The sequence below is a fragment of the Lycium barbarum genome, chromosome 10 (assembly GCF_019175385.1).
Source record: "Lycium barbarum isolate Lr01 chromosome 10, ASM1917538v2, whole genome shotgun sequence".
Lineage (NCBI taxonomy): Eukaryota > Viridiplantae > Streptophyta > Magnoliopsida > Solanales > Solanaceae > Lycium > Lycium barbarum.
This window is the reverse complement of record NC_083346.1, coordinates 114,488,877-114,560,965: the sequence shown is the minus strand read 5'-3', so window position 1 is coordinate 114,560,965 and position 72,089 is coordinate 114,488,877. Positions and strand designations below refer to the sequence as shown.

The 72,089-nt window shown below is 32.7% G+C and overlaps 5 protein-coding genes across 8 annotated transcripts; all 5 read left to right on the top strand.

The window, feature by feature from the left end:
- The first annotated feature begins 5,918 nt into the window (after positions 1–5,918).
- On the top strand, positions 5,919–9,788 carry LOC132615195 (receptor-like cytoplasmic kinase 176). Its single transcript, XM_060329761.1, has 6 exons — positions 5,919–6,197; positions 7,437–7,738; positions 8,107–8,242; positions 8,509–8,651; positions 8,743–8,866; positions 9,047–9,788. The coding sequence occupies exons 1-6, from the start codon at positions 6,146–6,148 to the stop codon at positions 9,451–9,453; spliced, it is 1,164 nt and encodes a 387-aa protein (XP_060185744.1). The 5' UTR covers positions 5,919–6,145; the 3' UTR covers positions 9,454–9,788.
- Positions 9,789–17,090: 7,302 nt separating this feature from the next.
- Positions 17,091–25,746, top strand: LOC132615088 (uncharacterized). 3 transcript variants are annotated; one of them, XM_060329643.1, is made up of 5 exons: positions 17,091–17,219; positions 17,740–17,877; positions 23,888–24,075; positions 25,192–25,393; positions 25,491–25,746. In XM_060329643.1, the coding sequence occupies exons 1-4, from the start codon at positions 17,173–17,175 to the stop codon at positions 25,386–25,388; spliced, it is 570 nt and encodes a 189-aa protein (XP_060185626.1). In that variant the 5' UTR covers positions 17,091–17,172; the 3' UTR covers positions 25,389–25,393; positions 25,491–25,746. The 3 variants fall into 3 exon arrangements, with proteins under 3 accessions (XP_060185626.1, XP_060185625.1, XP_060185624.1); XM_060329642.1 differs by having other exon boundaries at positions 25,471–25,746; XM_060329641.1 differs by having other exon boundaries at positions 25,192–25,746.
- Positions 25,747–30,945: 5,199 nt separating this feature from the next.
- On the top strand, positions 30,946–32,345 carry LOC132613346 (uncharacterized). The gene is made up of 4 exons (XM_060327363.1): positions 30,946–31,055; positions 31,195–31,382; positions 31,429–31,463; positions 31,943–32,345. Exons 1-4 carry the CDS (start codon positions 30,946–30,948, stop codon positions 32,120–32,122), a joined length of 513 nt encoding a protein of 170 aa, XP_060183346.1. The 3' UTR covers positions 32,123–32,345.
- Positions 32,346–34,406: 2,061 nt separating this feature from the next.
- On the top strand, positions 34,407–38,067 carry LOC132615105 (16 kDa phloem protein 1). 2 transcript variants are annotated; one of them, XM_060329658.1, is made up of 5 exons: positions 34,407–34,720; positions 35,786–35,854; positions 36,513–36,654; positions 36,900–37,035; positions 37,857–38,067. In XM_060329658.1, the coding sequence occupies exons 1-5, from the start codon at positions 34,648–34,650 to the stop codon at positions 37,917–37,919; spliced, it is 483 nt and encodes a 160-aa protein (XP_060185641.1). In that variant the 5' UTR covers positions 34,407–34,647; the 3' UTR covers positions 37,920–38,067. The 2 variants fall into 2 exon arrangements, with proteins under 2 accessions (XP_060185641.1, XP_060185642.1); XM_060329659.1 differs by having other exon boundaries at positions 34,409–34,720; positions 36,516–36,654.
- A 15,946-nt stretch (positions 38,068–54,013) lies between these two features.
- Positions 54,014–59,970, top strand: LOC132613955 (telomere repeat-binding protein 4-like). Its single transcript, XM_060328279.1, has 10 exons — positions 54,014–54,197; positions 55,998–56,146; positions 56,261–57,005; positions 57,114–57,308; positions 57,391–57,441; positions 57,529–57,608; positions 58,089–58,330; positions 58,480–58,803; positions 58,982–59,045; positions 59,470–59,970. Exons 2-10 carry the CDS (start codon positions 56,066–56,068, stop codon positions 59,656–59,658), a joined length of 1,971 nt encoding a protein of 656 aa, XP_060184262.1. The 5' UTR covers positions 54,014–54,197; positions 55,998–56,065; the 3' UTR covers positions 59,659–59,970.
- Positions 59,971–72,089: the final 12,119 nt, after the last annotated feature.

The following is a 72,089-nucleotide window of genomic DNA, read 5'->3' as shown; positions in this document are numbered from 1 at the left end:
TCCTTATTTATTTGCTTAGTTATACATGTAACCATACTTGCTCTTAGATTCACGGCGCTAATTAAAAATGCCAAAAAAGGGAGTAAAAAATTTGCGTTTCTACGTGGATGATACATATGTCATTATCAACTTGCGAATGTGTGTATGATCATATTTCCTTAAAAAATCATTATGTAAGGGTGCGTTTGGTATGAAGGAAAAAAATACTCTTTGTAAAATATTTTTTATTTTTGATTGATTAAGACTTTTGAAAGATGTGTTTTTAAGAAAACACATTCCTTAAAAATGACGAAGTTATGGGAGAACAAATTATCTTCTTCCATCCTATTCTCGCTCAACCCCAGAACCACGCCCACCCCCACCACATCACCATCATACTTCGTGCCCCTCTCATAATATTTTAACAGATTACTTGCGAATGTGTGTATGATCATATTTCCTTAAAAAATCATTATGTAAGGTGCTTTTGGTACGAAGGAAATACTCTTTGTAAAATATTTTTTATTTTTGATTGATTGAGACTTTTGAAAGGTGTTTTTCTAAAAAAACACATTCCTTAAAAATGATGAAGATAACTTCCTAGTAAAGTAGGGAGAACAAATTATTTTCTTCCATCCTATTCTCGCTCAACCCCACCACCCCCACCCCCACCACATCACCATCGTACTTCGTGCCCCACTCTCATAATATTTTAACAGATTATGTACAAATATTTTTGAAAATATTATCTGCTTACTAACTAAACAATAAAAAATAAATAAGAAAATTTCTTATTTTTTCAGAAAATATTTTTCATTGTACCAAACACACTTAAGTATTTATTTTAGTACATTACCCTTTATTACCTATATTTTAGAGATCTAATTAATAAGATTGAAACTGATTACTTAATGAAAAATAAAATTATAAAATGTAATTAATTTTCTTGATTTGTTGAAATGCATGAGGAATTTGTTTTTATTAGTATACTTGAAAATAAAAGAATGAGGTGGTTGGGTTGTTGGAAAGGCCAAAGGGTGCTGAGAATAAATTTTAACTTATATTATTTAAGAGGAAAGATATCATTTAATCCCTGAACTTGACATGAAAATTCACTTTAGCAGCTAAATTTAAGTTGTATTTATATACCTTCCTTAACAACTTTCATTTCAATTATTTTCCACCTTAAAAAGATAATACCACTCTCATAATGTGAGGTGTATTACACTCGTGCCACTTCATTGCCACATCAATGCCACATCATTACCACATCGTTGTCATGTCAAAATTACCAACACTTCATTTTTTTATTTTTTTTTAATTATTTTTTCTCTTTCTCTTTCTCTTTCTTCTTCTTCTTCTTCTTCTTCTTCTTCTTCTTCTCCCTTTTCTCTTTCTTCTTCTTTCTCCTCATCCTCACTCTACTTTTAGCAACCACTACGCCGCTGCTACCGCCACAACCGCCACCGCCGCAAAAAAATCATTATTATTATCAGTTCAAATTGGATGAACTGTCCTTCAAAAAAAAAAATCATCACCTTCATCTTTAATCCACACCCACCACCACCACCATCATCTCCCCACCAAATTTCATCCAATTCCTTCTCAAATTAGTTCCACTTATACTCAAATTCATCCAAATTGATTGTTTTGGTTGTTATTGTTGGCCATTATTAGTTTGGACGAACTGCCCTTAAAAGAAAAAAAAAGTCACCACCACCATCTTTAACCCACACCCACAACCACCACCATCATCTCCCCCAACAAATTCCATCCAACTCCTTCTCAAATTAGTCCCATTTACACTTAAATTCATCCAAATTGGTTGTTTTGGTTGTTATTGTTGGCCATTATTAGTATTATTATTAGCAAACTCATTTCTTCCATGACCATTATTCCATAACTTTATTTTTGAAAGAAAATCAAAATCAAAATCAAGAAACCAAAAAATGGTGAAAATGAAAAGAAAAGAATGATGAGAATACAAACAGAAAGAAAGATTTGTGAAGAAGAAGAAGGAGGAAGATGGTGGGGGCGGGGCTGCGGGGTGAAGAAGAAGAAGGTGGTGAGGGCGAGGCTGTGGGGTGAAGAAGAAGAAGGTGGGGGCGGGGTTGTGGCGTGTGGGGGGAGGGGGGTTGTGAAAAATATGGTGGGTGGGGCTGTAGAGTGGGAAGAAGATGGTGGGTGGGGCTGTGGAGTGAGAGGGGGATTGTGAAGAAGATGGTTTTTTATTTTTATTTTATTTTTAATTGTAATAATTTTTATCTTATTTTTTAATTTATAATATATATATATATATATATATATATATATAATATGAGCGGGTCCACTTTTTTTGCCACATTAGCATTTGGGGTTGTATTTAATTAAGATGAAAGTTGTTAAGGAGGGATATATAAATACAACTTAAATTTAATTATTGAAGTGAATTTTCGTGCCAAGTTCAGAGGTTAGATGATGACTTTTCTCATTATTTAACGTCATTTATTACGACGCCCTTATGTCAAGTCTTAAGTATGTTAAAAAAATATGCGGTGTCTGCTCCTCCTTTCTTTATGAACAGGCAACACACAACCCCAACCACCACATGTAAACATGGAGTGAAATACTATAATTAATGGTGCTACCTTTCTTGCAACCAATTGACTTTAAGCAGCTTACACACATCCTGCATAATTTTTTACATAAATGTAATATCTAATTCTCCCTCCATTTCAATTTATATAAATCTATTTGACTGGGCACGACAGTTAAGAAAAGAGTAGACTTTTAAAATTTGTGGTTCACAATAAGTTTTGAAAATTTGTGTGGCTGTAAATCATTCATAAAGTGAATTTATTTCCAAATTAGGAAAGAGGTCATTCATTTTGGCACGGACTAAAAAAGAAATAAGTTCAAACAAATTAAAACAAAGGGAGTATGATATAGCTAAATAATTCAGCTCCCATTGCATTTAATTCAGAGTTTTGAATTTGAGCTCTGAAAATAAAGAACGTCTCAGTAAATACTCTCTCTGTTCCAAAAAGATTATCCTCCTTTCTTTTTTAGTATGTCCCAAAAAGATTGTCCCCTTTTTATATTTAGAAACAATTTAACTTTATGGATAATTTACAGCCACACAAATATTTAAAACTTTTTTTGAATTACACATTTCAAAAATATCTCTTTATTTTTAAAATTTTATATCGAGTCAAAAAAAGATAATTTTTTTAAGTCGGAGTAACATGTTATCTCTTGTAAAGTTTATCGAGCACAACACTGATTATCAACCAGTAAATTTTAGATGCCAAACTTCCGTATTGATGTGAGTTATTAGAGAAGATCAGGATGTCATTTCGATAGTACTCCACTTTTATTCATTGAGACAAAATCCTTTTATCATTACCATTAAATCACTAAAACCGACTTTTCATTCTTACTCGACAAGTGTTTTCTTGAAGTCAAACTCCCTTCTGCCTTTACACTCGAGGTCTAATCTTTGTCCGACCCAAAAAACTCTTCTCAAGACGAAAAACCAATTGATAATAACACTTTTCTCTTTGTAAGTTTATCCACCGCAACAATGATTATTAGCGAGTGAAGTTTAGTCTTTGAATGCCTAAATGAGCAAAAAATAATAATTAAACCTTAGTTACGAATTTAAGTGAGTCGATTAATATGAACTCACAGAAATAGATTATCCTGTTTAAATTCATCTCAAACTAATATTATACTTAAAAAGAATGAAAAATGCTTAATCGAATGAAATTATGGAGCCGTTTGTCCACATTTATTTTTCATTTTTTCAATTTTAAAAATACTATTTATTTATAAATTGATTGATTTTTTTGAATGTTTCGTTACTATATACTGTTTTTTTGTTATTTGCTTAGCGTATTGTTTCTTCTCCTTTTTTGACTTTATTTTTGCTTTATCTTGAGACGATGGTCTATCAAAAACAATTTCTCTACCTCCTAAAAGTAGTGGTAAGGTATGCGTATACTTTATCCTCCTCAAACCCCAATTATGGAATTATAGTGAGTATATTGTTGTTGTTGATGATGATTTTTTGAATTTCTAAGTCCTTAAGTTTGGAAAATTAATTTTAACTGATTTTCAAGTGAAACTCCTTCCACTCATAAACTTTTTTTTTTTTTCCAAACTAAATGTATATACTCTTTCTAACTTAACTTCAGATGCTAAGTCAAACAAGAGGAGAAAAAAAAAAAAAAACTTCAGATGCTATTTTCGACCCAACTTTTACGCCTCAAATGGCCACGTATAAACATTTCTAGAAACTGTTTTTATCATCAGATTAATTTGAAAGTTGTTGATGTTGATCCAAAGGAGGAAATTGGGTGCAGTAAATGCACACGTTTGTCTTCTTCTGCAAGTTGGCCACAGCCAACCAGCAGCCAAAAAATAAAGAAGGCTCCACGCTGAAAAAGATAGGCTTTAGCATCTAAACCTCTAGATAAAAAGCTAAGCTGGTCCCCACACCCCATTAACAATTTAATTAATTGTGACGCATTTTTTTTTTAATTTGTTAGAAAGAATGTTACATTTTTATAATTGAAAAAAAATCAACTTAACATCAAAATCTTACACAAAATATTTGAGATTTATTTTAGATCATAATTTTAAAAAGTATTTTTTTCTTAAATTTTATACCAAGTCAAGTAGTATAAGCATAAATTGGGACGGAGGAAATATTACATTACCTTTTCTCTCTTTTCTTGTATGTATTTACGAGAGAAAATAGCAAAAATGGTCCTTCATAATTAGAAATAATTTTAAAATAGTCTTTGAATATATTTTTGAGTAGTTTTGAGCTTTTAAGTTTTTCAAAAATAGGCATTTTAGCATAAATTAAATATTTAATAAACATAAACCGTGAAAAAATGAAATTGGTGTGAACTCATATTTAGAGATGCAATTTTTGCTATTTATTCTATTTATAGAGTTTGGTGTAGTTTTTTGAGGTGTAGTGTTATTACCTTTGTCTATTTTAGATGTCTGGTGTAAATGTTATTATGAGATTTTTGATACTTGACATAAATTTCTTGTTGCTTGTAGTTATTCCCTGTGCTCCAATTTATGTGACACTTTTGCTTTTCGAGATTCGAACTATGTGAACTTTGATCATATTTTAAAATATTTTTTGTTATCATAGTGACTTGAGAAGAATTGCAATTTGTAGTACTTTACCTATAGATTTTGAATACGTGAACTTTATTTTTTAAAATATTGAGTTGATCTAATCCAATTTAGTTTTGAAAATTACTTAATTTGACTCTCGATAACAAAAATTATCATATAAATTGAGATAAATAGAGTAAATCTTGTTTTTTCTTACAACAACAACAATATCCAGTATAATCCCACAAAGTGCGGTTTGGGGAGAATAGAGTGTACGCAAACTTCACTTTGGCAGGTAAAGAAACTATTTCTGGTAGACTCTCGACACAAGGACAATGAATTCAAAGCTGGTAGAGTTCGGTAAATATAGATCCAAAACTGATCAACAATATACTTAGGGGTCGTTTGGTTTAAGGTATAAGTTGGGTTATGCCAGCACTAATTTTTATACCATGTTTGGTATAAGGTATAAATTTATACCTTATACCAAACATGGTATAAAAATTAGTGCTGACATAACCCAACTTATACCTTCTTAACTCACTTATACTGGGATTATTTTATACCATCTTTTAGATGGTATAAAATAATCCCAATAGACGGGATAAATTAGTCCCGGAATTATAATCCCGGGACTAATGAGTCCTTAAACCAAACGACCCCTTAAGGCACTATAGTTTTACATATCTCAAACTATAAGGGACAATATTTGTTATGAAAAAACAATTTTCAAGGAAAAAAAAAAAATTGACTCAGACAAGAAGAAAGGTCAAAGTACCCTTTTGTAGGTTTTGGCCTTTGCAAGTGTAGAAAGAGAATCTCGTGAAACCCACCCAACAAAGTACACCAATATTTTTTCAACACATATAAACTACATTTCTTTTTGTTCACACTTAGCTCTATTTTAGCTTTCTTAAAGTTTCCCTTTTGAGTTTATATATGTAAACTCAACAATCAAATCAATTGCTGTTCATTTATTTTGTTGAGTCACCCTTTTAGTTTCTTTCCAAGAGGAAAAAAGATTGAAGCTTTTGTGTTCTCTAATTTAATGGGTTCTTGTATCAGTGTTAGAATTAAAGCTGAGAGTCCTCTTCATGCAGGTAAATTAATTTTTCCTTTTCTGGTAAATTAATGTTTGTCAATCAAGTTATTTTTATAAGCTAAGACATGCTAGCAGACTTAATGAAACTAGAAAAGGTACAATTTTGTGTGTGTACTACTATTTATGGAATATTATGGGTTCTCTTTTAAAGTTATCTAGCTGTAAATCAACTTGGATATTCTTTCCTTTTAGATTAAAAGGTAATCATGGTCTCTAGTTTTTATAGGATCAATTGGAAGAAATTTGTGTAAAGCTTATTGTAACATTTTCTTGTTTTATCCAGTTCTTCTGTTCTATCCAGTACATTTAATTAGCTGAAATATGTTCACAAAGTCAATGAAACTGAAAAAGGTAGATTTTTTGTCTGTACTATTAATGGAAAATTTTATGGTTTCTGTTTTAAAGTTATCTAGCTATAAATCAACTTGGATTTCTTTCCATTTTTCTGATTAAAAAGAAAAACATTGTCTCTATTTTTTATAGGATCAATTTGAAGAAATTAGTGTAAAATTTACTGGATTTTGTTGATCTTTATGGAGGCAATTTTAATGTACTAAAAAAATATTTCTCCAAATTGTAATGAGAATACTAAAACAATTATCATAACAAGTTTTTTCTATTAGCTGAGATTTGTTAGCTGACATAATGAAGCTAAAAAGGTAGGTTTTCTGTGTGTACTATTTATGGAAAATTTTGGGTTCTGTTTTAAAGTTATCTAGCTATAATTCAACTTGGATTTTCTTTCCATTTTTTGATTAAAAAGAAAAAAAGAAACCATGGTCTCTAGTTTTTATAGGATCAATTTGAAGAAATTAGTATAAAATTTATGGGAACTATTTTGGGTTATATCTGGATTTTGCTGATCTGTACGGAGGTAATTTTTATGTACTAAAAAATATTTCTCCAAATTGTTATGAGAATAGTAAAACAATTTTCTTAGGCTGCTATCATAATTCAATGTTTTGGAAACTATACTTATGTGTGTTCGGCAAAATTCAGTAGCTTTGGCCTATTTGTGTTAAAAATCTACTTAATTTGTAAAAATAATTTATCCTCCAGTAAGCTGCCTTTTCTACAATCCAGAACCGATAAACTTAAAATTGTAGGTCTGCCTCTATGTTCAAGACCCTGAACCTCAGTGCAAAGAAAGTTGAAAATGATGGAGAACTTCTAAGTTTTATTTAATTTCATTAATGCCGTGATATTATTGGAGGTAAGTAACCATTTGTTTCCACAGGAGCAAATGACGGAACAGAGTTGAGTAGTAGGCGGCTTTCGTATTCATCAGCTCCGTTAACTCCTCGAAGTCAGAGTGAAATCCTGGAATCGTCGAATCTGAAAAGCTTTAGTTTCAATGAACTCCGAGTAGCCACGAGGAACTTCCGACCTGATAGTGTGTTGGGAGAAGGCGGGTTTGGTTGCGTTTTTAAGGGTTGGATAGACGAGCATACGTTTAAAGCTGCAAGGCCAGGAACTGGATTGGTCATAGCTGTAAAGAGATTGAACCAAGAGGGATTTCAAGGTCACAAAGAATGGCTGGTATATAAACTCTTCCCTTTAAAGATTTGAGATAATTACAGTCCAATGCCTTTCGATGATCTAATTTGCAAAATAGCTGGAAAATGGATAAGTTATGTATATTTATGCATACAATCAGTGTATTCATACTCAATATACATAATCAGTATATACAGTTTGTATATTTTGCCTAGCGCCTGTAATTAATTTAGGCCGACGGGCGAAAATGAAGCAAGCCCTTAAGATTTTCAATGATCATTGTATGAAAGACATGTCGGAATTGTTGAAGATAGATCATTTAGCCGTAATGTGATTAGCAGATCATGTTTCCTGTAATTCTTGATCTTGATTAGTTGATTAATTGTTTTCTCGGTCAACTTCAACTACAGGCGGAAATCACTTACTTGGGTCAGCTATCTCATCCTAATCTCGTGAAGTTGATCGGATATTGCTTAGAAGATGAACACAGGCTTCTGGTGTATGAGTTCATGGCTAGAGGAAGTTTGGAAAATCATTTATTCAGAAGTGAGTACAGCTTGCCTAAAACCATAATTCCGTATTTATGTGGATTCACGGGAACCCAATAGATTTCTTCTACACCTTATATATGTATTAAGAAATTTACTAAATATCTATAATTTTTACTGTGGGCTCGGTTATTATTGTATACAAACTTGAAATTGTTATAGGAATCCATAAACTTCAAATCTTGAATCTGCATATGATTTGAGGATCCAATATCTCATTCATATAATGTCATGACTTAACCTTTGGTACAACATCTTGAACAGGGAGTACTTATTTCCAGCCGCTATCATGGAATCTCCGAATGAAGGTTGCTCTTGAGGCAGCCAAGGGACTGGCTTATCTCCACAGCCCGGAAGCTAAAGTTATATATCGGGATTTCAAGTCATCTAACATTTTGCTTGATGCTGTAAGTAAAACAACTATGAAATTTAGTCTGCTAGAAGTTTAATAATGTTTATTTTATCGTCTTACGATCTGTCCATGCCATGAATTGGCAGAATTACAATGCAAAGCTTTCTGATTTTGGATTGGCAAAGGATGGGCCAATAGACGGTCAAAGCCATGTATCTACTAGAGTAATGGGTACCTATGGTTATGCTGCTCCTGAATATATGGCCACAGGTAATACATCCTCTCGTTAATTTAGCTTATTACTATTAATATTCTCCCCAGCTTGTTACTATTAATTTAGGTTATCTAACTCATTAGCCTTTTCCCGTGCAATGTTGTGGTTTAGAAGTGGTCTGTTCCTGTGACAGTAAAAAATTTCTTCATTTTCTGATTGTCATCTCACCTGTGTAGGCCATCTAACTGCCCGAAGTGACATATACAGTTTTGGGGTTGTTCTTCTAGAAATGCTGACAGGCCGTCGAGTGGTGGACAAAAACCGTCCGCATGGGGAACATAATCTAATTGAATGGGCTAAGCCTTTCCTGGCTAGTAAACGAAAAGTCCTCCGTGTTATGGATCATCGTATAGAAGGTCAGTACCCAGTGGAAGGAGCACTGAAAGCAGCACTTCTTGCAGTCAAATGCCTGGCATTAGAACCCAAATTCAGGCCCAAAATACCCGAAGTCGTAAAGGCATTGGAGCAACTTCAGAACTTAAACGAATCAGGAAGTCTCAAACGCGAAACGACGCAAAGGAAGCATCCTCGAAGAAAAACTTCTTCTCCGAGGCCAACTGCTTCTCCCCAGCTTGTTACTTGAATCGAGAAATGAACGACAACAGCTTTAACCAATATACTACCTGAAATGAGAGAAAATGACGAGACATCTTGCTAGGTAGACTGAATCTCGGTAACTACGAAATATGTTGTAAATTTGTACCAATCATCTTAGCAGTCTACAGTTCTTATTTTGATCTAGCTAGAAATTTACCATTGATGTTGTCTTCATACATCTATGCTAAATAGCCTTTTGTTGTATATAGCCTTTTGAGCTTTTGAGAGCCAAAGAAGTGAAAAAAGGGACTTTTAACATATTTGTACTACTTTTTTTGAGAATTTTATACATGCCTGAGATAGAATTTAAATGGAGAAACATGATTATGTTCACGTCATGTAAATAGGATATTTCTCTCTATATTCTGGCCCTCGTTTTGCAGGATCAAAACCAATGAAATGAAGAAGGTTAAAAGCTTTTTCGCGTCCGGTGTTTACGTCAAACACATAAGTGGTCATGTTTGATTGATAAATTGAGGTGAAAGTGTACATTGTAAACCATAGTTTAGTGATAAAATGTATGTGAAGAAGCATGTTACACATTCAGCAATTAGCGGAAACACCGGATGTATGTAAGTTCTCAATAAGTTCCTCCATAAGCTATCAGCTATGGATGGCCATGGTTTTAGAGTGGTTTCGTCTACTACAAACTTACTCCATCCAGTATTTACACTAACCCAATGAATACAAGATATGTGTGTCAATATACATTCTTATCACTAAAATCATAATTTATTAATACACATTCTTATCTTAATTTATGACTTAACAATGATAAATTAGCAAGTTTTTATGATTGTGCACACTTTTGAGGGAAAATCCTAGGATCTTACTGGTAAGAGAATTTGAATATTGTTAAGCTAAATACACTGAATATGCCAACATTTGGTAATATCACATTACTAAAACTTTCCTTTGGAATATTAGCAGAATATGTCTGTTACATTAGTTGTCATAATTTTGTTTGGCAGCATCTTTTCATGCTACGAGTTTACCAAGTTTTAGAATCCAAAACCGTCCAGTATAGTTCAATATATTTCAACAACTGACCTATATAATATACAAGTCAAACAAATATTTTAAGTCAATGTGTAATCATATTGTATCACATACAAATGGTGATAAGAATCCAAGTATTAAGAAGAGACCTATGCAAAAACCAAATGCAAGATAACGTGGATCCTGTCCATTTTAAGCCGTTTTTATTTTCCTTTGGAGAACAAAGTTTTAACAATGTACGTGGAAGGCGCAGGTCATCGATTCTAACCTTACATCACTATGTTAGAAGAGTGGGTTTGGTGTCAACCACCCACTCTTCTAATATAATTAATTAAAATAGGGTCTATTGAAGAATTAAGAGATAATTGTTTTAAAAAAAAGTTAAGTGGGGTCCACGTGAATAAGTAGGAGATAATTGCAAAAAAAAAAAGGACATTTAAATAATGATAATAAATTCAGAAAATGGTAAGGGTACGCTTAGAGAAAATTTAAAGAAGAGAAATTCAGGAAAAAAGAAATAACAATTTAAATTGAATACAAAACCGCTAAAGAAGTCATAAAACCAAAAGATTTAAAACTTATACCTCTGGGTAAGGATAAAAATGCACTAATTTTAGACACATACGTCTTGCACAAATAATGAGGAATAACATCAAGAAGATGAAATAAAATGATGAAGTTGGTCTATACTTAAAAATTTAAAACTACAACAGATGCTAACACATGAAAGCGTTTTGCAGTGTTGTTGAGTAAAAAGAGATGATGACATGAAACTCGATAGGAGAAGGTGTATTTCAAATCTTTCAATTGGAGAACCAACTAGGAAAGTCATATATGGGAGAAACGGACTAAGTAAAATAATTTATTAATATTTTTAATTAATTGAATTATAATACTTTCTATAATAAAAATTCCATAATTATATTACTAAAAGGTACTCTCTCTGTCCTAATTTATGTAATATACTTTGACTAGGCACAAAGCTTAAAAAAGAAAGGAAAGATCTTTAAAACTTGTGGTATAAAATAAGTCATAGATATTTATGTGGATTTAAATCATTTCATTAAAGGTAAAAAGAAAAGTTTCAAGTTATATGATTTCTAAACATAAAAATATATATCATTCTTTTTTAGATAGACTAAAAAAATTATGATACTATTTTTTGTGTGACCCGTGCTAGCACGGGCTTTCATCGTCTAGTTATAGATAAATATTTCTGGAGTTGGCTCCACTCCCGTCAAGATCCCTCCGTACTACCCCTTACAGCCTTGACATGTGTTCTCCTAATGATCCAATAGATCAGATTTATTCAATTAATTAAAAGTAAAGGTGGTAACCGGTTTGGCCTTACCGGTTTTAACCGGTAACCGGACCGGTTAAATCAGAAACGGAACCGGTAGAACCGGTTAACCGGTTCCGGTTAACCGTTTAATGGTTTACCGGTCCGGTTTCAATATTTTGGAAACCGAAACCGGTTAAATCGGTAAAATCGGAACCGGACCGGTTAAACCGGTAAAAAATTAAAAAAAAAAAAAAAAACTAAAGTATATAAGTAAGTATATATAGTATATAGTACATATATATAAGTATATATAGTATATATAGTATATATATTAAGTTATACACATATATAAGTATATATAGTATATAAGTATATATAGTATATAAATATATATAGTATATATATTAAGTATATATAGTATATAGTACATATATATAAGTATATATAGTATATATAGTATATATATATAAGTATATAGAGTATATAGTACATATATATAGTATATATATTAAGTTATACATATATTTAGTATATATATTAAGTTATACATATATATAGTATATATAATAAGTTATACATATATATATAAGTATATATAGTATATAGTACATATATATAAGTATGCATAGTATATATATTAAGTTATACATATATATAAGTATATAGAGTATATAGTACATATATATAAGTATATATATTAAGTTATACATATATTTAGTATATATATATATTAAGTTATACATATATATAAATATATGTAAGTTATACATATATATGTATACGAAAAGCACTATTCTGTATTACTGACTTGCTGTTAGGCTGTTAGTCAGTAAATATTTAAACTTTAATTATAAAGTTGTATAACATATGAAAATATAGCTACAATATACAAATAAATACTATAATATATATATATATATAATACAAAAAACAAAAACAAAAAAAGATTTTAACCACTCCAAACCGGACCGGTTTCGGTTTGAGGTTTAAAACCGGTAAACCGAAACCGGTTAAACCGGAACCGGCCGGTTCCTTAACCGGTTCCGGTTCCAACCGGTTGCCACCTTTAATTAAAAGAATTTAATCATGATAAACAACTCTCTCTCTCTCTCTCCTCACGTGGCTGCTCTAAAAGATTTCTTCTCTCTCAAATCTTACAGAAAACATAAACAAATTCGAATTTTGTTAGTTCAATTTTATAGCACCCGTAGCTTGTTTCTTGTGATGATTCAAATTTTCAATTTTTGCTTTCATATTTTTTCTCTCAGAAATTTTGTTTTACATTTCCTATGTGGGTTATTTGTTTCAAAGAAATTCTTTCTCCATTTCATCTTCTTGTTTAAGAGTTCAAGATCTGTAAATTAAAACATTTTCCTTTCAGGTTTAATGCAATCAAGGAGATGAAAGGTGTTTTGCCGTGAAGAAAAAGAAAAAACAGCAGTTAATAATTTAAAGAAATTGATGACTATATGGAAGACAAAGTTGAAGGAGAAGATTTTATTTACTGCTGATAAAGATTTGAAGTTGGGGGATGATGATTTTTCTTTAAAGATTTAGGATAAAAAGAAGGAATTAATCTTACAACAGGAGGAAAGAGAGAGTTGTTTATCATGCTTAAATTCTTTTGATTAATTGAATAAATCTAATTCATTAGGAGGACACATGACAAGATTGTAAGGGAATACTTGAGGAAATGGAGGGATACACTTATTATTCACCAAATTTTGAACTGTGCGTCACTATTCTCAGAAAGCTCAAGTTAAATATATATAAGTAGGAGTGTCAATAGTACGATTTGGGCGGTTATTTTATAAAATCTATATCATATTAATTTTTCGGTTATTTTGTTTTGTATAACCAAAATTGGACTTTTCAAAAACGTCCCATCATTTCGGTTTTTCTTCAGTATCGGTACGGTTCAGTTAATTTTTTGGTATTTTATAAAAAAACGTCATATAGAATTCACAAGTAGAAGTTGTACACGATACCATGCATACTTGTATAAGACTTTAGCAAGAACTCTCTAGACATTTTATTGTTTAAAAGGTAAAGAATTAAGAAAATATGAATCACGACAAGAATAGAGATCCATCCCACTATTTTATAATAGTGTACAATAATATTAAATAAAGACAAAAAATTTAGATCACACAAATGGGAATTAATCAATCAAGATGAGACACAAGAACTGAGTCTAATAAGATTCGGTATTCAATAAAAGAATTTAAATCATAAGAGAGGAAAAATATCTAATACCTTGTAGCTTGCTACTAAAGATTGGAATATCTTATAATTAGTTACTACTTGAGGTGCATGCTAGAACTAATTAGTTTAAATAGGGGTAACATAACAGGTTTCGTAGTTTGATTAGAGTTAATTACTTGTTGCCGACTTGTAATCATTTTCATCATCCAAGGCACAAGGTGAAATATTTAATGGTTTATTAATTTTAAACTTAATATATAAAATATATATTACACATATAAATGTATTCGGTACGGTTCGATATTTTTTCGGTTTACTTTTATAAAATAAAAGATCTACCCAATTTTTCGGTACGGTTATAAATTTATATAAAAATCATCGGTTTTATTAAAAACCTCTAATAAACGGTTCAGTACTGTTCGGTTAGATCGATTAAGTCGGTTTTTACAAAATCATTAACCCCCTTAATATAAATACAATAATTTTCCCTGTGGTGTCGAACAACACCAAATCTTAGAAATAAAGTCTATTGTCCATTTTACTGCTATGTTTCTTGGAAAGTAGTTATTGTCGTGGAATTGTAAATCCACAAATGAAACTTCAGGACATTCAAATTTCACAAATTAAACTCTATCAGATGAAACTCCATCTCATATGTGAAATTGAAAACTCCGTAACCATGATTATTTTGAATAATAGAGGCAAAGATAGTTGGATTATTAATATCTACTGTTGACCATATTTTCTACTTTTTGAGCTTATTTTATATAATATATTAGTTGTTTCTTTGTATGTACTTTCAAATTTTTTCACCAAACTTAATAAAAACTAAATTGTCAATAATAACAGTTATTTTCCGTCCTTATAAGTGGTAACAAACTTTAATACTGGTTTATATTATACAAAATCATTTATATTTTGCTTTTTTGTTTTTAGATAATTACACTCAATATCAATTGGGGTACCAATGCTACCAAATTTAGCCCATATTTGAGTTTCTTGCCCACAGTAGCCCATCTTCAGTTTAAACAAAAATTACTTGTCAAAAAATGACCCAGCCTTCTCTCTCTTCTCCCCTCTCTCTACCTCCGATGCTGCCACCCACCACTGCACATCGCCGTCGGCGCCGGCACCGAAGAAGTCCTTCTCTCTTGCTCTCTCTCCTCCCCAAACCCTAGATCTAGCACACGGCGGTGGCTACTACACATCGCAGCCGCCGCCATGGAAATCCTTCTCTCTCGCTCTCTCTCCTCCCCAAAACCTTAGATCTAGTTCGCGGCGGTGGTCAAAAATGCCGACGAAACCCTAGATCTAGTTCGCCTCTCTCTCCCTCGCCTTCTACTGCTACCGAAACCCTAGATCTATTCCGCCGACGTTGTGTTTGTCGAGGTTGTTTGGCTGGAGATGGAGGAGCGGCAGCGGCGTTGTGGTTGTTGTATATGGATGTATAATATTGTATATGGGCGTACAATATTGTATATGGGCGTATAATATTGTATAATATTATGGGTGTATAATATTGTATAATATTGTGTAGGATTGTATATGGGTGTATATAGATATATGTTATAATATTGTATATGGGTGTATATGGATATATGTTATAGTATTATATATGGGTGTATATGGATATATGTTATAGAGCCCGTTTGGATTGGCTTATAAGTTGCCTATAAGCTGTTATCAGCTTTTTTGAGTGTTTGACTGGCCAGCTTAAAGCCGTTTTGTGCTTAAAATAAGCCCAAAAAATTAATTGGGCCAGTTTGGCTTAGCTCATCTAAAGCAACTTATAAGCTGAAAACAGCTTATAAGCTGCTTTTTTTAAGCCCATCCAAACAGGCTCATAATATTGTATATGGGTGTATATACGTGTATATGTATATAGGTGTGGGTTAAAGCTTTGCAATGTGAGTTTTGGGCTATTTTTCTGCAATGTAAGTGAGCAAATTGTATATTTATGAAATTTTCCCTTTTTTTTTTGTTTAAGAAAATAGTACTGGAAAATAAATATTACTTCTCTGTTTGACTTGGCACACCCTTAAATAATAATTAATAAATTAATAATTTTACTATGTCATTCTTTGAATAATAAATTTAATATTTTGGGAAATGCATTCGAAAATGATTATAGTTAATCATAAGAGTAAATTAGGAACTAAGGGGTCGTTTGGTTGGAAATAAGTTATCCCACGTTAACTTATCCCGTGATTAGTTATTTTATCCTCCTACAAGGATAAAATAACACTACAATCCTGGGATAACTAATCTGGGATTTATATCGCGATTGGCCCAATCAAACGTGAGATAAACTGATCTCAAATATAATCCCTGGATTATTTATCCTTATCCGTCATACCCAACGAGTCCTAAGTGATACATTCTGTTTGGTTTTTTCAAACTGAACAAGTAAAAGTCAACATCTATTTTTAAGGGAGTACTTTGACATAATTCTTATAGAATTGATTAAGGTTCTGTTCATTGTTTATAAGTAATACTCCCCTGACTCAATTTGTTTGAAGGTTGACCAGTTTGGGAAGTCAAACAGTTCTTTCTTTGAGTACATTTTTCTCCTACTCTTTCCATATATTGTGAATTACTAATTATGAAGACTTATTATAGTACTTTTTATGTAATTTTCAAATATGTAAATTTTATTAGAAAATACTAGAAGCTACGTTTAAAGCTTTTTGACTCCCAAACTATTCAATCTTCAAGCAAATTGGGATGGAGGAAGTCGCATATTCGGCTAAGCTTCTAAAATTAGGTTATTTTGAAAAACATTTTTCTCAAAAGTGCTTTTTTAAAAAGCATTTTTCGCAAAAAATAGTTAGTGTTTGGCCAATTATTTAAAAAAAACACTTTTAAGCAGCAGTTAGTGTTTGATATCAAGCTTCAAAAAAGTGTTTTAAGTATATTTTTCTCAAAAGTGCTTTTGGATAAAAACTATTTTTTTTTAGCTTTTGAAAAACTGTTCCTGCTACTCCCCAAAAACATTTATTTTCTCCCAGAACGTTAGTCAAAACCTCTTTTTTTTTTTTTTTTTTTTTTAAATAATCATTTATTGAAGGGGAAAAAAAAACACATTTAGAAAAAGAAAAAAAAAACCTTGGTCAAATAGGCAATTAGGGATATAAGTGTAAAATCACAAGCATACGACGTCGTTTAACTTTGGGGTTTAAGAGAGGTTTTTTTGAAGCCTAAGAAACTCACAAAAGCAAAATGTTGGGTCGAAGATTTATCTCTTTCTTGCGTCGCAATCCATCAACGTAAGATTATTTTCTTCTTTTAATACCATTTTCGCAATCATAGTATGCTAATTATTGTAAATGAATATAACAAGGTATTAGGAATATGGGAGAAAAACTGGAGTTGGGGTTAATATGCTGTCCCAAATGTGTCACCTTTCGGATTTCGAGATCTAAACAAGTCTTTCTTTGACTGTAATTTTTTCGTATATATTTTGCATTGTGCTTATAAGTTGTTTTCAGCTTATAGGCATAAGCCCATCCAACAGGCACTTAATAAAGAGAAATGGGTGTAGAGGATTTATATATCTATCGCAGCTAATTTGGAGTTGAGGTGCTAGTTGATTGTAGAAGCGGATCCAGGATTTGAACTTTATGAGTTCGGGATTGGGTTTGAAATTTAATATTTGTACATAGTTACTAATAGATTTCTTAACAATATATACAAGAGTCTAAACCAAAGCTACTATGTTTGGTTGAATCTATAGCTTATGTTGTGCATCTGCACCTTGTTGATTGATTGATTGACATGGTGTTGTAGTTCGGAAAAAGTGGTGGCGGAGGAAGGGAAGGCAAAGACATGGGGACGAAGAATAGTGTCGGGGACCTTAGTTTGCTTAACAGGAGGCGTTGCTCTAAGTGCTCTTGATGATCTCTCCATATATCATAGCTGTAGCAGGTTTGCTTTTTTGCTTCTTCTTATCCGTTAGATTTTGATTATATGGGAGGAATACCTTTCTCTGTGTCTGTTATAGGAAAGCTCCTGATTTTATCCTTCAGATTAGTAGTGTTAATTTTAAATGGCCGGGTTTGGTCGAATTTGTGCGGGTTGAAGGTAGGGTTAAAAAAACGGGTTGGTTTGTAACCCGCCCATATTAATATGGGCAAAAAACGGGTTGGACAAAACATGGGTGGGGTAAAAATAGGTCCTGACCCATTTTTATCTCCTAAAGCCGAAAACTTGCTGAATATTTACTTTAATTGTAGAAGGGTAGAGGGACGACCCATTATCCACCGAGTTTCAACTCGCTCAAATCCGACCCAACCTGCTCATTTTCCACCACTAATCTGGAGAACGCCAGATGAATATTTGAACTTGTTTTAGATGTTGGGGTTCTTATTTTCTTTGTTGTTTATGAGACTTTTGTAGTATGATTATGTGCTTCGAGGCTTGTCAGGTTGGGTTTTATTTTCTCAGGTATGTTTTATCTGCTCGGACACTGCTCCTATTGACAAGACAGTTGTAAAATTATAATTTTTAAGAGAACTTAGGAATTCCCTAGAAGTGTTAACAAAGGAAGAGTTCTGATATTAAGGATTGCTTTGACCCTGTGCTTATATTCAGAATAGATCTTGCCCCAAGGATTTAGTTTAAATAGCAAAGGCTGTACATAGCGAGATGAGTGGTAGGCGCACGTCGGCACTTTGAATCCCACCCTGTGAACCAACTTAGGTATTTAACTGTAGAAGGCTAGAGGGACGACCCATATCCACCGAGTGTCAAAGCTGAAAAGAGGGAAATTAAAGGTTATTGTTCTGAAATGAAAAAAAATACCCTGGAATTTCTCTCTTTCAGCTTTGAAACTCGGTGGATAACGGGTCGCCCCTCTACCGTCTCCAATTATATACTAGACTTGATCTTGTTACAAATTATATTCCATAGAAATCTTATATCTCACAATTTTAGATCGTGCAGAGACCTTGACTCCGGTGAGTTGAGCTCTTTTATGACATAGTCTAACTGCTAGCTAGTGTGATGGTAAAAATCCAAGTACTTTTGAGATGCTCTGAGCGCTCTGCCCAAATCATCTTAAGCTCTTGTTCAGTACTCCCTCCGGATCAAAAAGAGTGTCCACGTAGCCATTTGCACACCCCTTAAGAAAATACTAACTCCTAGACAAAAATAGGTAATTTGACTAAATTACCCCTAATTAAATAGGCGTTGGGAGTTGGTCACTTGACACTTAATAAGGGCAAATCCGAAAAAATAGGGTTAATTCTTTCTTGATTTGGTAAGTGCACACTCTTTTTGAACCAAAAAATAAAGGCTAAGTGGACACTCTTTTTGATCCGGAGGGAGTATTTCAGAGACAAGCTATTCCAACTCAATAACGAAGCAAGTCCATATCCAGACTTTGCATTTTACTCCCTCCGTCCCAATTTATGTGGCACCATTTGAGCGGGCACGAAGTTTAAGAAATAAGGGAAGACTTTGTTATGTTTACCAAGTCGTCCTTACTTTAGTGCCTACTTTTGTTGACTTTTCTTCACATTAAGTACATCTTTTAATGTTAAGTGGGACCCAACAAGGGTAAAATAGAGATGGTGCCATTAAATAGTTGCCAAATAAGGAAAGATGACATTCATTTTGAGACGGACTAAAAAGGAAATGGTGCCACATAAATTGGGATGGAGGGAGTATGTTTGTTGTTTGATGCATTACAAAAGAAAATCATACAACAAATTTCATGATCTTAACATTCGAGAAATGTATATCTTGACCACTTTGGTGTTATTTGTGGTATTTGTAAGGGTGGAATGCAAACTTTAGGATAGGATTTCACCTTGGTCTCAGTTACTAAGTGATATCAATGGCGAACCGTTGGTAGTTAACTGAGAGCTTGAGAAGTAATGATACCTTACTTTTTATTTGAGAGAATTGAATTATGACCATAAATGGATCTTTCTTTTAAAAGGGCTACTTGGGTTCTCCATTGATGTTGCAATCCTTCCCTACATGAGATTTTTAAGTTTGGGGAGGGATCTGGACAAAATGGATAGCCGGAACAAAGCGTGGCTTGGGGGGATGAACATAAAAGACTTTTGTTTGTGTAGATGGGTGCCTTGGAGGGATGAACATAAAAGACATTTGAAGGAGATAGGTTGTTGTCTCCTTTTTATGGTCTTAGCTAATTCTCACCTCATGAGTTAGCGTTTGCTGTTGCATTAGACTCAAGGTCCATTGCTTAACATGGTATGAAAGCTAGACCTTTTCTTTTTGTTGATTCCAGTTTTCTGCTCATTCAAAGCTGGAAGAATGATAACTCTATATGCATGTTTATATAGAGATTTATATATTTATACCTTTATATATTTCTCTTTTTGATAGAAAATTATGGTGTTAGGAAAAAAAAAAAAAAGGGATTAAGGCTCAAAGAAGGGTTCTAAGAGGTAAAATATGTATATTTAGATAGAAATAAAGATGCTAGAATTGTGGATCAAAGACAGTTACCAGTTTCAAAAAAAAAAAAAAAAAGAATTGTGTATCAAAGAAGGCCTATTTCCTTTTCAAAAATCGGCGTCATCCATTATTTTGCTTCGAAAAACATTTAGAGCAAGTTCTAGCCAAATTTACATCAAATTAGTTCTTGATCCCACTAACAAAACAACAGAAAAAGTCATAGTTAGGTGATAAAAGTATTGACTTACCTAATCATCTACCCAAATTCTGCAAAAAACTAAAGTATAAAGTAGTACATAAACAAAATACTCCCTCCGTTTCAATTTATATGAACCCATTTGACTGGGCACGACATTTAAGAAAGAGGGAAGACTTTTGAAACTTGTGATTCAAAATAAGCCTTGAAAATTTGTGTGGCTGTAAATCATTCATAAAGTGAATTTGTTTCCAATTTAGGAAAGAGGTCATTCATTTTGGCACGGACTAAAAAGGAAATAGGTTCAAACAAATTGAAACAGAGAGAGTATATTTTAACAAAGTTGATTCAAACCCCTCCCCATACTTGAACAAAAGCACGTCCCCAGACAAGACTAATCCTTCGCACGATCTCCATAACCTACACCATCTCCAACCAAGCTGAGTGATAATCACATCCATCCAATCCGTCTCACAGGGCACATTTTGTAGCATAAAAATCTGTTTTCCTTTCCCCTCGACCTCCCTTGACCCGTTGGTGCCTCTTGCTCTAGGATGAAACAAAGGGGTGTACCCCTCAAAGATGTTACTCAAATTCGGGAGACTTGAAAATATGTTGCTACTAGTTTCAGAGACAATAGGGAGTAGGGACCGTCATAGTCAGTGGTGGTGGTGTGTTTTCAGTTTGTGGAGGCTGATGTTCCATGTTGAAAACTTCATCTTAAATAACAAATCAGGGAATAGGACAAATTTATGGAAATTCATATGGTTCCTTGCATCCCCAGTATGCACTCATTCCTTTCACAAAGTTAGCAAGTCCCCAAATCATGGTAGTATTGTAGATTCCTTCCCGCCTTTTAATGTGAGCAATTCTATTCAATTTTTGCATCAGCCTACCCTCTATCCCCTTAATTTTTTCATTCATTTAGGCTTTAACATTTTCAATTCTTGTATTCAAAAGTTCCATAGTATACTTCATTGTTCCTAGAGGCACAAATGTTTGTCCTCTGTTCCTGTATAGTGGATATTCTTCTCCCATCTCCTTCTTGGACCACCAGTTTCCACCAGTTTCTTCGAAAGAGTTCTGTTTATTACTCCCTCCGTCCCAATTTATATGACACTCTTTCATTTTTAGTCAGTCCTAAACAAAATGACATCTTTCTATATTTAGTAATAATTCAACTTTAAGTTTACCTTTTTACCGTTAATGAAATGATTTCTAGCCACTCAAATTTCTATGGTTTGTTTTAGACCACAAGTTTCAAAAGTCTTCCTTTATTTCTTAAACTACGTGCCAAGTCAAACACCTTCACTTAAAATGGGAATATCTTTTTTGACATTGTCGGCTCATCATTGGCTCCGGTAGACTTCCAACATTCAAAATCGACCTTGTTATGTTGTTGGAACCCACATTTTCTTCTTATTTTTTGGCTTAAAACGGCAACCCCTGATATTCACATTTTCTTGATACCCACATTAAGTTCCTTTGAGTAGATGACATGAACCAAGATGTTGTTAGTAAAGATTCTAGGAATATTGGTATTTGGGACCAATCTACTACTAACAAATTTAAAATTGGTCCAGCCTTGTAGCGTATATCCGTACCTTTGATGCTACCTTTTAGCTCTGTCTGATTATTGTTTCCATGTTCCTTTGCTTGTTCTAGGAACACTCTTAGGTTCCTTTCCTGCCAAACATAGTATAAGGTACAGCTAATGCCATTCTATAAACTTCTAGACCTGCACTTATACCCTTGCACTGTGTTCTTGCCCCCCTTGCCTATCAAATGCTTGCCTTTGTATTCCTTGCCACTGGAGGAAGATTTTGTTCCAGATGGAAGCAGATATCTCACACTTAAAGAATAGGTGAGAGATACTTCCATTATCTGCACTACACCGAAGACATTACAAATTATCCACCATATCCCAAACAGCTAGCCTCTAATATATAACTTGCCATAGCTGCCAGCCTAAAGATGAATATCCACTTTGGAGAGCCATGGTTGGTAACATACTAATCTTCTCCAAGGCACTTGTAGGAAATCCCTCTCAGCTTTAGATACATCTTTTTATAGAGAAATTGCTTCTGCAATAGATCACCTTCCAAGTAACCAACATCTTCAAAGTATTTCCTGGCCTTTATAATTTTTTGCACCATCCAGGAAGCCTACTTAGTACTCCATCCCAATTTATGTGGCACCGTTTGACTAGGCACACAGTTTAAGAATAAAGAAAGACTTTTGAAATTTGTAGTCTAAAACAAACCTTAGACATTTGTGTGGTTATAAATAATTTCATTAAGGGTAAAAAAGGAATATTAATGTTAATTTAAGTTGTTTCTAATTATAGGAAGGTGACATTCTTTTTGGGATAGACTAAAAAGGAAAGTGTGCCACATAAATTGGGACAGAGGGAGTATTAATTTCCCATGCGATCCTACCCTTCCCATATTATATATGAACCCGCTGAATTGCACAATAATTTGCATATTGCATCTCTGTACCAAGTAAGGATGTCAAGAATATTTAAGCTACCAGCTGATTTTGCACAACAGATTTTGTCCCAAGCTAACAAAGCCTTGTGTAGTACTGCAGTATATCCTGTTCATAGGAACCTCCTAGATACTGCGTCAATTTGTTGAAAAATCTTAGGTAAAATAAAGAATTGAGACCCAAGGGTGTGGCCTATTGGTCACCGAATTGGGGGAAGAACCATGAGGTCTCAGGTTCAAATTCCAGCGGAGACAAAAACACTTGGTGATCTCTTCCCATTTGTCTAAGCCTTGGTGGTTAAAGTTAACTGGTACCTGTTGGTGGTGGGAGGTAGTAGGCATCCCGTGGAATTAATCGAGGTGCGCGCAAGCTGGCCCGGACATCAAGGTTTTCGAGAACAAAACACTCTTGATTAGTTGTACTCTGTCTCCCTTAGATGAGAACTTTGCTGTCCATGTTGTATTTGACCCACTCATGTCTCTGAAATATTGGAGCTAATTATAGCTGTCCTTTTACTGGTTTCTGGAATCCTATATGTGATGCCAGTAACCACGATCTTTTTAATTTCCTTCTCAAGGCAGATGCAAATAATTCAGTTGAGGAAACTAGTGATGCTTTACAAAACACTGATTTTGTTTTCACATTTCACATATTTCTGTAGGAGTAAGCTTTAGTTATGTAAATTATACATAAATGCATTGATTCTGTATTTCTTGGGTGGCATGGCAATGAGGATAGGGGTCGCGAGGGTTTTGGGTAGGGGTTTATTGTGGCTATAGCGATTCCAGTTTTCTTATTTCATCCTTTATTGTTCGCTTGCAGCAAGGCCTTGGAGAAAGCCAGTAAAAATAAGACGATTATAGATGCTATTGGGGAGCCTGTTGTTAGAGGCCCTTGGTATAATGCATCACTAGCAGTAGCTCACCAAAGGCAATCTGTATCATGCACATTTCCTGTCTCTGGACCACAAGGCAGTGGAATTTTTCAGTTGAAGGCAGTTCGTAATGGAGGTTGGTGCTTGGACTAGCCATTCTCTATCTTGTTTTTCATTCGCAGATACGAGTTCTGAAAAGTAGACATTCTCTGTTCTAGTTTATAATCCCAGATATGTTTTGTGGAATATTGAAGCCATAGTTGTTGAGTCATGTTGGTGATAAGGTCAAAATGTCCTGCAAATTTCCAAATCTATGCCATTAGCAATGGGGATATCTAATGAACAAAACAGTGTTTTTTTTTTTTGCTTAGCTTTCATTAAGAAACGAGTAACCTGGAATATAACTAGCTATTCCTTAATAATGAGGGTGTTTCCACCACAAGGGGTCCGAGTTGGTTGAGCAGGTGATCTCCCAAATGAGAGGTCTCAGGATGCTTTCTCGTATGGGGCTTGCGTAGTGCGGTTTACCTCTCCTGTGTAGTTTTGCGGGCTATTACACTGGAGCGGTTACCTTGTGCACATCTGAAGTGCAGCGGCGGCAAGTTCCCTTGTCAATAGAAAAAAATAATAAAAAAGAATAGGCATAATACATAAACAGACCCTCAAAATTGGCTTAACTGGCAAGTATGTCCTCCAACTTTGGGTAGGCACTTCAACAATTTGTATAAAGTTGAACACGTAAACACACATGCTGGCGTGACACATAAATTTTTGAGGTATCTAGATGATCATTTTGTGAGTTGGGAGTGTTCAACTGAAAAAGTGGAGACAAATTGAGGTGCCTACTTGTGGACACTCAAAGTTGGAGGGCATACTTGCCAGTTGAGACTAAGTTTGAGGGCCTGTTTATCTATTATGCCAAAACAATAACGAGGATGTTTCCAGAAGTGGGGTTTGTTCGTTGAATGAATTGTTGTTTAACTTCATTCAAAAATGAAACTTGGAACTTTTATAGAATCCAATTCGAAAATCATTTTTATTTTTGATCATTTCTTAGATTCCGTAGAATTGTATAGACTCCTTTTTCAATTTTAAGTGAATAATTACCTTAACTCATTAGCTCAACTTTACTGTAGAGAAAATATTATAATAGAAAGATGGTTTATAGTTGCATATACATGTTCATAATTGTCTCAAGGTACTTGTTCTACATATCTAACTAGTACTGCTGTTCTTTAATACCTTGGGGCAGAGGATAAATGGTCATCATTTTTACGGCCAAGCGACTGGGAGATACTCATTATGGAAGCTCTCGTCCATGTCCCCGGGAATGAAGAGAAGCAGCAAACATTTCGGATCAAGGTTTCAGATGACCTGCTTCCACCAGCTAGTAACGCATGCACGGATTGCACATCTCAGGAATCATCCTCTAGTGTGGAGAAGAAATAACGAAGGTTTATTCTGCCATGCCTAGAGTTTTTTTTTTTTCTTTTCATACAAATCATTCACATGATAACAAGTTTGTATTTAGGGCTCTTTGAAAATTTCCAGTTCCAAGGCACCAAATCTATGCTTGCATGAAAGAGGGGTCTTATTGAGGCAATTACCAGATTATACTTATTTATTAAATCGCGTAGTCGGGGATTCTCTTAATTTTCGAAGCTCTATGGAGGACAGTCATTGTTTGTATTTGATTTACCGGTATGAAAATGAATAAGTTCATCATCAAAATGTTGATTTTGGCAAGGAAAACCTTTTTGTGGATTTTTACCTATACTATAAATGGTTTCAATGTTGTTCACTTGGAGATGAGATAAGTTCATTTGCATTTTTACTGTTTGGCTTTAAGTTCACATTTTGAGCTGAATAATCAGGACTCTATATACCTATGTTGCTCAGACTCTTCAAAAATATTGCCGAATGTGTGTTGGATCCTCCAAAAATTGTACAGTTTTTGAGAATCCGGTATGGGTATAACATCATTTTTGGAGGGTCCAAACAACCTAGAATATATCCATTATTTTGAAATTGCTTAATTGTAGTAGTAAATAAAAACATTGATTTCCATAAACATATCCATATATAATTTTTTGTTGTCCCCTCGTTACGTCAAATTAAATTGACCCTCATCAACTAGGCTATGGTGGTTGGAAAAGTCAATAAACAAAGCTAATTAGGTGTGAGCTCTGTTTCTTTGACCAAATTCAATTTAATTTAAATCCAACATTGAAACGTATGAAGTTTCCTGAAGGTGACAAGATATTTTGTTTACAAGCCAATCGATTTCTTGACAACCAGGTTTATAGAATAGTAAACGTTTCATTTAAAAGAAATAAATCATTGAATCATGTTTATTTCCTATTGTTTTTGGCTTCCAACTTGGTGTTCAGCTCCCTCATTTGGAGCTCTGATTAATCCGATCTATTGCGTAAAATTCATTTAAAGAGAAGCCACTCTTTAACAAGATTTTTTTTTTATTCTCAAAATTCGAACTTGAGGCTCTAATTAATAGTGGAGAGATCCTATTATCACGTCACAACCCTTGTTGGTCACATAGTTATTATTTTCCTTTGTCAACTGTCTTATTCACTTGTTAATGGTCAAGTTGATTGTCTACACGATCAGACCAAAATATGTAATTTTAAGTCTGAACTCCAATATTGAATTATTAAATTGTTAATTAATAAATTTATATGTATGAAAGTTATCTAAGAAAATATTTTTAATGTCAAAACTTTAATGTTAAAGTACTTGAAAAATATCATAGGCATATAAACTTGTTAAACATTCTCCTTTTATACACTTTTACAACTTTCAACAGTTTAATTTCGTAAAACCATTTTAACTTCAACGTATTTATTTTCTTTTTCAACAGCTAGTTTAATGTTATATTATACTATGAATTACATTGACGTCTTAAATTCTTTATCCATTCAAACACCTATCACGTAAATTTCATGACAAAAGAAAAAAAGTTAACAAGCGAGCAGCTTAAAAGTGTGAGATTCCCTTCAAAAAAGAATAAATTCCTAATGCAAGAAACATCACACAATTACAAAGAGTACAAGCTGGAGTCCGTTGATGTGTGATTTGACAAGCTGTCACTTAAGTGATTTTTTTTGTTTAATAAATAGGTAATATTAAATTTATCGGGATATTTCATTTAGTCATTTGAACTAAGTCTTATTTCAATTCAACACCTCAATTCTTAATCCGGCTTAAATTTTAGAAATCTTTTTGTGTGTGTTTTCATTCATCTATTAGATAGTTAAATTAACTACATAAAATAAAACATCCATCTATTAGGTAGTTAAATTAACTACATAAAATAAAATATCCATCTATTAGGTAGTTAAATTAACTACATAAAATATGTTATCTTTTTTAATTATATGCATTCACCTCACTACGCTGTAAAACACCAAACATTTTTTATTTGAGATTGATGCGTACAATTAAAGGAGATAACATATTTTATGTGATTAACTTAACTACATAATGGACAAATAAAAACAAATGTAATTTTATTTTCCAAAATTTGAACAGAAAATATGTAACTGAAACACTTAATTAGAAATTGAGATGTTCAGTCTAAATGAAATATGTTGATAAGTTTAAGAGATTGATTATGTGTTAAGCCTTTTTTTCATAGGTTATTGTACTCGTTTGAGATTCTTAAAATTCAAATTTGAGAACTCTAATTAATCGTGAATAAATTTTATTTGTCTTGTGACAACCCCCGATAATTATAAAGAATTAAAAGAGGATTCCCCACGGCCCACACCATCTGTCTACTCACTGTCTTAAAAGACTAGTCTCTTTGAATTCTTCCACTTATATACACCATATTTGAATGCTAATTTCATTGTTTCATCATCCAATAAATATCTCAAAAGGTACTGAACTATAAAGAATTATGTAGCATAGTTATTTAACTTTATTTTGTATTAATAAAATCACTAACTTATGAGTTTTCTCTTCTAAAATTACTCAATCAAATTTGTCCCACAAAAAATATGACATGGCAAATAAATTAATTTTTTATGCCATGTAGACATGAATCCTACAAATAAAACAGAATTAAAGAAAACCCATATCTCATTAATCTTTGTATCTGATTAAAACAAAATTAAAAGTATAAATGTTGTTATATTTTGATATGTGTAATCATCATTAGGTCAAAGAGAATAGTAACGCTTTGCGTTAATAATCATGTAGTGATGATTTAGACGCTGATTTTAATCATATAATAAAATGAATTCAAAAACACTTCTAAGAAATCAGAGTAAATATAAACGCTGCTATATTGTATGTGTTGAAATACCTCAACTAATAGGAATTGGTTAAATCAGTCGCTTAACCAGTAGCCCAACCTAATTACTCCAGTACTATATAAATTCTAACATATCCTTTGTTTTCTTCATCTTTCAATATCTTTTCTTTTAATGTTGAAGAAATTTTGGGAGCTGTTCTAACTTTTTTTTTTTTTTTTTGGTTGTAACTTATACAAAAAAAAAAAAAAACAGTTTTACCAAGTAAAGACAAAAAAATAAATTAATCAGCCCTGTCATAATTTTGTTTTAATCAGACAAAAAAATCAATAAGATAAGGGTCTTCTTTAATTTTATTTTATTTGTTGGGTCCGTGTCTACATGACATAAAAGATTAATTTATTTTTTCATGTCATATTTTTTTCATGACAAATTTGATAAAGTGATTTTATAAGAGAATCCATAAGGTAAGTGCTTTTATGATACAAAACAAAGTTAAATGATTTTGCTAGATAATTTCTCATAATTAAGTGATCTTTTGAGATATTTACTCTTTCATCAGCCGCCATTCACACAAACAGAGCTTATAAATTTGTTTGAACCAAATTCTCCTATATTTGATTTTATTTTTGGGTACAAAATACTCCTATATTTGATTCTTTGTTGGTGCAAAATTCTCCTATATTTGATAAAGTGAGAGAGATGACGACTATCTTTGGAATAATGAAGGTGAATCTTGTCAACGCTAAAGGTCTAAAAAACAACGAATTATGGGGTATTTAGTAGGCGTTTGGCCATAAAAATTATTCACTTTTTTCCGGATTTTTTTTTTACTTTTAGCGTTTGGCCATAAAAATTATTCACTTTTTTCCGAAGTTGTATCCTGGAATATTAAAAACAAGAAAGACTTGTTTTTAAAAAAAAATCAACTTTTTTCACCTTTTTACACTACATTTCACCAAAAACTACAATTTCAAAAATTATGGCCAAACACAACTCCAACTCCAACTCCAACTTCAAAAATTCCAAAAAAAGTGAAAAAGTTTTTTGTATTTATGGCCAAACGGGTTCAATTCTATCAACATTAATTCTCGACTCTTTTCTTCTTTTTCTTTTAATTTAATTTGTTGTTTAGCTTTTGTACATAGGTAGATTCAAGATTTTATGTTCATGAATTCTGGATCACAATTTTTTTTCTTTGTTTAGTAGGTACTTGAATAGATTATTATGTATCTTAAAAGAATTTTTTAACACAAAAATAAACTTTGGACCTAGCTCTGCCCTGACATTCTAGCGTTTGGCCAAGATTATGTGAATTTTGAAAAAAAAAAAAAAAATTGTGTCGAGAAATAGTTTTTGGTCATGCATTTTACTTGAAAAAAATTGAAGTTTCGGGAGTGAAAGATGAAACTTGAAAATTTTTCTTCCAATTTTTTAAAAAACTGATCAAATTCCCTGTACAAACAAATATTTTCAATTTTTTTTAGAAAAAGAAAAACTTCCGAAATCAATGGCCACTATAAATCCTCCTAAATGGGGTGGGAAAAAAAAAAAAAAAAAACGAGAGCTTTGTATAACGTAGTGGTGTTGCAACTTTTAGCTTCAGCTTAATTCACCTGTTTTACCTTTTGGTATTCAGGTGAACAGGGAGATCAATTTTGGGGTCCATTCATTGTAAATGTGTTTTTTTGCTATATAGTCCTTTTTATATGCGATCGGTAAAATATAATACAAAGAAATATCTATCAACTTATGGGTCTTTTTTTACAAAATATAAATTTATAGGTCAAGTTTTATATTTAAAATTTTTGAAACCATGGTTTGAAACCACGAGATGAAATGCATGTCCAAACGCTGATTTCATCTCATGGTTTCAAATCGCATGTCCAAACGCCTACTTAGACATTTGTGTGTTATAAATAATTTCATTAAGGGTAAAAAGGGAATTTAAAAGTTATTTTTTTTTCTAATTATAGGAAGTTGATATTCTTTTCGGATAGACTAAAAAGGAAAGTGTGTCATATAAATTGGGACGAAGGGAATTTCCCATGCGATCCTACCCTTCCCATATTGTAGGTGAACCCACTGAAATCATAACTTGTCCTTCTTCTTACACAGGTTGCACAATAATTTGCATATTGCATCTCTGTACCTAATTTGCATATTGCATCTCTGTACCAAGTAAGGATGTCAAGAATATTTAAGCCACCAGCTGATTTTGGACAACAGATTTTGTCCCAAGCTAACAAAGCCTTGTGTGATACTGCAGTACGTCCTGTCCATAGGAACCTCCTAGATACTGCTTCAATTTGTTGAACAATCTTAGGTAAAATAAAGATCTGAGACCCAAGGGTTTGGCTCAGTGATCACTGAAGTGGGGGGAGAACCATGCAAGTTTAAATTCCATCGGAGACAAAAACACCAGGTGATTTCTTTCCATTTGTCTAAGCCTTGGTGGTTAGAGTTATCTGGTACCTGTTGCTGGTGAGAGGTAGCAAGCATCCCGTGGGATTAGTCGAGGTGCGTGCAAGCTGGTCTGGACACCAAGGTTATCGAGAAAAAAGAAGAACAAAACACTCTTGATTAGTTGTACTCCGTCTCCATTAGACTAGAACTTTGCTGTCCATGTTGTATTCGACCCACTCATGTCTCTGAAATATTAGAGCTAATTATAGCTTGTCCTTTTAATCGTTTCTGGAATCCTATATGTGATGCCAGTAACCACGATCTTACTAATGTCCTTCCTACTTGAGGCAGATGGAAATATTTCAGTTGAGGAAACTGGCGATGCTTTAAAAAACACTGATTTTGTTTTCACATTTTACATATTTCTTGGTTATGTAAAGTATACATAAATACATTGATTTTGTATTTCTTGGGTGGCATGGCAATGAGGATAGGGGTCGCGAGGGTTTTGGGTAGGGTTTTATTGTGGCTAGAGAGATTCCAGTTTTCTTATTTCATCCTTTATCGTTCACTTGCAGCAAGGCCTTGGAGAAAGCCAGTAAAAATAAGATGATTATAGATGCTATCGGGGAGCCCGTTATTAGAGGTCCTTGGTATAATGCATCACTAGCAGTAGCTCATCAAAGGCAATCTGTATCATGCACATTTCCTGTCTCTGGACCACAAGGCACTGGAATTTTTCAGTTGAAGGCAGTTCGTAATGGAGGTTGGTGCTCGGAGTAGACATTCTCTATCTTGTTTTTCATTCACAGATACGTGTTCTGAAAAACGGACATTCTCTATTCTAGTTTATCAATCCCAGATATGTTTTGCGGATTATTTAAGCCATAGTTGTTGAGTCATGGTGGTGATAAGGTCAAAATGTCCTGCAAAATTCCAAATCTATGCCATTATAAACGAGGAAATCTAATGGATAAAACAGTTATTCTTTGCTTAGCTTTCATTAAGAAACGTGGAACCTGGAATATAACTAGTTATTCCTTAATAATGAGGATGTTTCCAGAAGCGGGGTTTGTTTTTGAATGAATTGTTGTCTAACTTCACTCAAAAATGAAACCTGAAGTTATTATAGAATCCAATTCGAAAATCATTCTTATTTTGATCATTTCTTAGATTCTTTAGAATTGTATAGAATCCATTTTGCAACTTTAAAGCGAACAATTACCTTAACTCATTAGCTCAACTTTACATGTTCATAATTGTCTCAAGATACTTGTTCTACATGTCTAACAAGTACTCTGCTGTTGTTTAATACTTGGAGCATAGGACAAATGGTCTCGCGACTGGGAGATACTCATTATGGAAGCTCTCGTCCATGTCCCCGGGAATGAAGAGAAGCAGCAAACATTTCGGATCAAGGTTTCAGATTACCTACTTCCACCAGCTAGTAACGCATGCAGGGGTTGCACATCTCAGGAATCGTCCTGTAGTGTGGAGAAGAAATAACGAATGTTTATTCTGCCATGCCTCAGTGATTTTTTTTTTATTTTTCCTTTTCATACAAATCATTCACATGATAACAAGTTTGTATTTAGGGCTCTTTGAAAATTTCCAGTTCCAAGGCACCAAATCTATGCTTGCATGAAAGAGGGATCTTATTGAGGCAATTACCAGATTATACTTATTTATTAAATTGCGTAGTCGGGGATTCTCTTATATTTCGAAGCTCTGTGGACAGTATCATTGTTTGTATTTGATTTACTGGTATGAGAATGAATAAGTTCATCATCAAACTGTTGATTTTGGCAAGGAAAACCTTTTTGTGGATTTTTACCTGTACTATAAATGGTTTCAATGTAGTTCTCTTGGAGATGAGAAAAGTTCATTTGCATTTTTACTGTCTGGTTTTAAGTTCAATTCTTGAGCTGAATAATCAGGACTCAAATAGCTGATTAAGACAAATATATCCCAAGTTGCTCAGACTCTTCAAAAACATTGCCGAGTGTGTGTTGGATCTTCCAAAAGTTGTGCAATTTTTGAGAATCCGACATGGGTATAACAATTTTTGTGGAGGTCCAGACAACATAGAATATATCCATTGTTTTGAAATTGCTTAATTGTAGTAGTAATTAAAAATATTGATTTCCATAAACATATCCATGTTTAAGTTTTTGTTGTCCCTTTGTTACGTCAATTTAAATTGCCCCTCATCAACTAGGCTATGGTGGTTGGAAAAGTCATTAAACAAAGCCAATTAGGTGTGAACTCTGTTTCTTTGACCAAATTCAATTCAATTTACATCCAACATTGAAACGTATGAAGTTTCCTGAAACTGACAAGATATTTTGTTTACAAGCCAATCGATTTCTTGATAACCAGGTTTATAGAATAGTAAACGTTTCATTTAAAGGAAATAAATCATTGAACCAATGTTTATTTCCTATTTTTTTGGCTCCCAACCTGGTGTTCAGCTCCCTCATTTGGAGCTTTGATAAATCCGAATTCCATTGCGTAAAATTCATTTAAAGAAAAAACACTCCTTAACAGGATATTTTTTTCATTCTCAGAATTCAAACTTGAGACTCTAATTAATAGTCGTGAGATCCTATCATCACAACCCTTACATTGTTAATGGTCAAGGTGATTGTCTACACGATCATACCAACATTGAATTATTAAATTGTTAATAAATAAATTTATATGTATGAAAGTTATATAAGAAAATATATTTAATGTCAAAATTTTAATGTTAAAATACTTGAAAAATATCATAGGCATATAAACTTGTCCTTTTATACACTTTTACAACTTTCAAGAGTTTAATTTCGTAAAACCATTTTAACCTCAACGTGTTTATTTTCTATTTCAACAGCTAGTTTAATGTTATATTATTTTCCGTCTATCACTAAATGCTTATAGTATAAATTACATTGACGTCTTAAATTCGTCATCCATTCAAACACCTATCACATAAAACGAACACTTTCACGTAATTTCATGACAAAAGAAAAAAAGTTAACTAGCGAGCAGCTTAAAAGTGTGAGATTCTCTTAAAAAAAAAACAAATTCCTAATGTAACAAACATCACATAATTACAAACAGTACAAGCTGGAATCCGTTGAAGTGTGATTTGACAAGCTGTCACTTATAGTGATTTTTTTTTTTTTTTTTGGTTTAAGACATAGCTTACCGTAAACTTCGGAGGATATCTTATTTAGTCATTCGAATTAATTTTTATTGCAATTCAACAAGTCAATTCTTAATAAAGTGTTTTGATTTAAATTTTAGAAATTTTCTTGTTTGTGTTTTCATCTATCTATTAGGTAGTTAAATTAACTATATAAAATATGTCATCTTTTTTAATTATACGCATTCACCTTATTAAGTCGTAAAACACCAAATATTTTCTATTTAACGTTGATACGTACAATTAAAGGAGATGACATATCTCCATATTTTATCGATTAACTTAACTACATACTAGATGAATAAAAACACATATATATATATATATTTTTTTTTTAATTTGAACTGAAAATATGTAACTGAACTGCTCTATTAAGAGTTGAGGTGTTCAGTCTAAATGAAATATGTTGATAAGTTTAAGAGACTAGTTTGTGTTAAGCCTTTTTTTCATCCATTATTGTACTCGTTTTAGAATCTTAATTAATTCAAATTTATATTCTTAAAATTTGAATTTGAGATCTCTAATTAACCGTGATTAAATCTTATCCATCTCGTAACAATACTCGTTAATTACAAAGAATTAAAAGAGGACTCCGCACGGCACACACCATCTGTCAACACACTGTCTTAAAAAGACTAGAATCCCCGTTGGATTCTTCCACCCATAAACACCATATTTGAATGCTAATTTCATTGTTTCATCAGCAGCCATTCACACAAACAGAGCTTATAAATTTGTTTGAACCAAATTCTCCTATATTTGATTTTATTTTTTGGGTACAAAGTCTCCTATATCTGATTCTTTGTTGGTACATAATTCTCCTATATTTGATAAAGTGAGAGAGATGACGACTATCTTTGGAACAATGGAGGTGAATCTTGTCAACGCTAAAGGTCTAAAAAACAACGAACTTTGGGGTATTTATTCTATCAACATTAGTTCTCTACTCTTCTCTTTCCGTTCCTTTTAATTTAATTTCTTGTTTAGCTTTTGTACATAGGTAGATTCAAGATTTGTTGTTCATGAATTCTGGATCACAATCTTTTTTTGTGTTTAGCAGGTTCTGAATAGATTATTATTATTATGTACTTCATCCGTCCCAATTCATGTGATATAATTTGACTAGGAATGAAGTTTAAGAAAGAAAAAGAATACTTTTGAAACTTGTGATTCGAAATAAGTCATAGATATTTGTGTGGCTGTAAATTATTTCACTGTAAAGCGAAGTTTTAAGTTAAATTATTTCTAAATATAGAAATATATAACTTTTTTGGGACAAAACTAAAAGGAAAGTGTATCACATAAATTGGGACAGAGAGTATGTTAAAAGAAATTTTTAACACGAAAATAAACTTTGGACCTGGCTCTGCCCTTGACATTCTGGAATTTGGCCATAGATTTTGTGAAATTTGAAAAGAAAAGAGTTTTTGAAGTTGCGTTGAAAAATAGTTTGGAACCTGAAATTTTATATGGACATGCATTTTACTTGAGAAAAAATTGAGATTTTGTGAGTAGAAGAAAAAATTATCAGTTTTTAAAACTTGAATATTTTTCTTTTAAAAAACTGATTAAATTCCATGGACAAACAATATTTTCATTTTAAAAAAAAAAAGCTTCCGAGATCTATGACCAAACTGGAGCTTCGTGGTGTGGTGACTTTTAGCTTCAGCTTAATACTCCTGTTTTACCTTTTGGTATTCAGGTGAACAGGGAGATCAATTTTGGGGTCCATTCATTGTAAATGTGTTTTTAGCTATATAGTCCTTTTTATATGCGATCGGTAAAATATAATACAAGAAATAGATAAATAAGAATAAATAATTTTTTTCTATTCAAATTATAATTGATCATTAAACATCATGTCCCCCCATATTAAACTCATTATGTGCAGCACTATTATTGTCCTTATTGTTCAATTACTTTAATAATACTTATGCACATATTTTAGGGGTTTTAATGTGGTGTTGTTGTATATTGTGTAGGTGGTGGAATAGATCCATATGTTTTGCTTCAATATAGAGGTCAAGAACGTAAAAGCACTACTGCTCGAGGTATTCATCAATTATATATCTGCATTCTCTTTTATGTTTTTTCCTTCTTTAAAAGTATAACAGAGGATAAACTTTTAAGCTATAACATGTATCATCGCATTTATCTTCGATTCCAATTCTATATGCATATAATTAAAAAAAAAAAGTTTCAATACACATATATACTTGTACTAAGCTAGCATTCATTGTAACAAAGATATACTAGGTACATGTTACTAGGGCTTTTAATATATTTGGCAGTTTGACGGAAAATATTTACAGTCGTTAGCCAAACATACAAAAAATATGCGTTAATTATGTATAAATATGTAATTATATGTATATTATACATGAATATACAAAAGATATACATTTGTCGGCTATTGTTTTGGTGGACAGCTATTTATGGCTACTTCCCTTGTTATATCATGCACTCATTAACATAAAATCACTGACCTGTCTCTATGAGAAACTAGGATGGCTTGCAATAAATTGTTTGGCCCCACACTAATAGCCTGTTCGGCCAAGTTTTTGGGAAGCTAAAAATACTTATTTTCTTTTAAAAGTGTTTATTTTAGAGCGTTGAAGGGTTTGGCCAAGTTTTTAAATTTCAATGACATAATTAATTTTTGGGAGTAATTCTGAAAAAATGATGTTATTGGTTCTTCACTCATAAAAGCAGGCCAAGGCAGTAAACCAGAATGGAATGAGAAGTTCAATTTCAAGATAGAATATCCCTCAACAGATGGACAGTACAAGCTTATACTTAAGCTCATGGATCATGATACCTTTTCTTCAGATGACTATCTTGGCGAAGCCACGTAAGTAATATTTGTACTTTTGTTGTTGAAACTTGAATTTCGATTTTGACGTTGTAAAATTCTGTCACAAAATACACGTAGCAACATAGCGGGAGCTTAAATTTTAAGGACATAGATTACTTTATCAAAACAGGTCTTTTCTTGTCTCCAAAATTCTATTTACTGGTGCATATTTTTAGGCTTGTTACCAAGTAATTATATGTGTAAAATCTGAACTTTTTTATTCAATCAATTTGTACATGTAGTATCTACTTGAAGGAATTTATTGAGCTGGGATTGGAGAATGGAATAGCTGAAATTCATCCTCGCAAATATAGTGTGGTGGGCAGTGATCAATGTTACTGTGGTGAAATTCAAGTTGGCATCACTTTCACTCCAAGGGTATATATTCTAAATTTGAACCTTTATCCGCTATTTAGAATTTACTGGCCCAACCTATCCTAAGTCGGTAGAATAGTGCCACTGGTTACTTTCCAGGCTTGTCTTGAAAAATAGTCACGGTTATAAAGTTTCAAATTTCATAGGTGAAATTTCATGATAATGTCTGGAGTTCACCAATGCAATTTGAAATTTCATGTTGTGGCTATTTTCCAATCAAAAGGTTGAAAAGTGGCTATTTGTGAACTTTACCCTCCTAATCCGCGCTGTGTAGGGCCCATCCAGAGACGGGTGTAGCATGAAAGTTACGGTTTCACGTGAACCCAACAACTTTTATGTATACCCTGTTGTATATGTATTAAAAAATTCACCAAATATCTGCATATATTTTATTATGAACTCAGTTATTAAATTGTATAGTATTAATTTTAAGTCGTAGGAACCCCTAAACTTGAAATCCTGGATCAACGCCTTTAGGTCAATTAAAGGCTGGCACTTTGTACCAGGGTTTCTCCATTCCGAATACTCGGATCCAAAATCTTTGGTTAAGGGTGAAAGGATCTCATTCATCGACGGCACCTTTTGGTGGTAGCTACCTGTATTTGTTTCACATAGGAAAAAAAAAAAAAACTGCTACCATGACTTTGCAAATCTTGGTCAATTTTCCTGAAAGCTTTAATTTTAAAGGATAAAAGGAAAGTTGGGATCCGAACAAAATCAACAAAATATAAGAAATCTGAGTGAATAGAAAGAACAAAATAAAGGACAAATTTCATTTGGAATGCTAATATATTTGGTTGATGCTATGTTAAATAATTTGACAGGAGGCAATTGAGGAAGAAGAAGAAGAATATGGTGGATGGAAGGATACTACTGATGATTACTGAGTAGTTAGCTTGTTAAATATCTGCCTGATCTTGTACTTATCAATTATGTGAGTAGAGTAAAGATGAAGATCGTCAGAGCTTTGTTCTTATATTAATTATGCTATGTTAAAGAAATTGTTAATGAATATTGAAGGAATTGAAGTATAAACCCTCATTGGAGCCTGACTAAATTTGGATTCACGCCGCGTAAGACCCATTCGAAGGAAGCACTCTCTACCAAGGATTTTTCTATACTCAGGGCTCGAACCCGAGACCTCTGAAGGAGCAAAAACAAAGGTTGAAAAGATTGAAAACATGTGTTAATAATATAGGAACAAGTAGAAATTAACGCAGTTAACTTGCTATGAGAACTCCTCTATTTCTTAGCTTATTTTCTTGACATGGATACCGTTGAAGTTACAAGCTCATCTAATACTACTAATTCAAATTAACATTATATTTTCATGATATCAATCCGCACACTAATTAAGAAATAAAATTAGAGATAACTAGTAATTCTTGGATTATTCATTCTGGGGGTTTAGTTTCGTCCAGGACTTGGTCAAATAAATTAATTAACTCTACGCATGGTCATTTTGATCATTTTCTCTTACAAGCTCATCACACACAACTGCTTCAAATATTATATTTTCTTGATATCAGATAATGAAGAAGTTGAGAATATTAGGAGAATAACTCAAAATTTTTGGATTAATGATTCTGGGGGATCAGGTCCCCCAGGACTTAACCAAAATCATCCAACCTCTATACGCGAACAACTGTTTTGATCATTTTCTCTTACAAGCTAGCTCATCATATACAATTACTTCAAATTATTGTGATATTTTCATCATAACGATCTGCACACTAATCAATAAATAAGATTATAGGACAACTCAAAATTCTTGGATTATTAATTCTGGGGGATCTGGTCCTCCTGGAGTCAATCAAAATCATCCAACCTCTATACATGAACAAATGTTTTAATCATTTTCTATTATAAGCTCATCAAATACAGTTACTTCAAATTGTTGTCATATTTTCATGATAACGATCTGCGCACTAATCAATAAATAACATTATAGGGCAACTCAAAATTCTTGGATTATTGATTCTGGGGATCAGGTCCTCCAGGACATAACCAAACACATCCAACCTCTATAAATGAACGAATGTTTGATCATTTTCTATTACATGCTCATCAAATACAACTATTTCAAATATATTCTCATGACATCGAACCGAGCACTAACAAGAAATAAGATTAGGGAGTATGTCAAAATTCTTGAATTAGTGGTGTTGAGGGTCAGGCCCTCCAGGACTATACCACCTTGTCTCGTTAACATTATCTCCATAATCAACTCCAATAATTGCTTTCTTTCTCTCAGAAAGGACTTGAAAATCTTCAATTAAACTTCTTTTCTTCTCTTCTATAGTCGGAGCTTCTGCGTATCGTACCATAATCAGCACAATAATTAGACAAAGAAAGATTTTTGCAAGAGACATTTCTTCTTGATTAGGATTCTCTACCTCAACAAAGTGTCGATGATAAGAACGTATGGTCTTAGTATATATAGATGATTTTGTATGCACATAGGACATTTGTCCTTTATCTCGTGGGGTTCATGAGCAAGCTAGTGGTAAGGCCACCAAAATTTGTGCTTTAGCTCCAAAAAGCTTTCTTACTTTTTGTCACGCCCCAAAACCCGCCCTAGACGTGACCGGCATCCGTCGTCATGAACAACCTTATAAATCAATAACGTCAAGCTCTTTTTCGATAATCTTTCATTATTTAACTAAACAATTGATAAATAACTAAATAAAATTTAAGATCACAATTATGAAACAAAATCAGCGGAAGTATAAAATAAACTAATAGTTGTGAACGTGGCAAACGCCTCAAAAAGTCATAGGAGACTTCAACATCTACCCATAGTATGAAACTTGTCTATGGAGCTTCTAAGAAAAATAAACTAACCCAGGACACAGCTCGAAACTGTTAAGGAGTAATAATTGACTCAATGAAAACACACGAACAAATGTTTGGGCTCACCAACAATCTGGAAAATAGCAATCACTCCTAATCCGCGAGATCTGTCTGTACCTGCTTTTCTTCATTACCTAACATACCATAAAAAACAACAATGGTATGCCTGAGTATTGGATACTCAGTGAGTGTCTCAGGGACAATAAGTAATATAACAAAATATGTATTTCTATAAGATCAGTGATACAATTTTAATGAAAAACAGTTGGAAATCTAGAGATAAAAATAAACCAACAACTTCACAACCATCAATAGAGAAACCATAAATCGGTATATAATTCAATTCCAACTCATTATGTCATTAAGTACAATTTCAGTCTTTCCAGTTCGAGTTCAACATTCTCAACAAGCCACTCACAGGAAAACGAGTTTATTATTTTCAATAAGCCACTCACAGGCAAATAAGTTCATTATTATCAATAAGTCAGGCGAACAAGTTCATTATTATGAATAAGCCACTCACAGGCAACAAGATACAAAACAAGTCACTCACAGGCTAATCAAAGTATAACACATGCCAATACAGGCCCAAACAAGTGAAATGAAGGGATGACCACTTAAGATTCCCTAAACCAGCATAGAAGCACCACATCGGGGTTGTCATCCTCGAAGGCTATCCTTCCTTCCGAATAGCTAGGCAAAACCACATGGGGGCATGTAACCCTAGATGACCACTCTTCCTCCCGAATGGCTAGGCAAAATCACATCAAAGTTATGAACTCTCGATGACCACTCTTCCTCCCGAATGGCTAGGCAATTACCACACCAGGGCGTGCAACCCACGATGACCACTCTTCCTCCCGAATGGCTAGGCAAACCCCACTAGAATCCATAGTGACTACCCTTCCTCCTGAGTAGCTAGGCCAAACACAAACAATAGAGAATCATAGCAAAACAGCCAATTCATAATCATAACATAGAAGCCGAATCTCAAATCATGGCATGGAAGACGAATCACAAATCATATCATGATAGTCAAATTATTCATTAAGGATGATGTTCATTATCTCATTATAGGGGTACATCAAGCCATTCAATTTTAGAAACCGAATTCACTTCTTTAAACAAGTTTCAAGTTCAACACAATCTATTATAGAACATTCCCATGAGATAGTCAAGCTTTTCACTTATCAAGTTTAAACATCCCTTATGGGTAATTCGAATTCAAACACCAGACTTTATATCTTAATTTTCAATCATCCTTTAGAGAGGAAAACAATCATGAATACGTATATATAATATAGTAAAAACAAGGTTAAATGTGGGTTTGTCCCTCACGCACACAAACCACAACCAAAGTCACACAAATCGTTTCAAAAGAGTATGTTCAAAAAGAGACATATAAATCACCTTCATAGTCAAAAAGGAATTCTAAAAGAGACATACCTCAAATCCCGCTAAAATGCTACCAAAAGGAATTTCCAAGATTCAACAATCACACTACAATGACTTTAGATAAGAAAGATTAGAACTTTAACCAATTCTAGGGATTTCTACCCTTATTCGAAAAACTAGGGCTTTTCTAGCCTTAAAAATGTTTTCTTGGACCTCATGTGAATCATTAGAGAATTCTAATCTAAACCTTATTAATAAACTCAGAAAATCAGAAGTATTACCTCTTAGACGAATTCCACATGCCCCTTTCCGATTCTTCTTGAATTTTCAAGAACCTAGGGTTTGGAGAGATGAACTAGTGTCAAGAAGAGGTGAATTTAGTGTAGAATCGATATAGATGGAGTAGGAACTCACCTTAAAGATTTGGGGAGGCCTTAGGGTTAATTTTTCGTGATTAGGAATATTTAGGACCTAACCTCATGCTTAAATAGGAATAAACACGAAAATCCGACTTTTGACCTGCAAATTCGTTGTTCCAGCGTTGGGCCCGCTATGCATGGCCAATGCCTGAACGTTCCTGGTCAGAGAGGTGTTTTCCCATGATGGCCCGCGACGCGGGGCACACGCATGCTCCCTCAAGCGTGACGTGAAGCCAACGCGGGTAGTCCGTATCGAATTCTGCGCAGTGTTTTTGTAACGCTTATAACTTGTAAATAACTCTGTTCGGCCTCCACAATAAATCGTTGGAAAGGTATTGCAAAGATCTACAACTTTTATTCTTTAAGTTTTCTCAAATTCCCAACGCAAATACCCTAAAACAGGCCATAAGTGCAGACTGTCTCAGATTTAGACCAATTTAGAAGCCCTTAAGAACTCCACTTTTTTTGTTTGACTTCAAAACGATAGTTTATCATCATAACTCATCCCTAATGGATTCATATAGCTAAAATATCATGTTCATACTAGTTTTTACACATTCACACCTAACTCAGATTTACAGGGTTTTACACTTTTATTATAAAAATATGTAATATTATATAATTTTTCATTATTGAAATTTTATTCACAAATCAAGTATACATCTCATTAATTAGTATATCTATCAATCTTTTTTATTCTAGTTTTCCTTCTATCGATTCTCACATCAACAATGGAACCAAGTAGAAAGGGTTCAACTGAATTCCTTTCGTCGGAAAATTATACTATGCAAATTAAGTAAAGATAATTCTTTTCTGGTAAATAGAGATTCTCTTTATTATATATAAGCTGATGAATTTATCCGCTTGACATCGAGTCTAGCAATAAAGGGGGTTCAAAAGTTGCTTTAAGTCATAAATTCATGTTTCAACTGTGACATCCTAAAAAAATTAGTATAAATTTCTGGCTCCGCCACTACTTCACGTATATATTTAATTTAACTCAATTTTTCATAATCAACTACTCCCTTTGTCCCAATTTATGTGGTACTACACTTTGCAATTTGGTTTGTCCCAAAAAAAATGATACATTTTCTTATTTGACAATATTTTAACTTTAAACTTTACCTTTTAAGCTTAAGAAGATGTCTATAGCCACACAAATATCTTTGGCTTATTTTAGATCACAAGATTCAAAAGTCTTCTTTGATTTCTTAAATTTGTCATTAAGAGCAACAACACACCAGTGTAGGGTAGAGTGTATGCTGTACGCAGACCTTACCTCTACCTTAGGAGGTATAGATGTTGTTTCCAAAAAACTCTCGGCTCAAGAGAAAAGGCATGACAAAAAAGGTCAGATAAGGATTGAAGAAAATAAAGAAGCCATGGCAAAATGCATTACGAAGATAAACTTCAAAAATAAAAATATATATGAATTTTATTAAAAATTTAAAAAAGTAAACTTCAAATAAAAATATATATGAACTTTATAAAAAAGTTTATCTCATTAAATTTTAACTTTGCGGTTCATTGAGCCGCCTTTGAGTGGTATCTAATCAATTCACACGAGTATGTAGTGTTTATTTTTAGGGTAAAGGGTCAAATATACCCCTCTACTTTAGTTTATTGACTAACTATGCCCTCTGTTAGTCAAAGTAATCAAATATACTCATCTGTTAGCCAATATATACAGATATACCCCCTAAATGAATGGAAAATCCCCAATCAGCCAAAATTACCCATTTAACTAAAATTACCCATGCCCCATCACTTAGACCCGACCCACAAAATTATTTCCCCCACCCTAATATACCCCTCTACGCGACCTAAACTACTCAGTACCTCAGCAATTTCCAATTCTTTACAATGCCCATCTGAGATATCAGTTAGAACTAACTTCCAATTTACAATTTTCATTCATTGCAGATAGAAAATTAGTTTGACTACTAGTTTGAGCAGTGAAACCCAAGTGGGGTATTTTCTTGGAAGAGGAACAGAGAGTTCCTAGTACTTGGTTTTTGGGGAAAACATCATATTTCCTAGAATGGATATGCGGGAGTTTGGTTGGAAAGTTTGTAGTAGTAGTAGTACAAGAAGACATAATTGGGATTTTTTATAAGCATAAAAAACGGGACAAAACTTGTTAGAAAAATCTGCACAAAAATGAACCAAACTCAAAACCAAAACATGTCTGAAAACTGTCTCAAACTAAGGTTCAAAATTGGTCCCTTAACTATGATAGTAGGTTCAAAATAGTCCCTTAACTATGCATTTAACGGTTTTAGTCCTTTAAGTTTATTCAAGTTAACAAAAACGGTCCCTTAACTATGAGAGTAGGTTCAAAATAGTCCCTTAACTATGCACTTAACGGTTTTGGTCCTTTAAGTTTGCCATTAGTTGACAGTTTTAGTCTCGACAAAATATTCATCGAACTCTATTTGTTAGATTTGACGAGAACTGTGAAAAAAAGGGAAAAATTAGTGAGAACTCTAGATCGGTCAAATAACTCGGGACAAAACCGACGGACGTTAGTCGGTTATAGGATGGACTTCCGCGTATTTTTCCTCAAAAATAACCGATGGACTTCCGTTGGTTTTCGTAAAAAACAATAAAAAATAAATAAAAAATAAAAAATAAAAAATAGTGTCCCTCGATTTTATCCATCGGTTTCCGTCCATTATTTTTTTCACTTGTTTTTGGTAGTGACAACTTTTTTAGTTTCTGCTATTTCTAATTTATTTCTAAAGTCTAGTGTATTTTATTTAGTCGATGGATTCCCTCAGTTTTAATTGATAGGGTCCGTCGGTCTTTGTGTTTCGAGACATCATTTTCTGACATTATCAAACCGTTAAGTGCATACTTAAGGGATTATTTTTAACCAACCCTCATAGTTAAGGGACCATTTTGTCAACTTATGGCAAATTTAAAGGACCAAAACCGTTAAGTGCATAGTTAAGGGACTATTTTGAACCTACTCTCATAGTTAAGAGACCATTTTTGTTAACTTGAACAAACTTAAAGGACTAAAACCGTTAAGTGCATAGTTAAGGGACTATTTTGAACCTACTATCATAGTTAAGGGACCATTTTTATCCTTTATTAGGCGTTTGACCATAGATAAAAATTATTCACTTTTTTTCCGGAATTTTTTTTCACTTTTTTTACTTTTGGGCGTTTGGCCATAAATATTCAGAATACAACTTGAAGTTGTATTTCGGAATACCAAAAACAAGAAAAACTTGTTTTTCAAAATTTTTTCACTTTTTACAACTACATTTCACCAAAAACTACAATTTTAAAAACTATGGCCAAACACAACTCCAACTCCAACTTCAAAAATTCCAAAAAAGTGAATTTGTTTTTGGTATCTATGGTCAAACGCCTAATAAAACTCAAATTAAGGTTTCAAGACATGAACCATAAATGAGCTAAACAATTGGTTCCAACACAAGAACCAAAACTAGATTATGATCAGTACTCAGGACTGAGGTACTGAGTAGTTTAGGTCGTGTAGATGGGTATATTAGGGTGGGGGGGGGGGGGGGGAAATAATTTTGTGGGTCGGATTGGGTTTAAGTGATGGGGCATGGGTAATTTTAGTAAATGGGTAATTTTGGCTGATTTGGAAATTTTCATCCATTCAAGGGTATATCTATGTACTTTGGTTAACAGAGGGGTATATTTGACTATTATAGCTAACGGAGGACAAAATTAACCAATAAACTAAAATAAAGAAATATATTTTACCCTTTTCCCTTATTTTTATGTATCTGAAGATGATGACTTACAGCCAAGATCTTATGGAATATTAGCTATCCATCTTTTTGGTCTTGGGAGAAAAATAATTCAACCTAGTACACTTGAACACGTAAATAAAGATTCTTAGCCTTTAAGTTCTAATTAATTTTTAGTCCGTTGCTTATAGTTGTATAATATTTGGTAGTGAGTGAAAGTCGAGTCAGCTTCATCTAACACGAGAGGTAGGACAGGCAAAATCAAAGTTTTCCATTCAAAATTTTACCTGCAGGTAGAGTTGTGCATTCAAAATGATGTCTGAATGCAAAACTCTGCCTTGCAAATCCAAACCTTTACCTTGCAAATTTTTTTTTTTTTTTTTTTTTTTACTGAGTTGGGGTTCGGAGAACCCAAAACTTAGGCGAAGAGCAAAAATTAAAGATCACTAATTTGAGGGACAAAAATTAAAGACCAGTGCTTTTGAAGGACAATCCCCACAAAAACAAAAATGTTTCTTCACTTGAGGGGGTTGTCAGAACTATTGGGCTTGTTACAGGCATTGGGCCAGCTGAAGAGCCCAAGTTTGTTGATGAGCCGACGTGAACTGGACTCTATTTTTCTGTAATAGTTTTATTAATAAAGGGAAAACAACACAAATTACCCGTAAAATATTTAACCATCCATATCCTCTCCTAAACTAATTTTGTTTCTTACCCAGCCGACCGAAAATATTTACTTGAGTTCATCCTCGATTAAAACTCTTCCTCTATGATACCATAGCATTATATGTATATATCATGATGGTATCATTGAAGACTGAAGCAGTACTACATGATACCATTCAGTATATTTATGTATCACGATGGTATAAAAAAGGACTGAGGAGTGTCTCATTGAAGGACTGAAGCAGTCCTCCACGATACCATCACAATATATGTATATAATTAAGATGATGGTATCATAGAGTTTTGTTTGAAAAGTGTCTTTTGAATAAATAAACATGATATCATCTCAACATATTTATATACTATGTTGGTATCATAATTTTGGGGGCATTTCGGGTAAATAGTTTTAGGGGCATGAAAGTAAGAGGGGCATGGGCGGATAATTCTTTTGTTTTCACGGGACAGCGACGTTCTTTCCCTTTTATTAAAGGTTAAATATTTTAAATTATTAATTATTGCAATTTATTAATAGGTAGTTTTTAAATATGAAAAAAAAAACGTACAGATTATATGTCCGAATTCATCGTCAAAATAAAATAGTTTGACTCTCGAAATTTGAGTTGTGTCACATCAATTGAAACATAGGAAGTATACATTGTACAGCTCATCATTGGTTAGTGGGTTAATTAGTTCTCTTATACTAGAAATGAATGAGGGCACATTAATCAATCTCATCTCAATTTTGTTTGTCAATATAAACATTATTGAGAACGTTATACCAACACGAAACAAGAAAGGGATTGTGAAGTCACTTTTTTTTTATTATTACATTACTATATTCAACTCCCCCCATCACTTCAAAAAAGAAATGCATAAAAGCATAAAAGATGACCATAATAACGTGACGAAAGTCAAATTCTAATTGTACTAGTTTTGTGGTAAAATATTTGTTTTATTTCTTTCTTTATTCTTTTGTACATCCAAAAGCTTCATCTCTAAATCATTAACTATGCCTCAAAATCTTTATCTACCCCATGCAAAACCTATTGTAATAAAATAATTTGCAGCCACAGATTAAAAGGACACAACAATAAGCAAGATCGGTGTTTGGTGTCGTGCCAGCAATAATATAAAACATAACCAACTCATCTAGCTGAAAATATGAAATAGAAATTTGAGCTTTTTCGATTTCAAAATTATGCTAATGTTGAATTTATACTTGTGAAGTAAGCAAATAATTAAATCTAGCTTCAGTTGACTGAATGGACCTTATGAATTTTCACTATTAAGTTTGATTAATGTTAAAACTCTAAAAAGTTATTTATTTTCAGAACTTCAACTCTTCTCTAAAAGAGTAGTTATTCCATCTATTTCAATTATATGACATAATTTTCTTATTAATTTGTTTTAATAAAATAATGCATTTTAATGTTTAAAATAATTTACTTTAAATTTTTTAATGAATCTATAATCACATAAATGCTATGATAGGTTTAAGATCATAAATTTTACAAAAAATATTTTCTTTTTTAAAAGTTTGATTTCTTAGAATTTTACCGCATAAATTGAAACCAAAAGAGTATTTCTTTTCGAAACTAAACTCTAAATTAGGGGTGACAAAAATTAGCTCATGAAATCATATTCGCTCAAACCGTTCAAGTTTAGGCAAGTCATTATGCCGCTCGTCTATTAGCTCAACTCATTTTGACCATTACAACTCAGTTTATCTAAAACTTGAATTGATATGTATCCAAATTGACCCATGAGATACCTTGTCAAAATATTTAAAAAGATATCTTTTTATTAGATAACTTTTTATTTGACATGTTAGACATAATCATAACTACATACTTATAAACGAACAAATAGAAAAATTAAAAACTTAAAAGGATTTGTACCGACATGCTTTTTAGCCCGTTTTAACTTAATTCATTTTAGTCCAATTAACTTTAGATTGTTCATCGCCTTAACTAATTTTAACCCGCTCGAATTTAGTGTAATTATCCAAGTAACACTTTTACCCGTAATTTAATTGTTAGAAATGATGCTTACTAATCACGTGTCATGAGTAAAGACAATTCGGAGCAATGTGGCGCCTTGTTGTCACCGGAAGCGCCGGTATAATGGGCGGTCTTTTCAAACATTTTTGTCCTAAATGCTGCTAATGCTGACACGTGACTGACAGCACAAAGGAGATAGCAAGGCCGACTCAAAGCAAGCTAAGGCAGTCCCCTCCTTTTCTTTCGTTAACTTCTACGCCTCTTTTGTTTTCTTGAATTCTAATTGACTCAGCTAACACGGATCAGGATCCTCTCCATTTTTCATCTTTTCATTTTTTCTAAATTCTATTTTAGATTAGAGATACATGACATAGATTAAAATTAATAATTAAAATTTAATTAACTAAAGCAAAGTTCTAATCATGGTTTATATAATTAATAACTTATCTATAAATATATTAAAATATTTTCTCTCTCTTCCTATTTTAATATTCCATTTTTTCAATTATTACAACTCTTTAATGGTGATATTTTTGGAATATAGACAACTCTTTAAAAATACAATTACCAATTGAATAATGGGGTCTATATTATGTGAATTAGTAAGCATCATAATTGAAAAAAAATGAAAAATATTACCAATTGAATAATCGGGTCTATTTCTGGGTAGGAAAAAAATTAAGTGGGAAAAATAATCGGGTAAAGGAGAAAAGATATTTTACTGTGTAGGAAAAGTAAAATAGGAAGAGAAAGAAAATAATTTTAATATATTTATGGACAAGTTATTAATTATGTAAATCATGGTTAGGGTCTTGCTTAAATCAATTAAATCTTAGCCATTAATTCTAACCCATGCCATATGTCTCTAATCTAAGGTAGAACTTTGGAAAACGGAGAGGAGCCCAATCCAACTAACACCGTCGCCGTTGTAATTTTACCATTCGTTCTCGTATCCAAAAAACTCCTCCTGTCCCGTTTTGGATATAATGTTTTGACTAAATATTAATATAAGATTATTTAATTTACTCTTCTTAATACGTATAGAGGTCGCGGATTAATATGAAAGATTAGTAGATACTAGATAGTTGAGCGTTGTTTCACTTTTCGGTGAGATTAGGTTTAGGGATAGTGTGCAGCACCATGCCTGTAGTAGTATTATCCTTATCTGTGTATTTTTTTTTTCCTGATATCTTGTTCCATGTTGCTTGTTATGTTTTGCTATTGTCCCGATTCTTTTTCTGTGTACTATGTATTGCTTTACTTATTAGATGTTGTATTTTCTTCATTGTTGTAATTACATTTTTATATCTACTTTGATTTGTTGTACTTAAATCGAGGGTTCTCTAAAATCTACGTACACTCTGTTCTCCCAAGACCCACTTGTAAAATTATACTGGATATTTTGTTGTTGTTGATATTCTTCTTAATACAATGGTGTTAACAAAAATCTAAACATCCCAAAATAAAATAGGCGTCATGTAAATTAAGCTGAAAAGAGTATACTTTAATATTAATAACATCTTATAAGGCTATTGGAAGATTAGTAACGCAGAGAATATGTCAATTCCCTAACTAATATACTCTGGGGGATGGCATCATTATCTATTTCTAGTCTCCTCCATTATAGTGACCAAATTGGTATAACTATTTCTAAATAATAAAAAATCACCATTTAATTTACAATTAAAGAAATTGAGGTAGTATGACATAGTGCAAGATTGATGAACACTAACATTTCTTGAATAAAAATTTATTTAAAATACAGGAAATTTTCTTTTATTTTATTGTTCAAGAAATAGGAGGATCAGCAATCTTTCAAGAGCCTTTATTTTCTTTAAAGCAATATATTTTCTCATTATTCTTGTTGCAAGTGATAAATCAATGCAAGTCAATCCCGTGTCTCTTTTGTTTAGATAATTAAGTATTACTGCACGTTCAATTAATATTCAACTTTAATAAATAATCGCCATTTAAAGTATAATACCGTTATCTTTAATTTAGTGCGTCAACCATTTTAATAGGTCAATATAGTTTAGTTATCTCATTTCCATAAAAGAATGATATACATAAAGATAAGATGGATCACCCAATTAGCATTAAGATCAACACTTCTGCTAGTTTTATGCAATAGAGTATTTATGAATTGTTATATCATTTAGTCAAAGATTTAAGCTGAGGAAATATTTTATGGCTCATACACATATCTATGGTAAGAGTAATCTTTTTAATCCATTGTTTAATGAATTCTTTTTCCATTATTTGCTTATTATAGTAAAAAATTATAACCCTCGAATTATTCAAGTAATAATAATAATAATAATAATAATATCGTATAGTTGTCATAATTGAAATGACTATTGGAATTAAAAACTTGGTTATTTACTATATTAAATATTATACTAGAACATATGCATTGATGTAAATATATTGTATTTTTTCTTTTGTTTCTTATCCTGATTTAGGTACTCCTTTGTGATCCAATTAATTTGGATTGGTACAGGAAGATCTCACTTTTAGATAAAACGCTTTCTACCAAAAGCGACTCTATTCTCAAAATTAGCATCCGAGATCTTTGGCTAATGACAGAAGAATACTTACTACTTTACCACAATCTTCCAAGGTAAAATTATTATATTTTGATGGTCATACTACTCATATTAATAGTTTAATTAAATCTAATAAGTAGGAGTACTAATTAGCGATTGTAGGTAATTCTTGCTTTGAGAAAGCAATAGCAAGTGCAAATTCAAACATTTTGATAACGAAAGTTACATTTTGATAACAGTAAGGACTTAATAGCTCAGTTGGTTGGCTACCTAAAATTTTCACCTTGTTGGTGAGGGTTCGAATCCCGACATTGTAATCTCCTCCCCCATTTCCCCTTCCCCTACCCTCTATGTAATAAAAATAATTAAAAAAAAAATAAAACGGGAAAATTTCCATCTATAATTTCACGTATTAAATGCATGTACTTTGTGAAATTACTAAGAACTCGAAATTAATGTCAACAAGATAAATGGTTTTTTGTTTCCTACTCGACGTTCGATATGCTTTTTGGCTCCTAATTAATTTGGATTCACTTGGAATTGTTTACTTTGCAGGTAAATCACTCCTTATCTAAAACAACTTAATTTCAAGACTGAAACTCGAGATCTCTAATTAAAGATGAATAAATAATTATCATTTTATCTCATTATTTGAACATCATATCTTTGATTAAGAATAAAAGAATACTTACCGTCTGATTATAACTTTTGATGGTATAAGGCATATAAGGCAAATATTTTTGACTAGGAGTATGGTAACTACTTACCATTAATTAAAGATCCGTGAGAATATCCAAATCCGAGATGTTTGGTACTAGTCTTTCTGTTTGTCCAAAGTAGGAAGCTAAACCCAAAATAAAAAGGCCATGGATAAGGAGAAGATGCAATTAATTTAGTCATCCCTTATTAGCTGACGGAATTGGGCCTGTTGAAAAGTTCTAACTCATGAACTAATGTATTGTCACATCCAAATAAAACAATACTAGTAGTACTAGCAACCCTTTCAGACCAAGAATTTAATACTAATATCAAAGAGGATACGTGTTAAGCAATCATATACTTTAGTACTTTTTTTTATTTTTTATTATTCGTATTCAAACTCAAGACTAATTCGAAAATACTGTCCTATAAGATCTATTAATTTGAGAAATATTTTTTAAGTGATACCGAAAATTTGAACCCAAGACCTTTAATTAAAGCTGAATAACTATATTCATTCTGCCGAAACCTCCGATGATAACCAATCATATACTTCAACCATCTTTTTAGTTCAATTACAACTTACGTCTACTTTTCAACCTTCTTAACAACTACCTCTGCTTGAATGAACTATGTAATAAGTTAATGCATTAATCATTGAGAAGTACTTCTACTAGTATTATAAAGTAGTTTGTGTGATCATATTTGACCAGTATTATATTTTCTTAAAATGCTTCTGACATTAACTTATGAGAAAGATTATGTAATCTCGTTACAAATAGTATTACTTAAATAGAGTAAATTATTCTATTTAACTAGTACTATTTGTAAGTTTTAACGTGAATCTTTACATATTCTTTTATAAATCATGATTTGAACTTTGAAGTATTTGAGAAGCTTTGTCTAAGATTTTTTTTTTTAAGAGTATTTTGGTCCTTAAAATTTTTAAACTACTTCAAATTATGCTTTTTCAGATTCTTCCACACACACACGAAACAAAATAAAATAAAATAATAATAATAATAAAACAAGCTTTTACCAAAACTCAAATCATTTATTTCTTTTAGAAATTTGTCCAAACACTTTTGGCTCTTCAAAACAAGCATTTTTTTAAAATGTATTAGACATGATAGCATTTTTAGTGTAAGTCCTATATTTTAGAGATTTATACCTTTAGAAATTACACAGAACTTCTAATATTATTTTATTTATATTCGAATAACATTAGCATGATCAGAGTTTAATGGAGCAACATAATTAATGAAGATTTATATAGCCGATTCCAACGTTTTTGAAATTAAATATATCTATCAAATAACTAATTACTCCTTATATTTTAAAAAAGGATGCCTCTTTCCTTTATTGACAAATCTTTAATTTCAATTTTCCACGTGACATGTTTAAAGTCACAAGATTAAATGACATTTTGCTACAGTTTATATATTTTTAATTTAAAACCACAAGATTCAAAAGTTTTCTTTATTTTATTATACTTTGTGCTAAGTCAAAGCCAGCAGTGTTTAAAAAGGTAGGGGCGTAAGGCGGGGCGTTTTACATATGCCTCGATGAGGCGTAAGCCCCGAGACACGGGGCGTAAGCCCCATGGGTATTTAATTTTTTGTATTTCATAAAATAATATAATTATAATAAATATTTTTAAATAGGTAAAATTACATAAAAAATAAAAGAAAAGTATATATATATATATATATATATATATATATATATATATATATATATATATATATATATATATATATAACCTTACAAGTATAAACAATACATTGAAATAAAAGCTATTATGAAATGCAAATCAACTCTAACATCTTAACTTTCAAATAATGAAAAAATCACAATTTGTTAAAACAATATTACTAACATACTATTCATTGTATCTCCCTATAAACAACGTTATCAGTATTATAATTGAAACGTAACTCCTTAATGAATAAAAATAAAATTACTTTCAAATAGAGAAATAATAAAATATGATAATTTTGATACATAGGACAAAAGACCAATGACAAGTGAAAATTCACAATTCGGTTATGTATTCTTAAAAGAAATATTAAGTGATATTCACCCTCACGATGTTCTCATATAGTAAATATGCAATACTACGACTTGTTATTTGAGTTATACCCAATCTTCTTATTTCGGTAAATGAAAAATTATTAAGTATCAATCATTTGTTAAAGAATTATGAGGGTCACGGTTTTAATTAAGGAATTTAACATATAATTGTGTAAGAACTGTTAGGCGAGCCCCGAGCGTTGGGCGTTAGGCGTGTTTAGGGCGTACAATCGGGCGCTTAGGGCGTAAGCCTCGCAGGAATTAAGCCCCGCACGTGAGCCCTGGGGCATTTTGCTAGTGCCCCGCCCCGGGGCGAGCCCCGAAGTGAGTCCCAAAACTGCCTTTTAAAACACTGAAAGCCAGACAAGCAAATTGAAACAGAAGGATTAGAAATTATGGTTTTAATTAAACTCACAATTATCACATTACATCCTCCATAAAATTTAAAAAAAAAAATTGATTAAGATATGTAATACTATATTTTATCCAATTAGATCTGCCCAAAAAACTAATTGACCGGACAATAATACCCTTCTAACAGGACGGTTCGGTTTTTTGTTGTTCATCACAGACATTATAAAGCATATATACCCGTAAAAACTACCTTACATCATCCTTTGTGGGGTTTTAGCAACTTTGTTTTTTCAAACCCAGAGGTTTTTCATTTCTATACTTTCACCCAAAATTAAATCTGACAACAATCAATTCACATCCTTTTTTCTTGCTTGATTTCGAAATTCTTGTAGAATTTGTACAGAGAATCACATCTAGATCTCTTATCAGGTAATTTAACTTCTCCTTGCTACCTTTTTTTTTTATTTTTATTTAACTTTTTTGTTCATTTTATTGCTTGTAATTTGGTGGAAGTATTGAGTTTTGACTATTTTTTTTTTGATGCATTTAAATATTTGTTGTGAATTTGTTTGATTTTTCGATGAAATTGAGGTTGATCATATGGAGATCTGATCGGATTTTCTAAATTTTTATTTTTATTTATTTGGTTGCGTGAAATTCAAGGATTCTAGTTAGTTTTTTTTTTTTGGCTAATAGTACCAAATTATGGAACTGGATTTTAATTTTACTGTTAGGAATTGATCCTTATTATTGCCTCTGTCCTGATTTATGTGATACAGTCAGACAAGAAAATCTTTGACCGCGATTTATTAGTATGTCCTTTTAATATTTTAAATTATTAATTATTGTGACTTATTGTACTTTTTATGTAGTTTCTAATGATGTAAATTATTTTCTCAAAGAAGTTAAAGATTGTATGTCTGAATTTACGGTCAAAATAAAGAAGTTTGACTCTCGAAATCCGGACGAAGGGAGTAGTAAACTTTAAACTGCAAAAATTTGATGCATCAGATTAAGAAACTGGAAAAGAATTTAGGTGTGCTTTTCTGTATTATTGTTGATTGGAAGCTGCAGCTGCGGAGGCAGATCCGCGTTGTGGCATGAAATTTTTTGTCAAAATATTATGGTTTTTTCTTGTTTGCTGCAACTAGTGGTGATGGTCGAGTAAGAAATAAGAGTAGTAGATGATATAGAAAAAATATTGGAACCCATGGTTGTGATGCATTGTTGTGGATCTCGATCCAAAGGTTCTTTCTTGATCTAGCTACAAGGATGGGGCAGTATGGAAAGATAAAATGTGGAACCTAATAGAAATTACTAGTTTTAGAATCTTGTTGGACAAAAGGGAGAAAAAAAAAATCAAGCGATTGTGTGATATATTTGAGGAATTGACAAGATTTTAGTATAAGCACTTAAACATATGTAGTGTGATATGTGGAAAGATCTTACTTTCTGCATCTACATGTTACGTGATCTTCATCTAGACATATAGTTTTTAGGGAAAAGGGTCAAATATACCCCTCTGCTTTGGGAAAAGGGCTAAAGATATCCTCCATTACAAATTTGAGTCAAAAATACCCCTCCCTCATTAAAGTTTTCAAAAATACCCGTCTTAATGGAAATCTTCAAAATAACCGGATTTTATTTTTAAACCCGCTCCATTTAAACCCGACCCAACTAAATAAAAACACATATGGGTTACCCGCTCCTGTGCCTAGTGTAGGGGTATATTTGAAAAATTTAATGACGGGAGGGGTATTTTTGACCCAAATTTGTAACGGTGGATATTTTTAGCCGTTTTCCCAAAGTAGAGGGGCATTTTTGACCCCTTTCCCTAGTTTTTATGTATTTGGCTATCGGCCGATGTTTTTGAAACTATTCAATCCAAGATATTTGGAACTGAACTTGTTTTGTAACAACATTAACACGGATCACCATCATTTCTGGGATGATAATTTATGATTTTTAGTATTTCTAATTGTCAACTCCAAACATCTTAAGGGGTTAATGTATAATGATATTTTTGTCTTGATTATCTTGCCTCTTGAAGGTGGGAAGTCACACAATTCACACACCAAAATTAAATAGAGTAGCATCACTATATTATGCAGTGCCTTTGCATAGTAGTCAACAAATGTCCTTAATTTTCTGATTTGAAAATGGTGTATATTTTGCCTTTTGCTAATGCTATATGGTAGGATTGATAACCTCCTTTCTTTACTTCTTTAGATTGAAGTGATATTTGTGTCACTGGCTCATTGTACATGATCATCACATATTGGCATGCTACCTGAGGTATGTCGTCGAAGAAGAGAGTAAGCCATGGTTTCAGTGGCTATCGATTTCCTGTTATACCAAAAGCTCCTAGATCAGTTAGAGTAAGTTAGCTGAAATTGTTATTTAATCCATTCTGTTACAAGTTTTTTCTCTTCCTTTTTGTTTTTTTTTGTTTATGTTTTTCTAAATATCTCTGCAATTCCAATTTCTTTCAGAGGAGACATTCGCACAAAAACATAGACAATGATCAACTTTGTGCATTTGAACTATTGGCGGCTGTTGCTGGTGAACTTCTACAAGAAAGCGAAAGCTCAGCTTGTAGTAATGCAGCAGTAGGAAAAGATGAGCTTGCTGATTGCAGGGCCGGTATTAATTGTGAGCAACTCAAAGAAGATAAAGCTGTGAAATCAGAGTGCTTAGACCAGGGGAGTTGTGTAGAAAGCGCTTATATACCAGAACCTGCAGTGCCAGAGCAGAATCTCAAGTATAGTTTGGATAACTTCAAGGAGGTCAATAAAGATGGAAAATTCCACACTGAAGTAGAAGGCGGATCCTCTAACCTTGAGGATGCATGTGATAAGAAAGTTGAGACAAGTACTCAAAAACAGTTAGATGATAACAACAAGCAGACTAAAGACTTAACTGTGGCTAACTCTTGTAGTGTGAAGGGTCCAACTGAGAAACATGTGAATAACAATGCCGCAATTAACTCAGACGGTAGTGTACAGTTTCCGTGGTACAGGGCGGTTCGTAGGCCTTCATTTGGAAAGCAAGGTAACAATGTAAAGTTAGGTATTAGAGATGATGACGAAAATTCTTTTGGGTCTTATAGACACAGCACCAATATAAGGGCTTTTAGGAAAACATCACACAGTGGATACAGAAGAGTAAGAAAGATGTTGACATCCAGACACTGGAAAGTAGCTCCTCAGTTGAAGGACTACGAACGTACATGTTCCAGTAAGTGCAGTTATACCTCCTAGAATTTAGTGAGCTTAAACTTTTGATTTACTTACTTTCTATCAGCTTGTTATGTCATCTTCTAACTACATGGTTTTGGTGTTTTAGATTATGGAGTGAAGGCCTTTCACCGAAACAGGAAAAGAGTATGTGCACTGGAAAGACGCCGACTTGAAATTCCTTCAAAGAGAAGGAAATTGTGTCACTATAGCTCCAATGTTGCTTATGACCAGCAGGCCAGTAGTAAAAGCATTTCAAATTCACCTGAAAAGGGAATCAAGAGAGACATTATCTCACCTAGAGGTCAATAATCTACTACCATCCTTGCGATAGAAGGTTCGTGGTTTCGAAGTCCTACTGAGTAATATTCCCTCTTTCTTTACAGGCGTTGGGGCTTCTGCTTCAGTCAGAAATCATCAAAAGAAGGATCCTAATGGTTAGACCCTTGAATTTTTTAATCTTTGTGGATTGACACATTGTTTCATGAAGAAGTTTTTGACACGGGTTTAATTTATTTTCTTAGTAAAATTTAGCATCAAGTCATTCAAGGTGCCAGAACTTCTCATCGAGGTCCCTGAAACTGAAACTGTTGGTTCCCTGAAGGTATGCATCTTAGTTAGGTCCTTGATCAAGATTACTTAACCTGCTGCATCTAGAGAATTCTACCAATATATCAAGGGATTGACTTGGTTTTCTTATACATTCACGAGGATCTCCTAACTTCCAAGCTTGCTGGAGGACAATGAGATTATCAATTATGAATTAATATAATGTCAATGAATTGATCTTTGAGAATATCAATTAGTCTTCTCTGATTTCTGCATTTGTCACTAAATGCAGTAATCATTAAATCTTAATTATATTTATAGAATGCTCCCTCTGATAATGCTTAATTTATCACGTTCAATATTCAAAAAGCTTAGATTTATTTTAAGAAATGACTGTGTTACAACAACAACAACAAATCCCATTGTTAATAGTTGAAATATTTTATAATTGGTGTAATGGTAGAAAGTGTACTCTTCTGGATTTTGAAGATATCCAAGATCCAATTAAAACAAAATTTACTTTGGGATTATGCAGAGGACAGTAATGGAGGCAGTAAGATCTATACTTGGAAGTGGATTACGTGTGGGGATGGTTCTCCAGGAGACGAAGGTCCAAGATGACAATAGTACTCTGCAGAAGGCTGGTATCTCTCAGAATGGCAACCTCGATACGTTGGGTTTTACATTGGAGCCAAGTTCTTACCCAGTTTCTGCATCATTGCATTCTAAAGAACCTCCTGCTTTGCCACCATATGTTGCTGATCATGAACTAACTCGGTATTGTAGAGGACTTGCCCATTTTGTGCTTTTGAGTTGTATTCCATTAGACAATTATCGAAGTGTTCAAGAAAACCAAAGTTTCAAAAGATTATTGCTATATTGCGCAGTTTATTGTGCTTGGACTAATATAGAATCTTTGCATTCAGGCGGCCACCTAGTCCTGTCTTGGAATTAGAGCGTCCAAGTACTTCATCAGATCCTTCAAAGACTAAGTTGGACAAGCATGATGAAGATTACCATGAATTGGCGCTATCACCTACAAATCCTATTAATCCAACAAGTGATGTAGCAATTCCTGATTCTAGAGCCTTGGTCCTAGTTTCTCCTCTGAATGCTGAGGCCCCTGGGGGGGTTCCTGTGGGCCCAAAAAAGAGTCGTGCTGAACTTTCACAACGTAGAGCAAGAAGACCATTCTCAGCTGCAGAAGTAGAAGCTCTAGTTGAAGCTGTGGAGCAGCTTGGAACTGGAAGGTATCCGATCTATAATATATAATATCCTGTTCTCGAACAGTGGTTAACCCCCCCCCCCCCCCCCCCCACCCTGCCCTTTTTCTTTTCTCTCTCTGCCCCCCTTCCTTACAATCCGGAAAAATTGTCAGAAGTTTGTGATCCTCCAAATCTGCATTCTTATTTATCTCTGGTGACGCAGGTGGCGTGACGTCAAAATCCGAGCTTTTGAGTATGCTGACCATCGAACTTACGTTGACGTGAAGGTTAGATATCTAATTGGTGCATTTATCTTTTCCTTATTGACAAAGAAAGAATATGATTTCATTTCGCTTGGATGTAAGCCAATTTTTTGAAAGTTGATATTTTATATCCTTGATAATTCTGCATGCTATCCTTAGCTCTGAAGTAAATATCATTTCTTGTTATTATACGTTTTAGATATCTATTTCAACATGAGAACTAAGCATGTTATAGTATGAAAAGATGATTTACTTACATGATTCCTTAGGTGTCTGATATTGCAATCGCATGAGAAGGCAAAAGCGGAAAACACTGAGTAGTTCTGGATAAGCTTAGATCTTATACTAAATCTTAAATACTTATGTGTTAGCAAAGCTTATGACTTTTAGCAAAGCTTATGACTTTTTCCCATCATCTCTTAATATGGTGTTCTTGGTTTTACATTAGGATAAATGGAAGACATTAGTCCATACAGCAAGCATTGCCCCACAACAAAGACGGGGAGAGGCCGTGCCCCAGGAGCTTCTGGACAGGGTCTTAGCTGCCCATGCCTACTGGTCTAAGCAACACGGGAAACATCATGCTGAAGCTCTAAAACTGGTGGATGCTAAGGTGCAGGCAGGGTCAGCTATGTGAATCCTCACTATCATGGCCCCTTAGAGAAAATTTGTTTAAAATACTGTTATAGGAAATGCGAGAATGAATTGTAAAGAAAAACTCTTTCCGGTGACTAGTTAACGCGCTCTCACACACTGATTTTATTGCCAAGTCTTCCTTTCTGACCGGGAAGGCAGGCAGTAGTTGTAAATGATTCATTGAATAAAGCAGTTTAACAGGCAATAGGGATTTCTTTATTTCTGTTGGTTCTATTCTTTCATGTAATTGATTCAAATGTATTATGTACATTAGATTGTTTCTGGTATAATTTCAATGTAATTAGCAGTGTAATTTCTCTACCAGTACTATTATTTCATTTAAATTTGTACTTTCATATGATATCTAATGAAATCTTTTTGTTCATCATATAAAGCTGCAAGCGTCAATCAAATCTTTGACTGCATAGAAAAAGTAATTGTTCATCGAACATTCAGGACATAGGGGAAATAGAAGCAAAAAGAAAGTTAGTGCAAGCTTAGATTTAAAGTTTCATCATATGTTGACTCGAAAACAGCTCGGCACATTACAATAACTTAAAGAGAGGCCAAGTGTAAATAAATAAGAAACAAAGGCGGACAAATAAATAAGAAACAAAGGTGGACATTAAAAAGAATTTGGAAATGAATAATAATATGAATAACAGTAACAATTTACAACCACAATATTACGCAACAAATAAAAATTGTTGGTGAATTAATCTTTTTTCTTTAGTACTTTGGGAAAGCAAAGCAGCACGTTACTTGCGGCATGAAATATGAATACTTGACTTTAGGTTGCTTCAAAAGATGGGCAATTACTAAAATTTGCTGTAAAAAAAATTATCTTGATATTTGTACCAATCCCAGGATATTTGCATTATTAAGTTATAGCACTTAATTTTGGTTAGATAAGATATGTTTATTTAACTTGTAACTAAATAGTTAAATTATTCTATTTAACATAAATATTGTCTGCAAATAAATAATTTTCTTAGGGGTCGTTTGGTAGGAGGGATTGGATGGGCTGAATTGTTAATCCAATGAGATTGGAATTAATCCTATGTTTGATTGGTGGGATAACTCTTTTTATATCCTATCCAATCCCATGTAGATGGGATAAAAAGTGGGATAAGGTGAGATTACTTATTCTCCTACCAAACGACCCCTTAATGTTTATGTGTCTTAGATCAGACTCAACCCATTCTTGTCTAGGACCAAAAGGTGTTTATGCAGCGACCAAACTGGGACAGACAGATACATAGGCAAAGAGGTTGTTAGTTGTTCCAACTGATTCCTTTTTACGTCTATAGCAAGTAACAAGAAGAAATTTAATCTACGGACAAGCACCCTTTTTCTATCGGGGCTCGTTTGGTATGTTGGATAAGCATAATAGTTTTGGGATAAAAATTTAGTATTGTCTTATTTCTCGTTTAGTATATAATTTGGGATAAGTTATACCAAAACTAAAAATAGTATCAGTATAAGTTATCCCTGCCAAATGATAGAATAATAGTATCATGTTTAGTTATCCTTGATAAAACAATGAAAAAGAAAAATACCCTTGAGGTCCCTTAAACCCCTTTTCTACTAAATAAGTTGAAGGTAATTTTGCAAACAAACAACTTTTTCTTTGAAAATTATGCTATGCATATTATTTTTAATACTACAAACCTAACAGTCAATAAGAAATAATATCAGGATAACTAATTCCAACATAACTTGTCTTCAACCAAACAACCCCTTAGTGTTTATATTCGTTTTGTGGGTCCGACTAATTTGAATTTGCGTTGAGAAATTCCACTTTGAAGGTAAAGCGTTCTTTACAAAAAGTCACCCACTCGTAGTCTCCCGGATCTTGAACCCAAGTTTCTGATTAAAGATAGAGAGATACTTATCACCCCATCGCCGAGACGGATATAACCTTTTGACCAAAATTTTTTAATCGAAGTATATATATAATCTACTAAAATCTCAATAAATATTAAATCTAAATTCTTAATTTTTGATTCAAAAATAAATCCATTACATTTAAATCCTAAATTCATTACTGTCCATCACAAATTTTGGTGGTCAGAAGAACCTTATTCAACACGCATGAGTTCGCTAACATAACTTCAATATAAATTCCAAAAAATTGCTCAAGATTAAATTTAAAGCAAACTAGTGATGCAGCCAGCCTGACAAATTAAATATCTTCATATATAAATATCGTATCCATTCACTTTTCAATCAAAATCTCAGATCTGAGACTTTTGTCTTGCTACTATGGAGTAATATTCTTTTTATAACTTTAATTTATCTCACCATATGTATAGGAGTTTGGACTATCTGAGAGATTCACGTTGAACCAATAGAATCTTTTGATTCTTCTGTCAGGAAAAAAAATAGTCTAGCAGTTTTTAATCGTTCAAATCTAAAAAGTGAACACTCCTGAGATTTTATCACATATTTTAACAAATTCTATGATTAAATTTAAGAGGAAATGTAAAGAAAAAAAAAATTAACCAAAAATAACACAACTCCTATTTTTAATTTTAGAAAATCACAACACAAAAAGTAGACCAAAATAACTAGTTTACATATAAATTATGTCCTCCTAAGAAAAGGAAAAAGAAAAAAGAGAAAAAGATGCACGTCAAAAGTTGTGCCTTATAAAATGAAAGAAAAAGCAAAGCAAAACAAAGTATATGATAGTATGAAATCACTGCCATCATTATTAACAATTTAACATATCTTATATTTGCTCTAAGATCGGACAAATAAAACCAAAAAGTCATTTGCTTCCTGTTTTCTCTAGTTGTTTCTTGATTCCTTTCTCTGAATAGATATGTTGTAGTGAAACTTCTACACCTTTTGCCCCAAAAAAGAATTATAATCTTGAAGAAAATACAACTAGTTCATAACGTAGAATATTTTAGAATTGTGGTTTCGAAAAAGTACCGAGTACTTCTGGAATTGCTATGTGTAATTAACATTCGACTAACAAATAAAAAAGTTGATCCTTTTGATGTCGCAAACACCCAATCACGTGAAATTAACCAACATAATCTAAATTATGCAATTAGGGTTTGAGTTCTATTTACTGACATATAGAAATTAGTATATAACATCATTATAAAAGGACAGTCCGGTGCACAAAGCTCCCACTATGTGCGGGGTCTCGGGAAGGGCTGAAACATAAAGGTCTATTTTATGCAGCCTTACCTTGCATTTTTGCAAGCGGTTGTTTTCACGACTTGAACCCGTGACCTTCTGATCACGTGGCAACAACTTTACCAGTTATTCCAAGGCTCGCCTTCAGTATATAACAATATTATCCCATCAAATAAAATTGACTAAATATAAATTACTCTTCTTGTTTAATTTATCAATAACATTTTACTAGGCATGCTGCCTGGTGATAAATATATTAAAAAAACTTCTTATCAAATTTAAAAATGTAGATATTCTGGTAGATATCAAATTACTATACCAAATTGAATTTTTCAGCACTTCAATTTTAGTATTATATACTAGTCTCTATGCTCGTGCTTTGCACGAATATATCTTGCGTCAAATGCATACCTAAAATAATAAACTTTCAACGTATACATATTCTAGAATTTTCAAGTATTTTAATTTTTCCAATACAGAATAATTTTCTTACAAAATATTATAATGTTGAAGGGCATAAAAGTCAATCAGTATTTCACACGTTTATTTACCTATGTGAAATGTCATTAAATGCGAAACGGAAAGGGTAAAAAAAAGCCTCTGATGTATTGACAATTGTTTAAATTTGCCCTCTTTCCACCGGTTGGACTCCTATTGGCCTTAGCATTAGTTTTCAGGTTAAAAATGCCCTCCTTCCGCCTATTGAACCCGAAATGCCCTTTACGGTTAAACGTCCCTCATTTTTATGAAATTATAAGATGTCATACATATGACTTCAATGTGGTACTAATTTATTGACCCACATAGATATATATATATATATATATATATATATTAGACTCAGCCCATAAGTAACCCGGTCAATCCGAATTTTATTGTGTAGCTTAATTTAGTAATATTATGTTATTAGTTAATTTGGAATTCAAAGTCCTTGATATTGGATAAATTCTCAAAATAAATTTTTTATTCAAAATTGTTATATTTATTTTATTCGTTATCTTGAAAAAATACTTTAGTTTACTGACTCTTATTTTATTTTTAAGATCAAACATAAGAATACCTAAGCCTATAAAAATATGTCTAATAATTATTACCTACTCATGTGCAAAGGAGTACATATGTTCTAACTTTAACTACGTTCCTAATCTACTTAATAATATAGTTAGTTCTTACTTCCTAGTAGTAATAGGATTGTCCCTAAAGAATATTACAAATAGTGCTTTTAGGTTTATAGTTTATGTTTTTTGAGAAGTATGTTCAAAAGAAATAGCATTGGAGCTCATTAAGGGTATAAAAGTCGTTCAATATTCAAAGAATATTTTGGTCAACCAATATTTATATTCATGCTTTTAAAATAACATAGATAGATAGTATGAGTTTTAAAAATTTCACTAAGCATGTTGCCTCGTGATACATCTTTAATTCATTTCATATAATAATTGGCACTAGTCAATATCTAATGTCACATGTAGGCATGTCTTTCTCTCATAATATAAAGCAAGCATTCCCTTTGTTGTTATGGTTGAAAATCTTGTATTTTACATATTTCATACGATTGAGTCCTCGTGTTTTCGATAATTTTTATAAAAAGAAGTTTTTCGAATTATTGCTATTTGACACAGACATGATGTAGAAAAGTCTAGTATATCAAATTACTCAAACACGTGTGCTATTTTCAGTCAACACTAGATGATTTTCATTCATTTCAAGCATAAAAGAATTATCGCTATTGTCGAACTCATAATTCTCAATTATGTTAGTCGAGTAGAACAAACCTTGATTGCCGACTTATCATATTGCACAAAATGTAAATCAACTTAATAATCCACTTCAGTATGATAATAGTATAGCGCATTTTTAGAAACCAAAAACTGATATTACCAAATCGTAATTTTTAAGTGAGAAACTATTATAGCCGTCAAATTAGACTGATGATGTTGACATCCTCTACGCTATAAACTTATAATATATAAATATATATAAATTTAATCCATAGTTATGTTATGCCTTGCTACATTATTATTTTGTGGTTATGGAAAGACGTCTACAACATAACAGCTTTTTACTGGAGACAACCTCGAACTTTCAATGTGGACAATGGTCCATATGTATTGGGCCAAAAAAGGTAATATGGACCCTATACGTGGGTGTGGGTCTTTAGTGGGGTTGCTATATGGACGCATGTGAACAAGTACCTTTCATATAGATATCAGAAAGTCCTTTTGGATCTTTTGGGCCTTGACCAGCACAATCCATCTCTAATTTGTTTTGTTCTTTGAGTACTTTTCTATGTAAAATTTAGTTTGGAAGGTTAGTTTTGGGAAAATAACACCCTATGTCTATTTGGAGAAAATGTTTATCCAAAATGGACCATATTTCTAGTATTACCCGAAATGACCCTTTTATACATTATTATAGACTTTTATACAAGGTTGATATATTATCTACAGTAAGTGTATAATGTCGTATATCATGTGTATAAACACTGTTGCAAAACAAGTTGACTATGCAAAAGAGATCTAATTAAAAATATGGTTATGTGGATGTAATATTTCACGCTGGATTGTATTTTATTGAAATTATCCTGGTAGGTTTTGCACCACTTGTTAATATTTAATACTATTTAAAATATAACCAGAAATTAGTACCTTTTAAACGGTGAATAAAAATTTGATAGAAAGTATTCGTAACTAAAACATAGAAAAGCTTCAACATGGAGTGTTGGAGTTCGAAACTTTGATAGGTGAAACTCGTGTCGGAGTTAGAAAAGTTTCTGAAATATCAAATGTGCAGTAAATTTCATGAATCTTTAACTTTTATTAGTTCAAAGTTCAAGCAAAAATCATGGTGTTTCAACCTTTATCTATTTACTTTTATATAGGTACTATTATAAAATTGTCCATTATTTTTTCAGGTACCATCCATGAAATTCTCATATTATAGTTTCTTTGTACAACTCAATTGTTTTCTAAGATACCACCATGGGTTGTAGGTACCACCTAGGAAATATTTCTTGAGTTCAAAATGGTGCAAATGGTACTCCAGAAAACTTTCCTGCAAGTGAAATTTCAGAAGGGAAAAAATGTTCAAAATGAACTCTAAAAAATCTTCATACGGTTCGAATGATGCAAGTGGAATTCCAGTAATTTTTTTTTTTTTTAATTTTTTTTTACAATGGTGCAAGTAAAACTCTATGAATGTATCAAAATAGTGCAAACTGCAAAGTGGAACCCTAGAGAAACTCCATAACCCTATACTAAAATTTGAGGAGACAGTGATATTGTTATCAAAATTTAATTTTCGCATTAAAATAAACATAAGTTGAGTTTGTTGGTGTTTTTAACTGGTTTAACTAGGAACATTTTTATCTAATTTTTATTTGTGAATTCATAAGCGGCTTACGTTAAATAACTTTAAAATAGCGATTTAATGTTAATTAGTTGTCCGAAAAGTGATCACATGCCCATTTCTTTCCTTTTTTCTAGGGGCAACATCATTAAGGATAGATGCAATATGTGTCCCATTTTGCATTACTGAATTGACTGGCATAATCTTTGTTTGTGGTCTTTATTTAGGTTGATTAATCAACTTGAAACTTGACTACTTTCATGTTACCTCTATTTATACCACCCATTAAGAGTCGTAGTATTTTACTCTTCCTCGTACCCATTGTCAACAGGAATTATCAATACATCTGAACCGTGTAATTACTAAAAAACTGAATATTATCAACCTTGGTTTAACTTTTGATTAATAAATGGATTAAAAGAATAGTATTAGAATGGTGGCTCTCTCTATCAAAGAAAAATAACATTAGAGAGAGGAGTAGGCGTTTGGTCTCAATTTGATTGAAGTTTGAAGAAAAGTTATAAAAGTGTTTGGACTCAATTTTTTTCAAAGTGTTTGAAAGTTATAAAGCCGTCAGCACTTTCACATCCAACAAAAAAAGTCGAGGTTTGAAATCACGATAGAATTATCATTACTATATATTTATCCTTGTGATTAGTTGGGGTGAATGTAGCATGTTTGTCACGAATTTAATCGACCCATCGCTTTCAATATGTGTGTGTTGATAAATTACTAAATTTTCAATAAATATAAAAAATAAAAATAAATTTAACTATAAAAATTCAAATCCATTATCCCAAATATGTAGTGCCTTTGTTTGTGAGTTAAAAAAAATAAAATAAAACTAATTAATTGGTTATTAATAGCATGTAACAGTAAACTTTGTATATTCTGGCATGTTCAATGAATCAAAAGCTAATTTGGTGCAATCTTTAGCTTTCGATATTACTTTCTCAATCCCACCAAGAACTATAAGGGATGTTTCTGTTTTCGTGTGATTGTAATTATTCAATAATTAGCAGCCATCATTTGTTACTAATCGCGCACGTTTAAAAGTTGAATTTTATTTACTACTCCCTCCATCCCAATTTATATCACATTTTTCACTTTTCGAGTCTACTTTGAAGCTAAATTGGATTAGATTAACTTAATATTTTAAGATTAAAGTTTATATATTTGAAAACTACATGAAAAGTACTATAATTTGCAACTTTTTTCATATCAATTTGGTGAAAAAATACATCTTAAAATATTGGTCAAAGTTCATGCAGTTTGAATCACTACGAGAAATAGAGTTTTTTCCCACTGACATTCAGTGGGTAATTTGTGCTATAAAACATGATTTTCTCATCTCATTCTCACCGAACCACCTCACTGGGAAAATGCATGGTGGGTAACAGGTTCCCATCGAAACGTTGGGAAACTTCCCACTTTTTCTGTGTGAAAACACTATTATTTAGATTTTTTCCCACCGATATTCAGTGAGAAATAGCCATTGAGTATTTTCAGTGGGAGATCAGTGGAAAATAGAGATTTTTTAGTAGTGAATCTCGGTAAACGAAAAATATCATATAAATTGGGACAAGAGAAATAAGTAATAACCAAGGGGGTCGTAGACCAAGATTGAATTTAATCAAACTATCAATCTATACACACACAGAGTTATAAGTGGTTGCTAATTTTAGCACTCAGTTGTATATTTCCATAGTTGTGATCTTTCGTTGTAAAGAGAAAAAAACACACTAGTAGAAATTCGCCAAATTCAGACCAAATTCTCCAACGGCAAAATTCTCCTGATGGCTTTTCTTATGGCATTAGTTGAACACTGAAAAATAAAAAAATTCTTTTATTCTTTTTTGATATATAAGAGCTTTATCTATGAATTAGTAGTTCCTATTGATATGAGGCCGATCATGGTGTCATTTAGTTAATTTACTCTATGTGTTAGGGCTCAATCAGTACACATATACTCTTGTTACGGTGTGATATTATCCGTTTTGAGTCAAGTCTGCATGATTTTTTCAAAAGGTCTCACTCCAATAAGAGATCTCAAACCTTATATGTAGCTTTTCAATCTTTTCATCTCCCAATGTGCATGTGGGACTTTGTTCTTGCACTCAACAATCTGCCCCTCGAACTAAGTTTCACGTGACCCATCACCTCGCGATCAAGGGTCTTCCCCTAGAACTAATTTGTTCTTGTACCCAACAATCTCTCCCTCGAACTAAGTTCCATGTGACCCATCACCTCGCGATCAAGGGTCTTCCCCTAGAACTAATTATGTTATACATGGCTCATTACTACAATCCATGGGTCAATTTCCAAAATTAGCTGGTCAATTTCCAAAATTAACTATGTGCCACCCACATCGTCTGAGTATTTATGGCGACCAAAGTCTGCAATAGCTTCTCTTTTGTATGTGTGCGTTTGTAAGCATAGGAAGTAAACCGAGCCTCACTCTGTCGTCTACATTCGTCATACTCGTCCCGCTGAACTTGGGCTCAGTTGTAGGACTTTGATCGCGCAACCAACACTATATTTTACAAACATTCAATCTCGCATAAAGTCTCGCATAATTATGTAGATATTAGTTATGTGAAAAATAAATTAAGATCAAACAATGTATAAAAATACTAGGTTTTAAATGGAGATTATTTCTTTCGAAGTGCAGAGTGCCACCAAGTAAATGTCACCTTAAGGTGACAATGGTCGGATGTATAATTTCATAACAGCAGAATGGACCTCTTGATATACTCCCTCAGTCTTAATTTATATATGTGGCACCGTTGAAATTTCAAGATTCAAACTTTTAAACTTTGATCGTGAATTCGGACATGAAAACTTTAAGTTTTTTGAGATAAAATTTATATATTTATAAACTACGTACGTAAAAATTAATATAAATCACATTCATTAATAACTTAAAATATTTAAATGACTTATAAAGAAATTTCGGTCAAACAAAGACTTGGTTAACTCTCAAAATTTTAATTGCTACACATAAATTGAGACGAATGGAGTACATCTTTTAAAATTGCATACAGCATTATGAAATATTTAACTCACTTATTATCGTAAAAGAATAATTAATGAAGTATATTTTATGCTTATTAATTAAAAAATTTATTCTAGCTTTTTCTGTAGGGTTATAGATAATGGACCATTTCAGTAACCTGTTTGGCATTGGTTGGATAGGACATCAAAATGTCATTATCTTATCGAATTTTGTGTCAACGTTTTTGTCTGTGGTATTTGGATTTTGATGCAATGAGAGTGAGTATACTAAAAGGGGCATTGCAGTACGTGGCATCACAATTTAAATCATGTTAATTAGTCTTTTATAAATTGAAATAAGAACCACATAATAATGAACTATGATGAAAACGATAAAGTTGGTGTAAAAGACTCATATTATACACTTTAGTGCTGTTTGGTTGGTTAATGATAATTTTCATTTAATTGAAAGACAAGAAAATTAAGAAGGCAAGTAAAGATAAAATAATAGAATCAACAAACCCTAATCATCTATAGAAACATTCAAAAAGGACATAATCAATTAGAATTCTCAAATATTACTCCACCAAATTGTAGGACAATTAATCAAAGTTACAACCCAAAGATCACCATAATTACGCTAGAATTTTAGCACAAGCTCAACGAGTCTAAAATACCCGAAACCATTTTTTTTTTTTTTTTGTGGTAATTGAAGACTTTCTGTTACCTTTATTTGGCAAATAAGTACAGGTATAATCCGACAGTTGAAGTGGACAAAACCCTACCTTCAGGCCATGTTCCTCTGGGTATTAACACTACTACTAAAACACTAGCAAAACAGACTGCACTAAGGATAGTAGTCTAATGACTGCAACAAGCTAGCTAATTTTGGGCATAAAACACCTCTGTAAAGGACTTCCTGGATGATCCTCTTTATCAATAAGTCATGTGTTCTTCTTTTGTGCTGGAAAATTCTCTGGTTTCTTTCCAACTAGAGATGGTATACTACCCCTGCCAACACCATTTAAACAAGACTGCAGTAAAACTCCTCCCTCTTGCATGCCTAACAGCCTAGTTAATTAACTTCCTCAGATCAGGTCAGTGCTCATCTGGAAATGCCCTGCCATGTGAGTATCTTAGTCAACACCTGAGTTGAGTATATGCAGTTGAAAAACATTTGCTGATGATTCTCCACTTCCATTTCACAGAAAGGACAGATTAAACTAGCTAGTATAGATTCTCCATTTGTCTAATCTATCCCTAGTGTAATGGCTAAGTATGTCCACAAAAATCACTTTGGATTGCCTTGATTATACCATGCATATGATCCTCCTCCATTCAACCTCAGGAAAGTTACCTATAAGCTGATTGTAAATGTCTCCAGGCTAAATTTTAAAATACACTTATGCCGAGAATGATAAAAGCGGTGAAAATTATTCGTCTCCATGATTGGAATTCGTGAAGACATTTCTTCCAGCCTTCATCTTCAGTCGACTCCTAACTTGCTAATCATGGAGACTTCTCTCCCCACGGTCTTGATGATTTGCATTTATGGTCAGTGGAGGACTCAGGATTTTGAGTTCGGGGGTGCTGGACCCAGCAATTTTGAGTTCGGAGGTGCTCTATTAACTATTTATATCTGTTTTCTTTATATTTTCTATACAGTTATACACTCCGTGACTGAGTTTAATGGGTGCTGGAGCACCCAAAAGTTATACATGAGTCCACCACTGTTTATGGTGATCTGATAGAGGCATTTAGAAGGTGTTTGACTCAGCTTATAAGTTGATCGAATTAGCTTATAAACACTTTTGAAGTTTTATTCTTTGCACTCCCTTTTATTTAAGCATTGATGTAAGAAGGATACACACCTTAAATTCAGAAATGCGATTTTACAAGTGTATTCATATGAAGTGTACAAGAATAACTCCTAAATATAAGTTTCTTAGTGCTATCTCTGTTACTTTGAATATTATTATTTATAAATACATTTTTCTGATGGATGCTGCATGTGACAAAGAAAAGTCTTGGTTAACAGGAGTTTGTCGTGCGAATTAAGAAATCTCTTTAGGATGCTGCATTTGACGAAGAAGAATTCTCTTTTATTTAATCAGTGAACAATATTAGCGTAAATCTTAGACTATATAGTAGAAAATAATCCCTAGGTCGATTGATTCATATGCTACTCATATGTGAATTATTAGTGTAAGAAATTATTTAGCGTAGTGGATAACAACAAAGAGATTGACATGAGATAATGAATAATGTGTAAATTGTTATATAAAATATAATAAGAAGAAAAGAATGTGTAAGCATTATTTTCTTTCATTATTTTTTTATAATTTTATCTTTAAGAACTTTATTTCTCCTATGGCTAATAAATGTATTCTTATTCAACATTTTATCCAGCTAAAAAAAAATACAAATTCTTGCATAATTTAATGCATATATTATTTAATATGTCCTACAAATTATTCCTTGTATATGCATTGAAAATTTCTTAAACATTACTATATAATATTTAAAAAATTCTTACAAATACTTTGCTAATGGTAAATGTACGTTTATTGCAAAACAAAATCAATTTGTTATAACGAACTAAATTATACTGCTAATATAAAAAGATTTCACAATGGTTAACTTAAATACGTTAAATTCTTAAGAAAATGAGTCGGATTGTATTTCCGAAGAGTATAAGATTGAACGATTATTCTTCTTTTCTCGCTGAATAAATAAAAAAGATATAAACATATTTTTGATAAAGATTGAAAAATACTACTCTCTATAATGTTTAATTGAAAAAAATCACTTTTTAAAACAGAAACCTCTGGAGGGAATCTTATTTATACATTACTAGATGGCCTATGCCCGTGCTGCGCACGGGCCCAACATTTCGGATTATAGCGTATCTATGTATATGTAGTTGTGTTTAGATAA

Excerpts from the sequence above, each read along its gene's own strand:
- LOC132615195 (XM_060329761.1), top strand. The coding sequence starts at position 6,146 with ATGGGTTCTTGTATCAGTGTTAGAATTAAAGCTGAGAGTCCTCTTCAT. Across the intron at positions 7,739-8,106 it reads AAGGTCACAAAGAATGGCTG|GCGGAAATCACTTACTTGGG; the intron begins GTATATAAACTC and ends CTTCAACTACAG. Across the intron at positions 8,867-9,046 it reads TCCTGAATATATGGCCACAG|GCCATCTAACTGCCCGAAGT; the intron begins GTAATACATCCT and ends TCACCTGTGTAG.
- LOC132615088 (XM_060329643.1), top strand. The coding sequence starts at position 17,173 with ATGTTGGGTCGAAGATTTATCTCTTTCTTGCGTCGCAATCCATCAAC. Across the intron at positions 17,220-17,739 it reads TTGCGTCGCAATCCATCAAC|TTCGGAAAAAGTGGTGGCGG; the intron begins GTAAGATTATTT and ends ATGGTGTTGTAG. Across the intron at positions 17,878-23,887 it reads ATATATCATAGCTGTAGCAG|CAAGGCCTTGGAGAAAGCCA; the intron begins GTTTGCTTTTTT and ends GTTCGCTTGCAG.
- LOC132613955 (XM_060328279.1), top strand. The coding sequence starts at position 56,066 with ATGTCGTCGAAGAAGAGAGTAAGCCATGGTTTCAGTGGCTATCGATTT. Across the intron at positions 57,609-58,088 it reads AAACTGTTGGTTCCCTGAAG|AGGACAGTAATGGAGGCAGT; the intron begins GTATGCATCTTA and ends GGGATTATGCAG. Across the intron at positions 58,331-58,479 it reads GCTGATCATGAACTAACTCG|GCGGCCACCTAGTCCTGTCT; the intron begins GTATTGTAGAGG and ends CTTTGCATTCAG.
- LOC132615105 (XM_060329658.1), top strand. The coding sequence starts at position 34,648 with ATGACGACTATCTTTGGAACAATGGAGGTGAATCTTGTCAACGCTAAA. Across the intron at positions 34,721-35,785 it reads AAAAAACAACGAACTTTGGG|GTGGTGGAATAGATCCATAT; the intron begins GTATTTATTCTA and ends TATATTGTGTAG. Across the intron at positions 37,036-37,856 it reads GCATCACTTTCACTCCAAGG|GAGGCAATTGAGGAAGAAGA; the intron begins GTATATATTCTA and ends ATAATTTGACAG.
- LOC132613346 (XM_060327363.1), top strand. The coding sequence starts at position 30,946 with ATGTCCTTCCTACTTGAGGCAGATGGAAATATTTCAGTTGAGGAAACT. Across the intron at positions 31,056-31,194 it reads ATATTTCTTGGTTATGTAAA|CAAGGCCTTGGAGAAAGCCA; the intron begins GTATACATAAAT and ends GTTCACTTGCAG. Across the intron at positions 31,464-31,942 it reads AACGGACATTCTCTATTCTA|GACAAATGGTCTCGCGACTG; the intron begins GTTTATCAATCC and ends CTTGGAGCATAG.